This window comes from Pholis gunnellus (genome assembly GCF_910591455.1).
Source record: "Pholis gunnellus genome assembly, chromosome: 17".
NCBI classification, from domain to species: Eukaryota; Metazoa; Chordata; class Actinopteri; order Perciformes; family Pholidae; genus Pholis; species Pholis gunnellus.
In genome coordinates this window covers 16,239,361-16,306,947 of record NC_136544.1, presented here as the reverse complement: position 1 = coordinate 16,306,947, position 67,587 = coordinate 16,239,361, and the positions used below count along the sequence as shown (strand labels likewise).

At 42.6% G+C, this 67,587-nt stretch overlaps 2 protein-coding genes and 1 long non-coding RNA gene across 4 annotated transcripts in view; 2 read left to right on the top strand and 1 right to left on the bottom strand.

Annotated features, from left to right (window-relative positions):
* Nucleotides 1-7,964: 7,964 nt before the first annotated feature.
* shank1 (SH3 and multiple ankyrin repeat domains 1) lies at nucleotides 7,965-53,460 on the top strand (the record flags this gene model as incomplete). Its single annotated transcript, XM_079176768.1, has 25 exons — nucleotides 7,965-8,477; nucleotides 18,672-18,875; nucleotides 19,645-19,716; nucleotides 19,998-20,106; nucleotides 22,184-22,338; nucleotides 23,062-23,229; nucleotides 24,683-24,799; nucleotides 25,569-25,646; nucleotides 26,330-26,396; nucleotides 26,692-26,861; nucleotides 27,941-28,062; nucleotides 29,206-29,354; nucleotides 30,829-30,942; nucleotides 32,098-32,173; nucleotides 40,687-40,769; nucleotides 40,897-41,021; nucleotides 41,404-41,539; nucleotides 41,665-41,745; nucleotides 45,329-45,355; nucleotides 45,452-45,508; nucleotides 45,688-45,803; nucleotides 46,598-46,721; nucleotides 47,412-50,925; nucleotides 51,460-52,350; nucleotides 53,373-53,460. The coding sequence occupies 25 exons, from the start codon at nucleotides 7,965-7,967 to the stop codon at nucleotides 53,458-53,460; spliced, it is 7,356 nt and encodes a 2,451-aa protein (XP_079032894.1).
* A 3,930-nt stretch (nucleotides 53,461-57,390) lies between these two features.
* On the bottom strand, nucleotides 57,391-58,156 carry LOC306709167. Its single transcript, XR_013767473.1, has 3 exons — nucleotides 58,075-58,156; nucleotides 57,695-57,734; nucleotides 57,391-57,481 (listed from the first exon to the last, which is right to left on the bottom strand). It is a non-coding gene; the product is annotated as an uncharacterized lncRNA (long non-coding RNA).
* A 3,584-nt stretch (nucleotides 58,157-61,740) lies between these two features.
* Nucleotides 61,741-67,587, top strand: part of LOC306709175 (protein kinase C and casein kinase substrate in neurons protein 3) — a 12,574-nt gene continuing 6,727 nt past the window's right edge. The window contains exons 1-2 of one of the 2 annotated variants that reach the window (XM_079177230.1): nucleotides 61,741-61,984; nucleotides 64,203-64,270. In XM_079177230.1, coding sequence (XP_079033356.1) covers nucleotides 64,211-64,270 — 60 coding nt within the window. In that variant the 5' untranslated portion in view covers nucleotides 61,741-61,984; nucleotides 64,203-64,210. Of the gene's footprint in view, nucleotides 61,985-62,209; nucleotides 62,436-64,202; nucleotides 64,271-67,587 lie in introns of those variants that run through there. The other variant, XM_079177229.1, reaches the window with a different exon arrangement.

The window sequence follows — 67,587 nt, the reverse complement described above, 5'->3', positions numbered from 1 at the left end:
AACTCGACCTCTGTTCGATCAATAGCTAAGCAAATGAGCTATCGTCTTGCTCAAGGGACGTCAGCAACGCTGTAGTAGCATTTGTATACAAATTTATATTGCAGGTGACTGATTCAGTCCACAAAAGGAAGAGAATAGAAGCTTAAAGGCAGCAGGGAATGAAGCATCTTTCTAAATTACTACTGCTGATTAGAATTTTTCTGATTTAACTGGCCCTGCTTCAAGCAAATATTTATTAAACTGAGCTTAATTGTCTGGAAAACATGACTTTGACCGGAAAATACCTTATTAGTCACAGTGTTGTGAGGCGAGGTTTTGTAGCCTGAAGAAACACCATTTTGAACAACAGGGAAATAGGCTACGAGGTCACTCTTACCCCTCAGGAAGAGCTCACACGCTCATTTCATTCTTGTGTCTTTATGTAGCTTCATACACCCACTCACATCTTCACTATAATTTAATGTTGTCTATATATAGGGAGCCCTCTGGGAATTTGTTTTATTGCTTTTCCCCAACATGTCTCTAAATCCTCTTCCTGTACTACAGTACCGTTTCTTTTGATGCTCAGAAATCAGAGAAGCAGCGTTGGTTAGATGTCTTTGGGCTTATTGTCAGCATGAAAGCTTTTTGATTTCTTGTAAGCATAAATGTGTTGGCGAGTGTTTTGCAGCTGGAGTGTTTTGGCCTTCGTTTATGTTATAATAAGGGTTTAAGTCACTTTACAGTCTCAGAGTAGGATGTTTGAGTGTAGGGGCCAGATGTTTACAATACGTTGTGATTTTTATGAAGGCCATAGTTGCTCCGTCCACTACTTTGGTCCAGATTGAGATAGATCAACAGCTACTGGATGGATTGCTATGACATTTTGTACAGATATCAATGGTGTCGAAGATGAACTTCCTTTTACCACCACCAGCAGTTTGAATTTGTCAAAATAGCTTTACTTTGTGTTTAGTGCTAATTAGTAAATATTATCAGGCTAACGCGCTAAACTAAACATTTTAGCATGATCATTGTTAGCATGCAGGCGGTAGCATTTAGCTACACAGAGCTCACAGAGCTGCTAGCATGGCTCCCCTGTTGGCATGCTGGATGTATGATGAGGTGGGTGAGTATCGGGTGCACAGAAGGGAGTTTCTGGGACACAAAATGTGCTAGTCTTCTTTTCATAGTTGTCCTGGGTCTATGAGAACATCAGTGACGCTGTTGTGCACCCTGCCCCTTCCTCTCAAACTCAAACCAGGTTCCTCTGCCGGTGCTCACCCTAGTTTAATAACACAAGGGATGGTTACATCAGAACATGCGTAGAACAAGTGGCTTCATTCTCCTTTGCTCGAGCCCTCCTGGGTCCCTGCAGTTTAGATTGATATTTCCTGTGACGTAGAGCTCCCACGTGGATGCTTTAGTGCTGGAGGATAATTACATATATGTGCTCAATTGACCAGAGGGTCAAAGTTTACACACACATTATTAGCCTTTATCCATCTGTATGCACAGCTTCATTGGGAGGTTTGTGTCCATTTGTGCGCATCAGAGTGCCATTTTGTGTGTAGATGTCAAACAAGGAGGAAAGAAAATTGGCCGTTCCAGTTTAGTGGCAGGAAAGTGGGGCGATCTGTTCTTTGGAAGTTTCCCAGTGAAATTTCCTGGGGACCAAGACACTGAAAATATCTATCTTTACACACGCAATGCCCTACATACTGTAAAAGAGAGGGTGAACCAGAGAGGGAGAGAGAGAGTAATATATGGAGTGAGAGAGCACATGAGGATGTGTGTTTGGGAGAGAGATAAAAAGGAGAGAGGGAGGGAGGTTAAATGTCACAATGCTGGTGGGATATCAGTCTTTTGATGGCATCACACAGATAGATGGATTGATGCTTAGTAGAACCAGGTCAGGACTCTAGCAAGTCACCCAACAAAGTTACCTCATTTTCCCTCTCACTTCTGTGACATAAAAAACCCTCAAGTAGAAGTGGAAACGCTGCCTCATAACCCCATTTCACTCTGCTGATTATCTTCTGCCAGCAATGGCGGTTTCAAGTGCTGCGTGATTGTGTATATGAAACAGGATTTGTTTGGATTACATTTACACCTGGAAACTGTGTCTTGAGTTAACAAACAGAGATCAAATCCATTTTCCCTTGCCAAAACACAGATTTGCTAAACATGTCACTTCCTTCCTCCTGTGAGCTTTCCGTCTTTTTAAACAGATGTTAAATGGCTCATCTCGTTCCCCAGCCATGAATATCTTAACATTTCCTTTCTGACAAGTGTGTTACCACCCAAGCTACCAGCCACCTGTTTCATTTGTTGATTGAACAATGCACAATGCATGTTAAAAGGGAGAAAAATAGCAGAAACCATTTTATGGCCCAAAAACAGCTCGAGGTGATGTGTCTTTCGTTTGTAGGTCAGGGTAAATACCAGGATGAATTGGATCAGCAAGCATCAGGTGTCTATAGGGACACGCATAAAACAAATCATGAGGACTATGGGAAACATATCAACCATGCGATTTATTACAGCCAACAGATCAACACTGCATGACCAAAATGCGGTGTCCCATGCTGTAAAAGGCTACCCGTAGGTGATTAAGATTCAGAAATAACGTTACTGTATACACAACACAGAAGCATTTCAACGCATCATAAAAAGCAAGAATGACATAGCCTGTGGGTGAATAACACACTGCTGTGCCTTAAATCTGAGACTCAACAACAAACACTATTGAATGTGACACTGCAGACAGAACAGATAAATATAAAAGCTGTCAGATGTGAATTTATAGCAAATGCGCCAAGGCAGGGTCAGCACATCTGAACTGCAGCTCACTGTGTGACGCTCCATGTTGACGGTTTAACGCTCTCTCAGAACAGAAACAGTAGGTCCCACTGTGTGTTTATTGCCATAAGCTGTATTAGCCCCGTTGTATTAGCGACCATTAGCCAAACACACCGCAGGCTAAATGGCTGCTAACAGCTAACTATATCTCCTCTTACCGACATGAGAAGATGCGCGTTGTAGTCAGCACTCAGTTCAGTTTGTCATTTGCTAAGTGATAGTCATATACATACATACATACATGCATGCATACATACGTAGGCTACATGCAATTACCCAGGCGTGCAAATCAAGAGAGGAACAATTTGTAACCTGTAGAGTCCTGAAGCAGTTTTAAGTTGCTGAGCTCAGTGAAAGTGTTAATGACATGACCTGAAACTGAAACAACTCTCCAAGGAGAATGATAGAGAATAAACGAGAGATAAAGATTCATGACAGCGAGATATGAAGAGTAGGAGATGATTATCACTTGTTGGCATTAGGCAATATCTAATCGCTCCATCGCCCTCTTCATCTTCACTCAGATAGACACACATAAGCTCACACACACAGAACATTCATTATGACGGTCTTTTATGTGTGAGTCATGACTTTCCTCTCGGGAACTGATTATCACTTTCTCTCTCATCCTTTTCCCTCAGTCCTGACCTGCTCCAGCTTAATTGGCGATGAGTGATTCTCTCAAAAGTTTGGATTCAGCCTTTTTAACTCCACATTCATTTTCCATCCATCAGGATCAGACAATATCTGGCCACTATCAACCTTGAACAAATATTAATTTAACTAAGAATGTGTGACAAACAGGTCTGTCACACCAGCCACTTTCAGAGGGCTTCAGAGGCACTGTGTGGTGTGGGTGGATTTTACTTAACAGCCTCAAGGTGTCATCTTGTAAAACCTGCAATGAAACGTACCTTTGCCTGCTTTAAGGAGCGTAAAATACATTTCTTTATGTCTTTCAGTGGAGCGTTTGAGTAGCCTGTGAGGGTCGATGGGCTGTTTCAGAGTCTTTTCTACAAATTCTACAAACAAATGGAACTCCTTTCATTTTTTTGGCATGCAAATGTGGATAAAGGCCAAATCTAAATACAATGAATATCAATATTAGCTCTGGCTTTTGGCAACTCCTCCCAAACAAGCTTTGGTGATGGCATTACGATTCAACCCCACATTCACCCTCTCTGGCTTCTGCTTCTCTCTGCTCTCCATCATCCATCCCTGCACAATCACACCTCTGATTTCACAGCAACCTCTCACGCTCTCAAGTCTTTTCCTCGTTCTCCATCAATGTTCTTTTGATTCCCTGTTCCATCACACTATCTCTGCTGTTTTTTGTTCTTTTCTATTCTCCCTCTCCTTTCTCACACTATTACTCTCTCCTCCATCCATGTATGTCATTGTCTTGTCTCTCTGGCACCTTTTCACTTGTGACGTGCTCCTCTCTCCCCTCGATCAACCCCCCTCATATTTTTAACCATGCTAGCGATGTGGCTTGACGGGTGTCAATGTCAGTCCGTTGGTCGGTCGGTCGGTTAGTCAGCTGTCGTCCCGTTTGGTCCCAACTGAAATATCTCAGCAACTATTGGATGATTTGACATTATATAACATTTGTGGTGTCTAATATTTTAGAAACCGGGTTTGTGTTTCCTCTTCCCAAACTACTCATATTTTTATTGCTGTTTTCTCTTCTCTCTCTAATCACACCCCTCTTACCTTACTGCTTCCCCCTATGTCCTCTTCCCTGTCCTTCCTTTCTAGCTTCCCCTATCTTTGATTACTCAGCGCTATGCAAAAATATGGATTGTTCACTTCCATTTATTATCATATTTTCTCTAGGTACCCCTCCCTGGTTGGTGAGCTTTCTGGCAAGACTGTACCAACGTTGCTACTTTCTCCCGCTCCTGCCCATCTCTGTCTCTGTGCCCTTGTCTCTTTGATTCATCATTTCCCTCCAACAATTTGGTTTCCAGCCCTCTTCTCCTCCCCTGTCGTCTATTCCCTCTTTTAAAATATTCGTACAAGCTCGCTTTCATTTTGTCATTTTTCTTCCATTCCTCAAGCCCTCCTCTACATTTTCCGAGACAGCTTTAAATAAGAGTCCTCATTAATTTTAATTTACATTTAAGGGAGGCTTTAAAAATACAATGTAGCTGTAGCTATAACAAGAGCTTAGTTCATACTGATTTCTGTTTAAATTTACACAAGTACTGTAATATATCTTTAGGTACTTCCATTTCAATCAACTTTATACTTGACATACTGCACCGCTTGCTCCACTACATTCATCTTATGGCCGTAGTTAGTACTGTAGACATAAAGATTTCACATGTAAAACACAGGGCGAGATCATAAGATAAGATTGAATAACCCAAGAGTGTACGTTTAGTAGTAAGAGTCATATTTAAAATGGCGTTTACAGGCTAATGCATCAACAATGACTCATCCTTTGTCCTTGGTTGTCAAGTGTTACTTAAGTCTCCTCTGAGGTGATAGAATGTCTGTTAAACGTCTAGTCTGGTACACACTTGTCTGACATATATTTCCTCATGACTGTGAACTGAAGGTTGCCTGCTAATATAAGCATTCAAAAGTTGGAGGCTGAATCACTGCCAGATAGTCTGTATTTGTCACAGTGAGTCCTGTACTCAGCTTGTTTGTGTGAGAAGTGGAGAAATTAAAAGAGAGAGGCGACTGGCATATAATCTTCGAAACAGAAATAAAAACTTTAACTTTAGCTTCACATTCAGGTTTCAAATTGTGTTTTTCTTACATCGAGTGAAGGATTGTGGCAAGAATTTCTGTAAAGCAGTTTCAGTTATTTTAGGTATTGTCTCCACACGGCACAAACTTTAGGTACATGATGCTCAACTGGCATCAAATAAATGATACCTGATGGTTGCATCATATAAAGTTGTAACAATCTCCCCTGACTGCCATGCTTTTATTTTTCAAGCAGAATAAGATGTGAGACATAAAAGGAACAGTCCTTGCCACATGCTAGGTCCTGTTGTCCACCCTTTCCTTTTCATTTTCTTGTGGCGCTTCTTCATTTCTTATTCTTCCTTCCTGTTTCTTGTCGAGCTGGACAGCTGGTAGTTTAATCTCATGAGGAGTCTTGACATTATTCTGTGTCTAACACTTTTTTCCCCTTCACAACGTGACTCTAATTCCCCTGTGTCTTTCAGCTTTCTCCTCACAAGCACACACACACAAACTCAATTTACAATTTAAAGTAGCCTCATTATTCTGTACTTGATATTCAAGAAAAATGAAAACAACTTGATATTGATTTTATTCTTTCCGGATGGATTTTTAGATGAAATACTGTCATTTGAAGTTTAGTTTTGTACAGTTTTGTTTTTGCACAGATCACTGGTTCAATCAGCGTTCAAGTGTTTGTATTTACAATCTAAATCTGCAAAGCAACTAGTTATTGCCGCCAAATAAGTGTGTAATGTAAAAAGTAAACATTTTCTGTCCTGAATATAGCGAAGTAGAAAAATAATTGTACTTAAGCTTAACTCGGTTACTTTCAGATCAGGTGTGAATTGAGCGCCGTCTCTTACGTTTGACATTCTGCTGCTTGGTTCTGTGTGGAGCTGTCCAGAATGTAGTGGTGCTGAAAATCCTAAAAACTGCGCCGCAGAGCCAACCAGGAGCCACCAGGGACAGATCTGTTATCGTGCTTCGTGCTGTTATCTGCTTGTACTTGAATACAGCGCTGCATCACTGATGCTCTGAAGAGGCTTCTCGGTTCTCTCAGGGGTGATGGCAAGAATAAGAGCGTATAGTTTATCACATGAAGAGCTGTTGTCCGTTACAAGTGTCTGTATAGAAGATGTGCAGTGATGAATAGTCCGCTGTGTACTGCTAGACCAATATATTAGTTTACTGAGGTGGATGTTGGATTTCTCACACAGCTTTAAATGAACTAAAATAGTCTCAGCAGCTTCAGTGTAACAAGACTTAAATCTGAGATCCTTGTTGATTATACAACCGACAATACAAATTATACAATATGCTGGACGTAACGAATCGCTTTAGCTTTAGCAGTGGTGAGGATAGGTTTGTCCTGATGGAAGTGCTAGAAGAAGTGTAATGGCGTCATTAAAATCAAAAGAATTGTCCTCCAGGGAGCAGTGTGCATATCTTATGAAAATGAAGCTAAAATTGTGTTGAAAAGTTAACATTTTTGTCCAATGGTATCACTAAGAGAGCTTTCAAAATATATAAAATGAGTACATTTCCAAATGTTGTCAATGAAAGTTATGGAAATCCTTTTTGATATTTCTTTTGTGGTCATTTTTGCCCGATGGTTGTGCTAAGCTAAAGGTCAGGAGGTCACTCAAACACAACAATTTTATGATTGGGGAACACATTTTGTGACAACCCACCCAGTAACTGCTTCAAATTGTGGATGCACAATATGAGAAGAAAGACCAGATGATATCATTATCATGGGGTCTCCCTGCTACAACGACGAACACTTCAACATCAACTGTTTGTCTGATGTCTTTTATATCTACTTTCTCCTTCTAAGGTTTTATTCTCAAGGTTATGATTTAGAACTCTATAATGCTAGTCTTTACAGTTAGTACACAGTGCTAACTTGCTATTCTGTGCAGTAGTGCCCTCTAAAGTAGTACGTGTCACAGCAGTGCTCTCTGTATAAGCATATTCCAATATAGTGTAATTGTACCCGCCATAGTACTATCGCTCACAGTGAAATACTGATATGCTTCAAGCATCTGAAGGTTCAGTCATCTGCAGGCAAATCTTGAGTGTGACAGTACAGACAGGATGTCTGAATGACTGGCGAGAGTCTGGAAGCTGGAAATGAACGGCGCAAGTGAGTTTATTCATACATGAGGTGTGAGTGTGTCATCATGCAGTGAGGGCTGGAAGGACTGCGTGTCTGTTCACCTAGAGACCAGAGTTTGTTAGAGTGGTGGGGTATGAAGGCCTGATGCAGCCGGGAAAGAAACTTACAGTGGACAAACTTTGTCTGTAGTTTTACTTTGTCTCTCTCTCCATCCCCCCCCCCCCCCCCCCCCCCCCCCCCCCCCACACAGTGCCTCTCTGGGAATGATGGTGTTGCCACAAGTGCCGCCCTCTCTGTCGCCATGACGATGCCGTTCAGCCCCCTGTCCAGCGACGAGGAGCAACAAAGGATGCTGGGAAATAATCGACATCTCTATCCAGGGGCAGAGGACGAGGAGGAGGAGGAGGAAGAGGAGGAGGAGGAAATGGAAGAAGATGGACGTGATGAGGACCAGGAGGAGGAGGAGAACGGAGAGCTGGAAGGGGAGGAGGAAGGCGACGAGGAGGAGATGGTGGAGGAGGTCAGGCGAGGTGGCCTATCGCGGGGGGGCAGGGGTGAGGGACACAGGCCGGCAGGTAAACTGGCCGGAAGGCCCGCCGGGGACAGACAGATTCGGTCAGGGAACCCTGGACACACCACAAACCCCTATTCGTCCAATCCCGGACCCACGCACCAACAGCCAGCCAATCACGTACAGCAGCAGCCGCAGCAGCCGCGGAGAGTGAAGGAGCGCAGCAGCGGCACGACGTCATCTGAGGACACCCACATTGCCATGATGGTGTTCCGCATCGGCATCCCAGACATCAAGCAAACGGTCAGTGCTGTCAGCGCACACTTCACACACATCACAGGAACAAACTCCTGAGAAGTTCACAAACACAGCCACAGCCACGTCTCATTAGTTAAACACACCAGCTTTTCTTTTTTAACACGGTCATGATCAATTACTCCACTTTCACCACTCAAAGAATGAAAGCTTGTTGTAGTTCATATAATTGCATACATGTGCAAACAGGGGTAAACAGGCTCTGTCCAAAGTAACACAAGCTGAAACTCACTAACTCACACCTTATGTCTTGTTTGTTTAAAAGCATAGAAACAATAGTTCGCTGTTTTACGGGGAGTTATGTGCAGGAATGTGTCTTGGCTGCAGAGCTAGGCTAGCTGTTTCCTGCTGCCTCCAGTATTTGTGCTAAGCTAAGCTACCTGGCTGCTGTCTATAGCTTCATATTTACAGTAGAGAGTTGTGAGTGGTGTCGATCCTCTCATCTAACTCAACAATAAAAGTGTGTCCCTAAATATCGAACTATTCCTTTAACATACATTGTGTTAAAACATGCCTGAAGTTCTCAGGGGCCTCTGCTTGACATCATTTCTGTGACCCTGCACAGGATGATTGAGAAATAGGTGAGTGGATGGATTTCCGTGTCTGTGCCCTGGGCCCATCATTTCATAATCTGACCACGACTGTTATGACAGTACGTGTGGTCAGTTCAGTTAAATCCTGCGATGTGCAGTGCTCCAGAAACATTGCAAATCTCCGAGGATTGGGCGTATTACATTGATTAGATTATCCTTCTTTGTCTCTCGCTCTCTCTTTGTCTCACTGCATCACCAGCAGAAAACTGAGAGAAGCGCAAATACTCGTCAGCAAAGTGAAAGATCTGAGAGGGTGAGAGAGACGTTCAAGGTGACCCAGCTCCAGAGAGAAAGAGAGGGAGAGACGGAGCCAAATCAGTATACAAGAGCAATCACAATGAGAACATGCAAGCTATTTGATTTCAGAAACACCACAAGACAGAACGGATTGAGAGAGAGTCAAAGAGAGGGAAGTTGAAGTGAAGGGAGGAAGCTAAAAGAGGGGGAAGCGCTGCCTCTGGCTTAATGTCGCCAAAGAGCTTCTAAATGGTGCGATAAAGCCTGCCGTGAAAAGCCCATTTCGGTGTGACTGGTTTTAAGAGGGCTGTCCAGAATCACGATAGACCGATCTGTCTACTCTTTTCCAGATGTGCAAAAGCCTCCATTAGAAGTTTGTCGTAATCGGCCACACGGGCTGGAGATGTAGCTGCCTCCATGTACAGTACGCCATTCTCCCACTCCCGACAAATCAGGCATGAGATGCCAGACACCCAGTCAATTTTTCCATCTCTGTGCCTTTCTGACGAGTGATCCGTGAAAGTGAATCATCTCAATTGTACCGATAATTGAATTATGAAGAAGCAGGGGATGCAATGGGCTAAGGCTGCATCCAAGTGTGTGTTTTTGTGCAGAAGAGGAAGAGAAGGGAGGATCAGGGATAGAGGAGAGAGTGTGCGTCTTTGCTCATTGACAGATTAAAGCTGAACCAGACTGCCTGTGTGTTCGACAAACAGGAGGCCGTTTTCCTCAGACATTAGCGGTCCGTCCTCTTTCTCTCTTCCATCAAACAATCGTGGCTTCTCTGATGTGTCGGCTTTATAAATCATCAGCAAGAATGAAACGGCAAATTAAATAAATGCATCTGTGAGTGCCTGTGTTTGCTTGTCTATATTTTATATTTACCATCCCAGTGCACTATAAATGCCTCGCTCAACGCTTCTTCCTCCCTCTTGCTGCCGTGTGATTTATTATTGATCTGTGCATGGGTGTATTCAGCTGTGTGTGTGTGTGTGTGTGTGTGTGTGTGTGTGTGTGTGTGTGGATACCCAAGTGTGCTTGATTCAGTGTTTTTAAAACCACCCATAAATAATGCACCACTCCCTATTTCTTCTTACAAATCGGCATCAAAGTTTAATTGTAAAAAGATGGATAAATGGGATTGCTTGGGATGAGAATGCTCACTCAAGCTTGGGGTCAAAAACTCAGATATTGCTTAACAGTCACATGAAGACACAGAGATAGAATGGGGCACACAGACACGGGTGTTTGGAAGAGGAGGCAGAACGAGGTAGAAAGAGGCTGAGACAGAGTAGATAAAAGCACAAAGACGAGGATAGCGATAAAGGTAAACGCAGGTAGACACAGATAGAAGCTGATCAAAGTAGATTGATGTAGGAACCAGGTATCTGAGAAAGGCAGGTGAAAAGAGATAAATGTAGATTGAAAAAGACAGAGTTGGATAGAGACAGATCCAGGAGGATAAAGTGAAGCAGACAGAAATAAATAAAGGTGGAATGAGAATGAAGTACATAGAAATCGGAATAGCGAGAACAGAAAGTGTTAGGTTGCTGATTGATATTGACTTTTTAAGCTGACTTTAAGCACTATTTTATTTTGATTTTTTTTACCCCAAGTACTGTGCTCTGCTCAACATCAATCTAAATTAATTTTAGAAACTAATCCCACAGACATTTAGTATTCATCCCTTAAAAGTTCAATGTGTGATACCTGGCCACATGCTCCAAACATTTAGGGGCAGCATTTCACCTCTACTACTTGTACTACATATCACCTTTAAAGTAAATGTGTAACATCTGTCAAATTTGCATTATAAATTGACTTTGTCAAAAAAAATCAAGTCCCTCCTGGTCTATTCCTGCCATTTCAGATCACTTAACAAAATAAAATACAAATAGCACATTGAAGGACAGGTTCAGTCATTGTAGGAGGATTAATTCACTTTTCTCTCTCTTGAGTCTTTTAACAAGTCTTTTTGATTTCTATGAGTAGAAAAGAGGTGGAAAGGAAATAATCATGAATATGCCTTTTTAAAGCCCAATTAATAATTCAATGCTAAATTAAAAAGAAAAAGTTGTAAGAAATGTCAGAATCTTGTTCATAAGTATACAGTTTGTTCGTCATAATGTCTCTATTTGTTGATTCTCAAGATTGACAAGTAATCACATGAATCAAACCAGCTGGCAGACGTGGAGGACACAGACTTCACAAAGAATGCCAATAATGATCCAATTTGTCAGTCTAGCTGTGCAGTATTTTTAATATGTTTTCCTTTGATCTTTTTGAACTTATTTAAAATTGTTTGTCTTTGGTTCATATGTGTGCATTGAGTAGCTACATAAGCCCACACACAGACAAACATTAACATATGAACGCACTAAAACATGACCTTATCTTCCTGCCAAGATGTAGTGACTCAGTACATATTTTGTTGCTCCCCAAGGTCTTGATAGTTATAACCCACCATCACTCTGACATTTTACTGTCTCGCTCACTCTCTCTCCTGTCCTGACTCAACCTCTTCAGGTCATTTTTCACTTTCCGTCTCGTATTCAGAATAAAAACCCTCTGATCTTCTTTTTTTCCCCACTGGTTCATCTCCTGTCCTCCTCCTCCTCCTTCACTCGCTGGTGTTGGGTAATATCACGTTACACTCCCAGTACATTAGGTTTGTTCTACACGTCAGCTAATTCACCCTCAATAAAAATCTAATTGCTTGTTAATTGTGTTGTAATGAGACGAGGGAGTGACTCTCGAACGCAAATGCAAATGTTATGAATTGAGGGGGGAGGATTTTGAGTGACGTAAGTGACTCACATGCAGTAATGCAGAGACTACACATAAACAGACACTGGTAATTATTTTCTGGCAGAATATATAGCTACATAGCTCTCTGTCAGATGTTTGCCAATCAGGGTCCAATTTGATGCAGTTTGATTACAGATTTACCATCGCCAATGGTCTTTGATACGTCAATTTAAGTCAATGTTCCAGTGGGACTACTGCACATCAGGCGATATTTATACCTAGGATTGTATTTATGGGCTGATATTGAAAACTGATACAAAAATCTGATAATGTTAATCTGCTATGTTTGTTTTGGACAAACCCTAATGTCACTGCAGTGGACAGAAAAAGCAGATAGGCTCATTTTTCTGCATTCATTACGTTTTGTGTGTATTGCAGAATATGTTTGGACATAACAAATGCCCTGTGACATTTGTCAAGAGGTCAGTGTTTGTTACTCTTTCCTGAAACGTTTCCACAGAGGAAACATCTGGTGATTCGTCCTGCCTCCCCTCAGTGGGTCTTACCTTTGCTGCTTTAAAACTCTCTTAACAGATCCGTACAAGCCTATTGGGGCGATCTCTCTCAAGGCACTGTCAATCAAGATGTCACTGCTGGTGCACTTACACAGAGGGCTACAGATTAGTTTGTAATATCAGTCAGCTACATTTGTCAAGAGGAGATTTGGGCCATTGCTAAATGTGGAAAGAATCCGGGGTTTAGTAGTTTGTTTTTGTCGGTCAAGCTAAAATGCGGTTGGATGGATTCTATCATTTCATGCCGCAGAGAGAGAAAGATCAGGGTGATATATAGAAAGTCATTTTGCACAGTTGATGTCTTGTCCCATTTTATCTGCTGAAGGTTAGGGAACGTCTGGCATACCGAAACTGTGTTGAAGAAAACATATTGTACAACCCCCCAGTGTACCCAGTAGGCATCTTTGCAGCTCAAACGATGTCTAGAAATGGAGCTTCATTTGGTCGAAATGTTTTTTGGAGATCCAAGTGACATATTTCAACAGCATTTGAATGACTTTATTACGATAGTGACCTGTTTTGCTACTACTCACAAAGGTATGTGAAGTAATTTAACAGTTTTACTGTATTTACACTCAGTGATGGAAAGTGGCTAAGTCTCTTTACTAAAGTGCAGTGCTGAAGTACAATTTAGAGGTACTAGTATTTCCATTTTATGCCAATTTATACTTCTTTTCCAAACTGTACTTTTTAACCGCACGACATTTATTTGACAGCCATGGTTACTTTGCAGATGATGATTTTTCTACTCGGAGTTAGCTGTGTTAGTGGATCTGCGTACTCTGCACTGATTCTTCCTCTTCCACTGGTGGCTGATGAAAAAGGCACTGGTCCATTAACTCACTTGTGTGCACTCAGCGACAGTCAGACTTGTGTATCACACGCTATTGATATGATTCTGCCACAGCAGGACGTCGAGGCAGTTTTGTTTGGAGGTTTATTGGATTGTCAAACTCGCGTATATGCAGTCAAGTTAGCGTTTGCGTGCCGAGCACATTAACCAGCATGAAACAAATTATGTTTTCTCCACAGTCTGAGTCGTGCAAACTCTGAAGTATAAGCAGCAGCCCCTCAGGCAGAATTTGGTCTCACAAACAATTTGGAAACATGCAAGGACACACACACACACACACCCAAACACAAAAACACACACACAAACACATATATCAGTGCTTACTTAAGATATGTGAACTTCTCAGACTACAAGATGGTGTCCACCTCTCAGCTGGGAAGAGGTTGTATGTTAATGAAAGGGGGAGCTCCAAAGGTGAGCAGAGGGACAGAGATAATAGAGAGGAAAGTATGGGAGGAGAAGAGGAGGGAGTGCAGCATGGGTGAGTGAAAGTGAGAGAAAGACAATGTAGAGAGAACGACGCAGAGCGGGGATGACAGGACTGCTTTAAAGAAATGAATTTGCTTTCTTGAACTGCTGTAGGGGGTGTAAGGACTGGTTGAGAGAGAGGAAGAGAGTGAGATATGGAGAGGAATGGACTTAAATGGTGACATTGCTGACGTGTGTATGTGTGTTTAGTGGGGGGTTATTATTTCCCCATAGAGCTCATTAAAGGCTTCTAGTCCCCCTGCACTTGGCCTGCAGGAAAAGACCAGAGGGACAGAGAGGGAGAGAGATAGACACAGAGAGAGAGAGAGGGGGGAGCGGCTCTTATTTCTGCATAGATCAGTGACAGAGCTGTTCCAGAAAGATGGAGAGAGAGAGAGAGAGAGAGAGAGAGAGAGAGAGAGGGAAGGAGGAAGAAGAATAAGATCGAGATAGGCAGGGAAGATGAAGAGCAGCATGGACAGAGTGAGTGGGTGCATGAGTGGGAAAGTGTGATCACAGCTTCAGGAGACAAGACAGAATTCTGGTCTGCATAATACTAAAACCACAAGAGAAACAGAAGGGCTTAAAGCTGCATTAATATACTGAAAACCATGTAAAGGTTTAGAGTATAAAAGCATTAGTTTTTGTCTTCCTTTTGTTTAATAGACCGTTTTACAGCCGACGTCAACAAACATATGCACGCTTATGTTGGCAACAGGAGAGGCGTTTTGCCCCAGCCATCCAGACGAGTCAGCAAGTTATAAACATTAAATTCAAACTGTTACCAGTATCAAAATGTTTTCCAACAGTAGACTCAAGTTCTACAGGGTCACAACCGTTTCTGTTACAGTTTAACAAGTGACCGCGTTAACTGGTGCCAAATTCATGTCTTTAAGCTGTGTTCTCATAAAAGCCTAACATTTTACTTTGATTAATTTTAAATTTTAAATACATACTTATCTGTGTTTATTATCTACAAGCCAACCGTTTACGTAAGTTACTACGAGTAACTATGCATTTGTAGTCCAATATTCCAATATTTCCCTCTGAGATGTTGTAAACTAGAAGTATAAAGCAGCATAACATTGAAATACTCAAGTAAAGTACAAGTTCCTGAAATCTGTATCTAAGTACAGTATTTGAATAAATATATATAGTTACACTCCACCACTGCTGAGACTGCTGAGACCTGGTCCTGGTTTCAGATTCAGTTTCTTTCTTTGCCACTTGTGCAGGTGCATCATCAACTCAATATGATGTAATGATGATAAACACGCTGAAATAAATGGAAGGTCTTAATATAAATTGTGTCACAAATGATCAGATGGAGAAGCTGAATATACAGTATAAGATATTTCCCATAAAAAGACAAGATTGGAAATAATAATCGAATAATGTTATATTATAGGCTTATAATATATCATTTTTCATCATGTCATTTTTCATCATGAACAACCACTTCTTCTTTTGATAATCAAAGTACATTTAGATGATAATACTTCTGTAATTTTACTTAAGTAGGATTTTGAATGGAGAACTTTTACTTGTGCCTTTTTGTAATGTTACCACTCAGCACTGATCAGCCAGAATACTGTAATGAACAAGCATGAATTTGAAAAAAACATCCGGTGTTTGTGCTTTTATATTCTGTCACTGAAACAATGTTATAATTGTACAAAGACGTTCTACAAACCATCAACTGGGTATTCATTTAGACTTACTAAGCTCTCTGAACAGTAGAGGGCACCACAAACACTCAACTGCTGTGCAACATTTGAGGTTTATAACAAGTTGCAAGGATTTTTAACAAAGCATAGTTTATGCTATTGCATTACTAACAGTACAAACATGTTTGTAATATAGGGTGAAACTGTGTAGCATTCTGAAGATCCTTGTATGACTGTGTGATGAGCCCTAATGGGCCGGCCGGTTACAAGCTGTAGGATCAATCCTATTCCTGGAGGTATACAGATCAATAAGAAGCATGGCTGCCTCAGTAAAACCTCCAACTATCTGAAGCTTCTTAGGACGAAAGCAAAGTCATTAAACACGTTTAAATCTCAATTATTTTCTGATAATTATCAGTGTCGATGATTGTGCAGCTTGACTGTGGGAATATTGCTCCAGCACTCCATCCTTATCCTCCAGATAACTGAATCCCTAACCTTCATTCAGTCCTGCTGTGATTGTGATTAATTTTGGATCGTTTGCCTGCATGCTTTATGGGGACTGTGTGTGTGTGTGTAGGCTAGTGTGTGCATCTTTGTGTGACAGACAGACACACATTTTCATCCTCTTTTACTGTCTTAGTCAAAGTCTTAGACATTCCCCTCCCTTTGACTCCACTCTCTATCACCACGCTGCTGTAACACACACACACACGCACACACGCACGCACACACACACACACACACACACACACACACACACACACACACACACACACACACACACACACACACCAATCCATCCAAACTGATGCACAGGCTCACACACAAGCACATGCACACCCTTCCAGTACCCCATCTCCTAGGGAACACAGGGATGTCTCTATGGCAACAAGCTGCTTGCTCCACTAATGAACCGGTTGCCGTGGCAACCGGGTTGCCTGTGCGCGAACGAAGACACTGAATAAAATAGAGGGAGAAAATGTTATGTTACTCCTCTGCAAAAAAACATAAAACCCTATGCAGGGTTTTTATCTCTTTCTTAATGGGAAACACACGCACACACACACGCACACGCACACACACACACACACACACACGCACACGCACACACACACACACACACACACACACACACACACACACACGTGTGTCTAGTATGTGTATGTATTTAAGCGATTAAGATGAATGATCTGGGTTAGAAGACGTATTGGCCGGAGAGAAGAGCCCATAGAGTGATGCAGTAAGAGGCAGGGATCCTTACAGCTGCATCGGCCAATCATCCTGCTGCTGCCTCAAGGTCAGAGAACAACCCGACTCCACTCTGGGCAGTGAGAGGAAGAGAGAGGTGGAGAGAGGGAGGCAGGAGAGAGAGGGAGGAGAAAGAGAGAGAAAGAGAGGTGCCAAAAACCTTCTGTCAGCCATCTGTGTAGTGAGTAACATCCCACTTTGTTGACTGAGCCTCTGAGCCGTTGTGCATTTGGCCATTCACGACCCCAGCGGAGACACTTAAAGCTGCACCAAATTGCCATTCAAATCTTTTCTGCAGACTGTGGAGCCTGGGAATCTCCAACTTTACTCCGAGGCTGTCTCCCCCTGCTGACTCACAGGGTGAACAGCCCCGGTGTGCAGCAGTCGTAAAGGTTAGAGCCACAGGATTGTCTCTGGGACAGTCAAGACCTGTACGAGGAGTCCAAAGATAGACTTTGGTCACAAAATAATTCATGGGACAGGAAATAAGAAAGATCGTGCGATATACAAAATGTATCATCTTTTTTCCCCAGACTTATTGGGAAACGGTCAGTGTTTGTTTTAGTTGAACCCAGTCGTGCTTCTACAAATTATTCAAATGAAGCCAGTGGTGGAAGATTTTTTAACTTCAAGGTTCTCTAAACGATATTTAGATTAATTCAGCATCAGACAACTACTTGCTTTGTAAATATATTGTGGAGTAATGTCTACCTCTCCCTCTGTGTGTTGTAATCCAAGCCTCTCCAGGCCTCTTAGCGTGTTAGTGCATGTGAATGTGCCCCACTGGGTTAGCTCATGGCCGCTGCTCTGCACTGCGTTAATATGGCGGTTACAGGTGATAATGGCATCCTGAGCAAAGCAGAAGCGTAGCACCCACCCTCCAGTTTCCGCTCAGGTGAACACTGCCAATACAGCAATCAAAATATACATGTAAAAGTCCTACCTTCAAAAATGTTGAATGTAGGGTTGATAGATAACATTTTGGATTCTTAATGATGTTTCAATGTTTTACCGTTGTAGCTGGTGGAGATGGAGAGAGTTTAAAATTAAAGTTATATTTTGAAAATAATGAATACTTCTACCTGTCGGGGCCTTGAACAGTTATTTGAACAAAACCACCTGATACGTTTATAGAGTAAATCTGTTGGAGGACGCAGTGTTTGCTGGTGTATGTCTCCTTTGGTGCTGCCAGCTTGTGAAATGTATTTCTGTGGTTCATTCTGCAACAGAAAGTTCAAAACATTCTAATTTTAGCAGCTTTGCCTTGGGTTACGGTTCATTTTTAATGCACAGATGGTTTGGACACAAAAATATCACAGATCATTTCACCCCTTATGAAGCAGCTTGCAGCCTATTTTAAGAATAATTGTGGATTTTCCACAATTTAGTGTCCTTTCCTTTTTCTTTAGTTTCATTTATGTTCTGTTTTAAAATAATGATTTCCTAACAGTTATTTCTTAATTTAGATTAGATCCGGTTGTTTCTTTCATGGCCTTATCCTCCTTAACATCAGTTCTATAAACTCACTTTCACTGATTGTGGCTATTATTTATAACTTGTCGTTGACTTTGCTTTTGCTGCCTTTTATAGTTGTTACCTGGTTTTAACTGATTATGTTGTCAAAAGTATTTTGTAATCGTAAACCAAAACTGTTTATAAGATTCTTCATATGGTAAGATCTAAATCATTTGTATTCCTTTCCTCATTCCTTTATACGTTTAGAGTATCCCAGTTAACCAATGCTCTATGAACTTAAAGCTGAGCTATATCTCCTTCTGTCTTTCCTGTAGAAATGTTTGCGGTTTAACCCAGAGGCCACGGTGTGGAAGGCCAAGCAGCAGGTGCTGTGCTCCCTGACCGAATCTCTGCGGGACGTCCTGAACTATGGTCTGTTCCAGCCCGCCACGGACGGCCATGATGCCATGTTCCTGGAGGAGGAGAGGCTGCTCAGAGAGTACCCACAGTCCTTTGAGAAAGGGGTACCATATTTGGAGGTACTATTCCAGTCTTCCTTTAACACCGTTTTAAGAATACATAATAGAGAAGTGATGTAGCCTGCATGTCCTCACGTCACTGTTATTCAGTAATGCAATGGTCAGAGTCTGAAGGGATGGCTTCCTCTTTGAAAAGTGTGTTCTTTAGATTAACTTAAATGTCAGCTATTTATACTCTGTAGATTGGACCTATCAACTGAATCCCAACAGAGTCTTGTATATTACAGCATTAAGATCAGCGCAGTAGATCTGGTTCAACTTTGTGTATCACATCATGTGACCAAGGTTTACGAGTAAAAAACAGCAGCACTTTAAGGCAGCTAGACGACATACTGTAAATGCTGCTGGTGTCATCTAAGCTTATAAAAAAACCCTGGCTTATGAATTAAGTTTCAACACGCTTCTTAGAGGAACGTCACAGAACTGTTCAGCTTCCCTGCTCTGTTTAGTGCAACTGCTGCAAACTCCTGCTAATCTCTTATCCAGTCTGTATAGTCACCTTCTTTCATGCCATACTATGACCCAGTGGAGGCTTTAAAGCGTCTTTAAACTGCTGTAAAGCGAGACCATTTCTCTCACATTTCTTGTCTTCAGTGAAGAAGAAGACGGTGTTTGTATAGCAAACCAGATAAAGCTTCTCTGTATAATAAATCTTCAGGCCCCATTTTGTGGATCTAGGCCAAAAAGAGAAAAAGAGAATTAAGGACAAATGCCCTCTGTGTTAGGATTAACTCTTCGTTTCCTTCCCCTTCTCCTCTCTCGGGTTTAGTTTCGATACAAAACCAGGGTGTACAAACAGACCAATCTGGATGAGAAGCAACTGGCCAAACTGCACACTAAGGTATGAAACCCATTTGTCCTGAAGGAGGATCTCTGAAGGGGTTCAACTGCATGTTTCAATCATATAAATGTACTTGCACAGAGTGAGTAAATTTACATCAATACAGTATGCATGTCGGTGTATTTATGCGTGTGTATCTGTGTTTATTTTCCTTTGTTAATTAATCTATACTGTACAATGCGTCAATGTGCTCTACTGCACTGTACCTTGCGTGCACATACAGTATTTCAAAGACAGAGGAGTTCCCTATAATACAGCAGCATGTTTCTCTCTGCATGCAGGCTAGCCTGAAGAAGTTCATGGATTATATTCAAACCAGCGCTGTGGACAAGATGGCCAAGTTCTTAGACAAAGGCCTCGATCCCAACTACCAGGATGCTGACACCGGCGGTAAGGAGTGCTTCACAGGCCGAGGACTCTTCACCTACCCTTTCTTACTGTCTACTATCATCCATCCATCCATCCATCCATCCATCCATCCATCCATCCATCATTACAGACTACTCTCATATTGCAGTCATTTGAAAGTTAAGATCTGAACACGTCAAAATCCTCACATTCATGAGATGAACAAATGGCTTAAAACAAGAAGGATGAAATAGGGTTGACGGTGGTACTGATTTCCCCTGCTGCAGCTCTTTTCATCCATCCATCCATCTAAACACCCACATATTGTCAAATCTCTTCTTTCATCTGTGTCTTTCTATTTATTGAAGTGTTCTGCCCATCAAACAAATAAGCATGCTGGTGGCCAGCAGCTTTGGGACCTGCAGCTCTCCCCCTTTCTCCCCCTTTCTCTCCCTCCGTGTTCTGCCTTCAGCTCTGCAGTATGTTGGTCTAACACTTTGTCAAGGATCTGGGCCAGTGCTGTTTGCAATTTGGTGTCTTTTCTCAGATCCTGTTAGTGCTTAGGGGGCGCAGCAGACTGTTCACTTACAGTCTGGGTGTGCTGCTCTGTGTTGCTCCAGCCGCTGTGGGAGCAAAGTGTCACAACACAAAACACAGCCTGCCATCATGGGTGTGAAACACACTTCCACTTCAGAACACCGGAGGGCAACAGAGAGCCCCCGATGAACCCCACTCACTAACATGCTCCCCTCACCTCACATAGGAAAGACGCCGCAGACACACTCTACACCTGAACATGATACTTGAGGTGGTTATTGCTTTGGACACCAGGGTTTGATTTTGAACCCTGGTTTCTGTGCTTCTGGACACAATTTTTAGGATACCAACAAACCAAGGGTAGAAAATGAATCGATCATTTTAAATCAATTTCATTATGAATTATTTTGCTACAATAACCTTTAATTAAAACAGCTGAGGTTTAATGTAAAACTCACTCAGTCCACGTGTTTAAAATAGCTGTTCAATCAAAATCTACAAAAGAATGTCACAGCTTCAAATGGTTTCCTCTGTTCTTGTGGCTGTGTCAAGGTGTTCTGACAGTTAGTCTATGAACTCTTAGGTCGAAGGTATTAGGCCTGCGCAAAGAAGCGATCAAAAGACTGGATGTAGACACTTTTCTTTTTTACATTTTGCCTGTCTGTCACTCTGAAACGTTTCTTCATGCTTTTCCACCCAGGCTCACACTGAGTCTTTAATAGGACATCAAAAGATTCCACCATATTCAGAGTGGCTCCTGTCAGCGGGGTTCACTTCCATCTCTGCCAAGGGAACTGTTTAATGGGCATTCCCTGAGTCGTCCCGACATGGTAACTTCAGAGGAAGTGCAGTAAAAACATTCCCCCAAATTGTTTGTACCGTAGCTCTACAGAAGCTGTTCGAGGATAAAAGCCCTCAGTCGTTTCCCTCTTTGCCAACAACTCTCTTGTCTCCATGGCAGCCAGTGCTCTGTACCCTGTTTTTACTGGGAACACTTTGAATGCTTTTATTCCTTTTCATGCTATTGAACCTTATTACTGGCGAAGTTCAAGCGTGTTAAGTGAGGTTAAAAGTGTGATACGGCATTGGTTTCATTTTGAAATAATCTTATTGAGTTTGCTTTATTTGATGCCAGCATAATTGGCAAAGTGTAGCAAGAATCAGTCGGAAACACAGCTTTAGTTTTCACTTGGAAGCTACCGCTGCTACCATAGGATGAAACCTGAAAGAGATGCAATCTGTAGAGAAGCTTGTATTTTGCATTACATCTTAGCAGAAGTGAATTTGAACATTTGTGGGAAACTTTACAGTTGGCTGAATTGTCTCAGGGTGTGTAGTGTAACCTGGAAATGATTTATAAAGGACAAAGCTGCAGGTGTTCAAGATTATAAACTCAAAGCAAGAGAGGAAGAGTTTGAGGGCAAATAGTTGAAATGTATTGCTGAAACATGTTTCCCACTGAGTATTCCAGCAGCCCCCTGGGAGCAAACAATCTGGCCAGTGTTGTACAAATAATTTGACTTTCAAACCAATCCTTCTGACCATTAAAAACTCTATTTGAATCTGTGTGTGTGTCCGCCAGAGACTGCTCTGTCCTTGGCGGTGCAGTGTGAGCCGGGTGGAGGTGAGGCTATCCGGGTCCTGGTGGAGGGAGGTGCTCACATTGACTTCCGCGCCAAAGATGGACTCACACCCGTACACAAAGCTGTGCGAGGCCACCGCCATACAGCCCTTCTGGTAAACATACACACGTTGTTGTCCTTTTATAGAAATGGTGTTTACAGGTAATGAGTTTTCATTGTCACGCCATAAAAGGCAAAAAAAACCTACACCAGCGTATGTACCTGCAAGATGGATACTTGCCCTGAAACTCATGCAGTGTTATCTTCATTTATGTTACTGTATAAGCAAACAAGAGGACTAATAAACAGACCCTCCCACGCAGCAATTAACACCCAACCACACCCACAATGCACATGAACAAAACAATCTATTATTCTATTCAACCAAAGAGAAAAAAAGATGTGCAGCACATTTGCATTTTAGGCATTTGTCCATAACTTTAGCTCCCATATCGCCAAGAAGACAAGCACCTGTGGAGGAAAAACTCATTCAGAGGGAGATAATTGCATGTGTTACATTGCCAGTCCATATTTTCCTCAAAGAAAAGAAACAACTGCTAAACTGCACAAAGATTTACTGCAGACTCTGATTTAATGCTTAATGCTGTCTAGCCTGAGGTGTTGCATGACCTCTCGGAACCCCCGGCTATGTGTTCCCATTCTGATTAAAAATACCATGAATATTCTTCAGCTTGAAGTTGGAAACCACCTTAAGATATTTCTCCCTGATAACTTTTTATTTTATACTTTGTTATTCTCCATTATTGTTATCATTACTGCCAGCATTCGAGAATAAAGAGGGTACAGAGGGTTCACTTTCTCTGCTGTCTTTCTGCAGGTCCTGCTGTCTCTGGGTGCGTCCCCGGACTATAAGGACCGGCGAGGGCTGACGCCGCTCTACCACACTGTGCTGACAGGGGGGGACACCTCCTGCTGCGAAACACTGCTTTACCACCACGCCAAACTAGGCATCAGGGACGAGAACGGCTGGGACGAGACACATCAGGTACCTGTGCATTATTTGGCATCTTTAAAAAGCGTTTTTTTCTGAGATTTTGGATAAATCAATTTAAGAGAATATGACCGCAAACACAGAAAGTATTTAACTAGGTTTAATTTGTTCTTGCTGTGCGTACAGTTAATTCTACACTAAATCAACAGCAAAACTTTTGTTAGAGGATGCTCGAGGCAAAATCTTTCAATCTAATGGGGTCAGTGGCCTAACTTATGTCTGTTTGGGGGGGTTGTGATCTGAAAGCACTAAAAAGAAGTGCCTTGGGGTGTTTGGGTTGTTTGTATTGCACAAGTGTACATGCATCCTATTTGTAATGTACCCGTGTACTCTGTGTTCCAGTGTCTGTGCATGTACAGCCTCTGTGTCTACGTCAAATACCATTCATGCCATGAAACACTACACCTCTCGTCATTTATCTCGGACACCTTTCACCCTTCATCCCACCCGCCTTGCTTCTGTGGCCTCATATTCCCGCAGTGAAGTGGACAGGAAAAATCAAGGTATCAGCCTCTTCCTCTCACTGTGATCCCCCACACGTCATCAGCATCTGTCTCTTTAGCTCTCCTACCACTCGTGGCCTCCATCTTATTCTGTGTGTGTGTTGAGTGGGATTTGACTAGCATTGATAATGATAATCTTCTTTGGATTGGTTCCACCATAAGCCTTTTTGAGTTGAGCTTTTTCCGTTTCATTTGGATAAACTGTATATAATACTGAAGCAACCAACTAAGCCCAGTGATATTGCACTTCATGGTTTCCCTATGAACGAAAATAATGGATGAGATGTTTTCTGAATTAATTATTTTGTTATATGGTGTTCATTGTCAAAGTTGTGTTCCTTATCACAGGATGAAAGGGTGAAGTCTTCATTCTTTGAAAGAAGTAGTCCACATATTGTATGATTTGTATTGATTTAAATCCATTAAATCCAGTTATTGACCTAAAATAAGTTCAAGTGTCCAATGGAGAGCTCCCAGCCACTCTGATAGGAGTATTTAATGTGGCCATGGCATAATTGATACATGAACATAAATTGACTAAATAATAACAACAAGTATACCGTCTTGATTTCCACTGTCTGATGTTGCTGTTTGTGTGTGTGTCCATTTGATGATGGTTGTACAGTTGTTATCATTGGATCTCACTTTTGTTCTCCCTCTGTGTTCTCGCCCTCTGCGTTTGGAGGTGGTGTTAATTAAATGTGGTGTCACTTATTAATAACCGTCACCTTGTTCCTCTCTCTCTCTTTGTCACTGTCTATTCTTCATCTTTGTCTCCTTCTCCGCCTCTCTGTTCTCTTTATCAAACAACCACATAAATCCTTATTTTTTTACTCTTCGGTACATTTAATTTTTATTTTCTTAACAAACTCTTTGCCTTTTCCACATGTACCTCTCCTCCTCTCTTTCCATCGCTCCTCCACAATCTGTTCATCCTCTCTCAGGCCTGTCAGCATGGTAACTCGCAGCATCTGGAGCACCTCCTCTTCTATGGTGCGGATTCTTCCTCCCAGAATGCCTCTGGAAACACTGCCTTGCACATCTGCGCTTTGTACAACAAGGTAGACAAACCTCATACAGAATAAATGTAGACAAACCTCATACAGAATAAATGTCAGCTCCTATAGAGTAGAGAAAATGAAACACCTGAAATCTTTGAACGTGCAGTGCAACAAAGGGAAAGCCACATAAATGCTCTTTATCTTTGCTCTATAAATATTAAAGGAATACACAAGCCAAATCACCATTTGTTTATTAATTACTAACTCTGTTTTACCTTGAATTCTTGAAGAAAACACATTTTCTCTCATGCCTCCACAGTAAATGGTGAATACACAAACCAAGAAAAGTGTTGATGAATTCAAATAATTGTGGGCCGCGTTTAACAACAGCCAAATGATATGAAAACATCTGTTTACAAACTCTCACTCAACTCGTGCAGTAAAAGCCAAGTCTTTATTTAAAATCATCAAGACTTTTCTCATTTTTTGTATTCTTCACCAGAAAAACAACATTTTCTTCAGGAATTTAAGGTAACAAGGGTTAGTAATTGAAAAACAAATGCTCAATTTCTGGGTTTAGTATTCCTTTAAGCTGAATCTGTATATGTTCATTTAACTTGATTAAGTGTGAATAATTGTTTACATATTTTTCAACATATTTGTAGCATCATAGCACAAGAAAATGCCCACAATGTAAAAGGAAGGCAATCCTGCTTTCTAAAGCCACTACACACACATGTGATCACATCACATGCATTTCTACATTAAGCAGTAATTATACAATTCATATTTTTGATTAATGTAAACTAATCAGTGCTGTTTGTTGCAGGAAAGCTGTTCACGAATTCTGCTCTATCGGGGAGCAAATAAAGACACAAAGAACAACAATGGGCAGACCCCCTTTCAGGTAGCGGCTGAGTGCTTGGCTGGGTAATTACGCATGTAGGGTGGTTGTATGGTTGAGTGTCTTATTAAGTTAATGTAGAAGAAAGTGCCAGGGCCTAATTTCACTTTAAACCATTATTGTGCTTTGATGCACACAGAGGTCCCAGGCGGCAAGATTGTGTGTGACCCCTTAATCTAAATATATTAACTCTGTCAGTGCAGAAAAAGCCAGCTGAGACAATCTGTTGTGTTTGTGTGTGCGGGAGAGAAAGCAAGAGGAGACAGCAGGGAGAAAGCATTGGAATTTGCCGGATTGTGTGCTGACCTGTGTAGTTTGTAAAACTAAAAGTATAAAAGTATTTGTGCGATGGTGGAAATAATACAGACATATGGTCTCACACAAGAGTACCTATATGTGTTTGCTGTATTATCATTTTTCAAGAAAATAGCCAACCCATGTCCTATGTAAATGTTATTTTAAACAAGCTATCAGGCCATGAATTTTGATTTTCATCACTTGTTAATTTGCCCTTAGAGGCTTAGAGTTTAGAGCATGTTGAAACTACAGAAGATAGTAAAAGCACCCATGTAGATGCCTACTGTAACTACAAGAGAACTAGTAAACAGTTTGGTCTACCATTACATTTTGTGCATTCAGTTGCCATGTAACTGTATCCAAAAAGATTGCATGTGTGTTTTTACCAGGTGGCGGTTGTGTCCGGCCATTTTGAGCTGGGAGAAATCATCAAAAACCACCGGGATACAGATGTGGGTGAGTAACGGAGGCTTGGGTATGTGTAGTGTCCTGTAATGTTCGACACTTTGTTAATCTGAAATCATACATTGGATTTCACAATCGGAATTAGGCTTTGAATCAACAAGTTAAAGGGAGCATCAATGAAAAATAGAATATAAGGACTCTAGTCTAGCATCACAACAGTGGTTGGAATTGAAATGATAAAGAAAAATAGATTATGAAACTGTGCAAAATATGAGTAGTAAAAAAGAAAACAAATCTGAAATACTGTTAAATAATAATAATGTTCACCTCACTCCTCACATTCCAGTTCCCTTTGTGGAGTCTCCAAAGTACGCCCCCCAGAGGCGGGAGAGCACCCGTACTCTGACAATACCCCACCCTCACCCTTTCCTCCGGGCCAACAGTGACAGCAGCATGAACTTGCCAGACTGGATGGCAGTGCCCAACGCCCCAGGGACCAACATCGTCTCTGTGCAGGTTTGTGTGTGTGTGAGTGTGAGTGTGTGAAAGAATGTTCAAAGTTTTCTTGACACTGGAAACAGCAGACTCAATCAGATGCAATCTCACCCCAAAGTCGATTTAGTGGTTGTTCTTTCATATGGAGCACACAGTCGTCATCAGCAGATTGGGTTTGCCTTAAATGTAGATGTTGAAACCAGCTGATCCTGAGCACCTGAAGGACGCCTCATCCATGTTGAATTTCCAAGTGTTCTGGAGCTTTTGACCGCTAAAAATAATTTTGAGTTACTCCCCAATGGATACCTAACATTATTACACAAATAATGTTTGATTGGATTTGATTGACTTCAGAAGTCTTCTCAAAAAGTATGTATTTTCCTAACTTGCATTTCAATATGATTGACGTACTATACTTAACAGCTTAGAGAAATGGTTGATACTCAGATAATGGATTTTATCCATTGGAATACAACATTTGAATGGACATCATACAAAGTAATGGATGGCTTTTATCAACATCTAGTGGTGAACAACACTCATTGCAGCAACTTATATCTTGCTTTCGTGCATCTGTGTTCATGTGTTTTAGTTATGGCCAATGTAGCAAATAAGTGATCATGCTGAGTAATAGCCCATAAACATACACCGTGAAATAAATCGACATAGTTTATGAGGCATTTTATTACATTACATTGCATGCATTTCATTATATTTATCATTTTGTGATTGTTGATCTTATATGTAAACACAATGAGCTCTTGAAGGCACAGTCAGTGGCATTAGGAGGGTTTTTATAGATAATCAAAGATATGGAAGTCAGAAAAAAATGTTAAGTTGTCAGAGCGACAGAGAAGAAGATACTGTAGTTAATACAAAGAAGTTAGTTTCAGTAATCATTAAATAATACAGAAACCTGAAATATAAAAAAACATAAACAATATCCAAAAATCAACTCCATTGAGCACAACTTATATCATACAGGGTGCAGCTGCAATCATATGAAATTATCACATTGATTCTGTCATACTGTTAGCATCTTTCATGAACTATGTTTTCTCCCCTTTCTCTCCCTTCATCTCCCCGTCCGTCCCTCTCAGGGCTACAAGCATACAGGAACCCTGCGGAGCTCCAGCAGTCCCAGAGGGGCGAGGACGCGTTCTCCATCCCGAGGAAGGATCGGAGACAAGGAGGATCGGAGCAGGCAGAGTCGGAGACAGGGGTGCGTGGCAAAAGCTGACATCTGAGAAAAAGAACCTCTCTTCCACTTTTCTAACTTTGGAATATTGTAGGTTCATCTAGGCTGGTTAAAGGGATAGTACAGATTGTGTGTAGTGGTGTTGTATCAGGTACTTTATTTAATTAAATTCATTTTATTTTAAAGGGACCACGTACAGTATAAAACATAAATGTCACCATTTGATACAGCGTACCAGATTATAACTTTAAGCTTATTGGCATCTGCAGTCCCTTGGCTCTTATTCATAGTCAGTGTACAGTAGATCACAGTCGCCATGCCCCCAGCTTGGAGAAACAGACAAGAGTACCAGCGCAGAAGCAAAGCAATGTACTTTTGATATATTTACATTTTACACCGCTTTACCTTGCCGTCAGACAGCCCTTTTTGACAGTATATCCACCTAAGCACTCTTCAAAGCCAATAGACTCCTTTGACAAAAACATTTCTATCTTGCACTGCAATGTACAAACGTACCCTTACTCCTGTCTGCTTCTCCAAACTGGGGTTTGCTGACCGCCATGCACTGACTATGGATAAGTACCTCATACAACACCTCTTCAAACCCCCACTTCAAGTACTTTTGAGACTTTCCACTGGATGTCTATGTCCCAAAAGATCCCTTAAAATGCGTTAAAGTGAATTACCTGAGTCAAGGCCTTAAAGGGTCGTAACAGTGATTCAAGTTTTAGTCTAAAATATGGTTTCTTCTTTGGTCTTCAAATGTTTTTTTTTCTTGTAGGATCTTGTAGGATTGGGTTAACAAAAATCTCAGGCTGACTTATAAAAAGTTTTTATTATATATTTAATTTGTGTTATTATGTATTATTTATTTTGTTATAATTTTGTTTTTATTTTGTATGTATTACTTCTGATAAGGGGAATTCAATATCTGATGTGTGAGTGTACAAAGTTCATAAATGAAACCACTAAAATGTGACCTGATAGAAAATCCTGACTGTTCAAGCACATTTTGGATGACTGGCTAAAATCCTCAAATTTCCAGTTACCTTTCTCTCTCTCTCAAAAAAAAAGAGAAGATGTATATATTGTATTCAGTAATTTAGTCCTATACCTTTAGGGAGCTTTGAGTTTTAAACTTCAGTCTTCCTGCTTCCTACCACCCAGGCCTGCTCCTGCCAGCGCAGCTGCACAAACCGCAGGTCAGCGAAGGCGGCTCTACAGCGCTGTCCCGGGACGAGTCTTTGTAGCTACTCGATCACACTCTGCCCAGGGAGAGCGAGAAATCAGCTTCAGTAAAGGAGACAGGGTCAAAGGTGAGTATGTGCATTTTCATGTCACGATACACAATATGTGTGTGTGTGTGTGTGTATATGTGCTGGAGCATAATACTGCTTTTTGTCTTCCATGTGAGTCCAAAGTGATTTTGTAGTTGGGAGTCAGTGTTTGTGAGGCTGTTTACACCTGGTAGTCTAATCTCCACATGAATCAGACTCACAGCTTTGACATCCACACACTTGTAAAAGTTAATTTAATGCACATTCAGAAACATGCAAAGCAGCATCACAGACACTTTTTAAAAGATGTTAATGTATCAAAAGGTTGCAGAAGCCCTCTCTGTTTATGGCTCTGGCATAGCATATACTGTAGGTCCTTATAAAATAAGAGCTGCTGACTGCAGGGGTCTAACAATTGAGATTTAATTGCAGTTTTTAAGCTAAAATCATTTATCTAACTGATCAAATATTTTCAACACAAGTGGGATGCTGCATTAATTTAGTAATCCACTGACCACAACACCATAGCAACACTATAGCCAATACTATCATCCAAAAGAAACACGGCCCAGTTGTACAATTGGTCTATAAAGGTATTGTGGCAAACGTCTTACCAAACAAATGCCTACTACAGCTAGCAGATATGGGGATGCCATTTGAGCATCCCATTGACATTTTATTTATAGCCACCTGACTAATATAAGTCCAATATTCAGTCTTCTTTTAACTGTTACAGCTTTTCTTCATTTTTGAAAACCAAAACAACAAATGTGCTAAAAGATGCAGAGTTTTTAGTACTAGTAGCAACCCTTTCACATTTATTCAAGTATATTGTTGAGCATTCCAACCAAAAAACTACATAAGGGTGGATCCTACAAAGCTCATAACGCCACAACCTGCCATTTTTACACTTCGATATGTGAGCTTTTGAGGTGCTTTATTTTGTTACATCCGGACAGAGCCAGGCTAGGTGTTTACGCTTGGTTTCAGTCATTAAGCTAAGCTAAACAAATGCTGGCTGTGACTTTAAATTGAACAGACAGATATGACTCCCAGCAACAAAGCGAATAAACATATTTCCCAAAATGTCAAACTTAAAAAAACAAAAATACTATTGGAAAATGTTACTCAAACCTGACTATGCTTATTAAGGAGATATACAGTATCAGTCTCAGAGACAGACAAGTACCCAGGTCAGATCCAAGTGTCTTTAGATGAGTTTGTAAAATGGCCATGTCCTAACATGAGTGTAAGGTCTTTATATATGTTTGTATTCAATGTCTGCAGGTATGAATATGTGTGTGTTTGTGAGTGATACTAAGGTGTCGCCAGGTATGTATGTCTTGGTGAGTATGTAGGCGGTTTGCATGTCCGTGTGTGTCTACATTTTATTTATGTTCTGTCTGTGTAATGTTGTTGTCTTTTTGCGTCGGTTTATTTCTCATGGTGTTTGTGTTGGTGCGTGTTGTGTTGCTTCTTCCTGATATGCTGCTCTTTCCTGACCCCCCTCTAGTGTTGAGTGTTGGCGAGGGCGGGTACTGGGAGGGAACGGTCAGGGGTCGCACAGGTTGGTTCCCCTCCGACTGTGTGGAGGAAGTGATGCTTCGAAGCCAAGACAACCGATCAGGTGATCAGCACCAGACACACACACGCACGCACACACGCACACACACACACACACACACACACACACACACACACACACACACACACACACACACACACACACACACACACACACACACACACTCACACACACACACACACACACTCACACACCTAATCACCCAGCAGCACTTAAAAGGGAAAATATCTTTTAGCCAGGAGTTTCATATTTACCCTCCTATGAATTTTCAACTAATTTAATCTCTCACAAAAGTCTGATGATGCATTAAAATGCTAGTTTTAGTAATATGTGACAGTGAATATAAGATAATAAGCTACTATGTTATTGTATCAATGCCGCTGGTTGCCCGCACACCTCACAGGGACGAACTTCAGGAAGTCACTATTCTGTGCTGAGAAATAATCCAACACAAAACCGCCTGTTGTTTTTACACTTCAGATGATTAAAGAAACAAGTCATAACATGTTAAATAGTGAGCTTTAGAGATGCTGGTAGGCTGGTTTTGTCACCTTTGGACAGAACCAATCTAGATGTTTTTCCATGGTTTCTAGCCTTTATGCTAAGCTAAGCTGGTTGTAGTTTCATATTTACTGTACAGACACAAGAGTCAAGTATGATAATACTTTATTATAACAGTGATTATAATTTATATAACTATGAGAATTAAAATGTCAGTGAGTGACCAGCAATTATGAAGTATTATAATACTTTCCCTTATAAGTCATTATACAATGCTTAATAATGTGTCATGATTATTGTTATTCAACAATATTAATATATATGAGCGCTTGTAACTAAAATTATACAGTTCTATAAGCAGATTATAACGTTATAAGTGTGGTTATAATGCATTATAGACATGGAAAGTGTCACCAAATCATAGTTGATTGCCTTTCTGTCATTCATGTAGGTCATTGTTTCAGCACTGATACGCATAGTCTTGGGTTCAGGGTGCAGGTCTGGTGTTAATGTTGATCAGTAGATCAAATGTCTTGGAATGGAGCCACCTGTTAAAGAGAGATTCTCCTGTGATGTTGATATATTATTATAGTAATAGTATACGGTAATTGAACAGTACCTGCTATATAATAAGCCTTGCAAATAGATTAAATGTAGCTGCAACCATGCTGATGTCCCTGTGATTTTGTGTTTCAGAGAGCCGTGGAGAACGAGCCAAAAGGCTGTTCCGCCATTACACTGTGGGATCCTATGACAGCTTTGACGCTCCCAGGTAAGAGTTACTGTACTTTGCCAGTTGCCAACACTGATGTAAAGCAAACTGAAGCCAGTTTTATCCAAAACAAGCAGCCACCTGCACAGATTCTCGAAGCAGCAGGGGCAAAAACTGGATAAGGGGCTCCGCTTCAGCTCACGGAGTTAAGGGTACAGTAGGGTTCATTTAGGGTAAGGTCACTCCAGAATGGTACTTCACCTACCAGAGGGCTATTTGAGCTGAACACAAGGGCACTTTGGGGCACTTGGGCTGACAAAAGAGGCATTTGGATGCTTCAGTGCCTGTTTGATGTGACATTAGGACCAGAATGAAGCATGAAAGTATCTCATTATGACAAAGACACATCGTGGTTAAATGAAGGTCAAGGGAAGGGCAGCTTGACATTCAGATTATTGCTCTACTGCGGCAAAAAGGGGCTTAACGCTTGGCTAAAGAGTATGGTGTAGCTTGTCCATCCGTCCAGTGGGTACTGCAAATCAAACGGACGACCTTTTCATTATGACCCTGCTTCTCCAGTGTTTAGACATCACAGCACCTGTTGAGAGGGGATTTGTTTGCACAGGAACATACTGTATACACCTTTTCAGATAAGATGATTCATGTAGTGATTCATGCGTTGTAGTGGTGCTTTGATTTGTGTGATGTGATGTGTTGCGAGTGATTCATGCGGGAGGATGACGGTGTGTGAGGGTTCACTGCCTCAGGTCTAGAAGCTGATCCGCCTGCTTTCATACTGGAGTTATCCTCAAGGATGCACATGTTTACCAGCTGTGTTTTGACGAGCTGGTTTAGTTTAGTTTAACCTGGGCAGACAGGCAGGTCTTTGTCACATCAGGATTTTAGAGTAAATTTCTTCCTTTGTTTGTCTGCCTTTTGGCTTTGAGGTGCAAAGCTGCATTGTGGGGCGCCAATTTTAGCTGAACTTGTCGGTGATGGTATACATGCAATCAAACCACTCTGATGACTAAGATCTGTTGACACATGAGGGAAAAACTCTCCTGTACTGACTCAGAGAGTGTGACTTCTCCTCATTTACTAATATATTTCCCTTTTATGCCGTGCATCTGCATCATGGCGAGCACGGCATCGCTTTGAGGCAAACTCATTTCAGTGTCCATGACTTGGACTGAGCAATGAGAGAATTATATACAATGAAATAAAGCCATTATCAATCGCATGTATTATTTACATGAAATCCCGCCTTTCCCTCGTTTTTCGTTCTCTTGCTCATCATCATTCTTTATCATTCCTCAACTTTCTCTTTCAAGCCTGCTTTTTTTTCTTTTCATGTTTTCCATTCACCTTATCTCCGTCTGTAACTGTGTTTCTCTGCACACAAGTATCATTTATTATTAACATGCTTTTCATCAACAGCAACATTTAATGCAAGCAATGTGTTTCACACACATGCTACACACACACCATGGATATTTAAAGCCTTGCACTGCAGCATAGACGGAGCCCAAAACTATTTGTTTGGCCAGGCAGGCTGGCATGGCTGACTCAGAACCGCCCTCACATAGGCCTACTTTCACAGCCTTTATCACTACATGTAATATCTCACATATCCCTCTTTTAAGTCCTCCGCATTTGGCCACATCTCCCAACCATCTCTGCATCCCTCCTGTGCTTTCTATTCATCACAGTATTGCTAACCCCCCTGTACTGTTTAATTTTCTTTCTATCACCCTCTCTCCCCTGTGGTGTCTCCATCTGGAGGTCAAACAGTGAAGGGCACTCTAAAGGGAGAGCAGGGCTGAAGAGAGGGATGAAGAGGTTGGATGAAGGAAGAAGGGCATTCTGTGTTTATAAATGGGTAAAAAGAGACATATGCATTGTTTTTTGTGCAACCAACAGGGGGGCAAAGCAGGTTAGAAGAAAGTGTGAAGAAGGATGTCCTCTGCCATATTTTAACTTTTTTTTCACATGATGCTAATTATATTTTTTATTAGGGATGGTAATGTCAGTATATATAACACAACTATCAGATGGATTTCCATTGCCAAATATTGTACTGGCATCCCAGACAATGAATCCTTATGATGTCTATGATCCCCTGACTTTTCATCTAATGACAACAGGTCAAAATTGTTATTCCTTCTTTCAAAAATGACATCGTTTTGCTTTAAGGCCTGAATCTGGTTTAGTCACAATGAAATAGTTTTGAAATAAACATGGACTGGCTCCATTTTTTTGATTAGCCCATATTGGCCCATCTCTAATAAACAGAGTCATCTTATCTGCCACTCTCTGATCCTCGCCTTCTTATTGGCAGCTGGATATATTTGGTAGCCCGCCTTTTAAAGCACAGGACAAGCCGTGACATTAAAGCAAGGCGTGATAACCAAAACCCGTCAGTGAGATGAACTGCCTTAACTTGTAAATGCAATGTGGCAAGAACAATAATGAGAACACAAGGAGTGAGGGATATGATGACTTAGGAACAACATTGACAATTGACGGACAAATGGAGAACTTTTATGCACATCTGCTACAGCCATCTCTGCAGATGTATTTTATACACCCCACATGTTTGTCTTGGTCCTACGTTGCATCTTTCCTCCCCTCTGCTCCTCCTCCTCGAACCAAGACAGGATGGCTGTATTGATGCTCCACAACTTTTACTTCCATGGTGTAAATGTCTTCAACAGCCAAATTCAGTTTGGTGAAAATATCTTCAACTACTCTGGTCTGTTCTGTAAGCATTTGGTTGTAGAGAAAGGTTTCTACCTTTGCTGTTTTAGCAACATTTGCAGCTAACAAAACAATTGTAACACTGCTGTTCTCAATAAAATAGATCTCATCAGATCTCTGTGTCATTGCCACAGCTCAGATGCTCCAGTTAAGCTCTACACAATCTGTACATGCTGCTGCTCCTCTCCCAGGCCACATGAGACCCTTTTTGGGCCAACATTGGGTCAAATAAGGACAAGCGAACACACAGAGTTTGGAGGAGAGATGCAGAACACCCTACTAAACACTGCTGTGGTGGTTAGGTGTGTCTAGTGAGACTTAGTGCTTGTGCATAGGCAACATAAAGTCTTCTTATTTGATTTTTCATATTTCTCCAACATGTAGGACTTCACTTTATCTGACTTTATGCTGAAATTTGCAACAAGAGAAAGACAACAGCATTAAAGAGTGTGTGTTCAGGTTTGGCCATTGTATGAAAGAGATGCACACACAGTACAGGATGCATTAGGCAGACATGCAGATACACATAATCACACAATAATGTGGACCTTCTGTCAACGCTTGTTTCCTGCTCCTCCCCCTTCTCTCTCTCTTTTTCCCTCTCTCTCCCTCTCTGTCTCTCTCTCTTTCTCCCTCTCTCTTTCTCCCTCTCCCTCTCTCTTTCTCCCTCTCTCTCTCTCTTCCCCCTCTCTCCCTCTCTCTCTTCCTCTTTCCTTCATGCCCTCTCTTTATCTCTCTCTCTTCACACATGCATGCACACACACAAACACACACACACACACACTGTACACAGAATCACAGCGGTATAGCCTGACATGCAGGGAGAAAAACAAAAAGGCAGAGATGTGAGAAGAGAGGGGACAAGAGCTGTGATCATCCTCGAATGCAGGAGGGAGGCAAGAGAGAGCGATACGTAGAGAGGAAAGGAAGGAGGGAGGGAGGGCAAGTCGACGGAGGACAGCTTCGACATACATGGAAGGAGGCTCTGACTAAGAGATGATGTGAGTGGCTATTTGAGAGAATCTGTACTCTCTCTCTCTCCTTTTCCTTCTCCTTCTGCTCTTCCTCCTTCCGCCACTCACCCACCAGCTGTTTCTCTGTCCTCTCTCCTCTTCCTGTCTGCGTCGATGTGTCTCCTCCTCCCCCCCTCTTTCCCTTGCTCTACCCTCTCATTCATGCTTTGTTTACAGCAAATGTGAGGCGACTGTGTGTGTATGAGTGTTCATGTGTGTGTGTGTGCATGTTAGAGGTTGGAAGGAAAGCTATAAAATATGAGGTGAGGTTAGTTAAATGTGATTTAAAGGATTTGTAATACCTGATAATACCTGTTCAATCATTTAAGCTTCAAGACCGGCATATCATTTCAGCTAGGACTGTATATAGCAAGGACTTATCTCAGTCATATCCATTTTTATGAATGGGAAATCATGACAGTGATAAATGGGCAGAGTGAATACTATACATTTAAGTGCAGGATTGATGAGAATGGATGAAGGGAAGGGGAGGATGAAGAAAGAGGAGAGAGAAAAGTATTTGTGGTTGTTTATGAGTTGATTGTCTCAATGCATGCATGTTTGGACTGTATGTGTGTGTTTGTGCATGAATCCCCTGCGAACAAACCCAATCACCTCTCACTCTCTCTCTCTCTCTCTAAATTTGCTAATTTCTCTCTCTACTTTTCTTAAACCACCTTATTCCCCCTCCCTCTCCCCTTGCTCCTCTTCTCTCTCTCTCTCTCTCTCTCTCTCTCTCTCTCTCTCTCTGTGTCGCAGTCACAATGAACCATCTCCATCTCTCCCTCTCCCATTCCTCCTCTCTCTCTCTGTCTTAAGTATGAAGGGGTTGGGAGAGCTCGGCCCTCTCCCTTTCCCTTCTTCCATCTCTCTCTCCTGCTCTTCTTCCTCTCCTCCTCCTCCTCTCTCGCGGCTCGCGCTTGCTGCTGTCTCGCTGGAAGACGAGAAGGAGAAGGAGCAGGAGCAGGAGAAGGAGGAGGAGGAGAGGGAGGGGAGGAAATGGCGATGGGGGCATGCGGCGAGGAGGATCTCTCCCTCTCCCTCTCCCTCTCTTCTTCCTGGCCGTCGCTCGGCCCTGTGAATAGGAGCATCTGGTTCATTTACAGGTACCTGCCATGGCTTTTTATACCCCCTACCCTCCACTCGCTCCCTCCCTCTCTCCCTCCAGGGATGAATGCATGTGGACATCATGGATGGCAGGGCAGGATCTAAAAGATAGATTGGCAGATGTTGCAGTGCATGCTTACAGACGGATGTGTTTGATTCAGTGTGTCTCAATGTGAATTTGAGTGTGTGTGATGTATGTGTGTGAAGACGGACGAGAGCTGGTGCTGCACAGCCCGGTGTATGAGCAGTGCAGCCGTTCTGTGTTTCGCTGTATGAACATCTGTGTGTGTGTGTGTGTGTGTGTGTCGTTTTATTTCTCTCTGCTTTGAATCACTCTCTGAACAAACGTCCTCTAGCAATGCTGCACCGACAAGTGATGCTTGCTGCTTTTACTGATGTGCAGATTGATTGCGTGTTTGTGTGCATGCATGCCTAATGTTTGTGTATGTATGTTTGTGTGCATGGATGGTGTGTTTGCTGTTGTCCGTCAAAAACATAAAGGTCTGGCAGGGACATTTCTTTTTCTCTTTTGACCGGTTGATTGCATGTGTTCTTGTGTCCTGCGTACTGGTTGGCACGTATGTTTACCAGATGAATGTATATGTGAGAGAGAGAGAGAGAGAGCGAGAGAGAGGGAGAGAGAGGGAGAGAGAGGGAGAGAGAGGGAGGGAGACTGCCGACAAATTGGAAACAGTGAGGGAGTTTTAACGATGCAGCATGCATGACAAGTTCCAGCTTCTTTCTGACACCTCTATGGAAGCCTGCGTGGCCAAACCTGTTTAATAGCTCAGCTTTTGAATATGCAGTATGAGACTCACTGTACGCTGTGCTGGATCGTCCAGCTCAGTCGCTTGTATCTAAGACACTGATGACAATATTGGGTCGCTAATACTAAAGAAGCAACACTGAGTGGCACTGTCTTTGTGCTCAGTGGCTGGATCCTCTGCAGGAAGCCTAAGGGGCTAAACCTGCTCTTGTCTCTAAATAAGAGAGGTATATAGCGTCCCAAAGAGTAAAACTGATGGTGTGTTTAGTTGTAAACTTGTAGAGACAAGTTTCAAAGTGTGTCACTTGGAAATTTCTCTCAAATACATTACAAAATATAAATACCAGTGATAAACTGAGATGAGTTTAATGATACCCAAAGTTGCATTACAAGTTACCGAGCAAATAGTGTCAACATTTAAGGACAGATTTAAGAACAATGGGGGCTTCTCAGGATGCACTGGTTGTGAGCAAATGTTCAGGTTCAGGTTCAGGTTATTGGTACCCGTAGGTAGACTTGGTTTGCAATAGAGAGCGAGGCATCCATCTCGACAGTAGGCTCCATTTCTCAGCTGCACTTTGAGCATTCAGTACAGAAATGATTCAGACTTCAGAGGATCCAGTCACTTACGGCACAGCTAATGTCACTTAAAGTTGATGACATCCTTGAAGACACCAACACCTGAGTTAGTTGTCTGCGTTGGTTGGATGGGATTTGAGGGATTATTGCCATGTATGCAACCATGAGGACACACATACACACACAGATACCGTGAGATACCGTGAGGCTTCAGTGATGGGGTGTAATAGTTCTTTGAGTGTTGTGTTTGAGACACTTAATACTGATGCTGTCCCTCAAATAAACTTCATATTGTAGCAGTAACCCGTACTATTTACACTGAGACTAAGCAACATCAGTAGAAAAACAAGTGTACAAATATGATCTGTTGCTGTTGGTAATATGTTTGTTGTTGGCAAGCGTGCTGAATTTCCATGGAGCGACTTGTTGCTTATGTTGCCTGCGGGGACAGGGCAGACTAACATCTATAGGGGGATGTGATGTGTATGTTTCCATTTCTTTGATTCTATTTTCCAATAGTAATGTACTTCTACTCCGTCCTACCTGAAGATTTGTCTGAATGTGTTTGTACGTACAGCATGTGCTCGTGTGTTCACTCGGCCCCTCAGAGCGTATGAGGTCCTGGCTGGGCAACAGAGAAGGACAGAAGAGAACAAGAACAGACAAAGAGACAGAGCCTTGGCAGACACAGAGAGGCTGTCACAGCCTGTGGAGAGAATCACACACTCAATTGACTGAATAAAAAAGATCATGAGAGGAAAATGTGATTAGAAAAAGATGAGGAGAAGTTTGAAGAACAAGGGAGGGAAGCCAGTATAAAGAGAGGTATGGAGTAGGCGGGGCCATCAGGATGGAAAAATGCCAGTGAAGAGAGAAATAAAGAGGGATGAACAGATGGAGTGGGCTGGTACTATTTTCATGCACAATGGAATTATTAGCATGTGGTTATGTTACAGCTGACACGGTATACATACCCCACTGACTGACTGACTGACTGACTGGCTGTTTGGAGGGCCTTGGCATTCATGACGAGATAAGAGTCCGTTAGCGGTCAGCAGCCCTGAGTTTAAACTAAAGTGGCCGAGTGACGTGTGTGACGTGTAAATTATAATTACTAATCTTTGCTTTTTTAAGGATAAGGATAAGGATTTTTAAGAGCTAGCAGACGTCTGAAAAGTGACCGAGGCCTCAACTAGACAGCTTTTTGGGCCACAAGCCAAAGGTGTTGGGAACCACTGGTTTCATCTTCCACAATGCATTGTATGTTATAAGATTGTTTTGTTTTTTTAATCTAAAATCTTTTATCTGGAAAGTAACGTCCATCTATAGTCGTTAAATAAATGTTGTTAAAGCTGTGTAAAAAGTATAAAAGTAACAGAACAGAAAGCACACTATAGGCTCCACCTGTGAGTGTGCAACCCCGGTTCTCTGCTGTCAGTGACTACTAGCGTACCATCTCATGGCTTGACTCTGGTGAGGACCTACCCTACTCTAGCAAGTTTCCCAGCGTCCAGATTAAGCTGTTGCTGAGGCAATAAGCGGCGCCATCATACTGTATACAGCATCTCTTCTTCACTGAGGTTCAGGTAGAAACCAGCTCTGGGCTCGCTGTCAGAAACATACAGAAAAGTGAAAACACGGCTCTACGTCACAAATGTACTGTGGGGAATGTGGACTAGATTGTGATTTAGTGTTGGTTGGAGTTTGACTGATGTAGAATTGTGCAGTACTGATAGCAGTAGTTTGGGATATTTCAGAATTTTCTTCCTTTATGAAAAGCTATAAAACATTTAGAACATGGGACACTTAACATTGCTTCTACTACTGTTAATATTACTAGTAATATTACAAGTAATACTTGTTTATTTATTTAATAGATTATTATAAAACAATAATATAATTGATTCAAACAAACTACATCACTTCCATAAGAGCTGTTTGGGAGTTCTGTCCTAGATCAGTTTTTTTAACTGACAAATCCAATCAATCCAATACACTTTTTTTACTTCATTTTTGAAGATGTCAACAATGTATAGATAATTAAAAAAAAAAAATAGGGACTGAGGAGGAATATAATATAACTAGCATGTATATTAGTAAGTATACACATGTAAATACATAAGTAAATACCCACAAGTCCCAGCATCTGATAAACTGAAATGAGTCTCTGCATGGTACTGGTGATGGGACACAGAAAGTGTGAGACAGACAGCAGTGGAGTGGAGTGGTGTAGTTGGGGAAGGGAAAAGTAACACCAGCAAGGTATTTGTTGTGATTTATAGATTTTAAAACTTGACTTTCGACTCATTCTCTCTCTCTCTCTCTCTCTCTCTCTCTCTCTCCTTTGCTAGTGACTATATAATCAAGGAGAAGACAGTGCTTCTGCAGAAAAAAGACAGCGAGGGTTTCGGCTTTGTGTTGAGAGGGGCCAAAGGTAAGAAATGTGAAATATTCACACAAACACCCTGCCTCGCAATCACAATCACTGATTTAGGTATGGTGGTTCGAATCATACTTTATCACACTCATAATACATTCTTATATGTTCATGGTGTCTCCAGCTCAGACTCCTATCGAGGAGTTCACCCCAACCCCAGCCTTCCCTGCCCTGCAGTACCTGGAGTCAGTGGACGAGGGAGGCGTCGCCTGGAGAGCCGGTCTCAGGATGGGGGATTTCCTCATAGAGGTGCTGCCATGATTTACCACTGCATGATGGGTTGGAATAGAAATTACTGACAGATTTTACAGAGTTCTCTGAACCTAATCAGAACTAGAAAGCAAAGGTGGACAGTCCTCTAAATGGAGGATGTGGGAGAGGAAATGTATAATCTTCATCTGTGTTTCTGTTCAAAATGTTTCATTTTTTGTCCCATAGTCCAAGACCTTACTTTCCCCCAAAGTTAATTGAAAACAGTTTGTAGGTTTTTGAGATACAAACTTCTAACAGCCTATAAAAACTATATATTTATATAGTTTTACAGCCTGTTACAGGCATGTTAAGTATAACTAAAATGTAATCGATGAAAGATGGTGTTCTTCGTCCCTCACTGTCTCTTTGTCTTTACCAGGTCAATGGTCAGAATGTGGTGAAGGTTGGTCACCGGCAGGTCGTCAACATGATCCGGCAAGGTGGCAACAGCCTCATGGTAAAGGTTGTCATGGTTACCCGCAACCCCGACATGGAGGAGGGTTCAAGGAAGAAAAGTAAGAGTCTATCGGCTGCACCCTGGGGTGCTACCGTAGGTGAACGCTGGTGGTACCTGACCCATGTTCTTGAACAGCTTGACTGACCATGGCTGCCTTTTTCTGCCCCCCCCCCTCCCCTCCAGTCCCCCAGCAGAGTAAGAGGCTGAGCACTCCGGCTATCGCGCTAAGATCCAAATCCATGACTTCAGAACTGGAGGAGATGGGTAAGAAATTGGCATGGATGAAGTTTTGGGGGTGAAAAGAGAAGGATTTCAAAGAGTGAAGAGACAGACAGGGAGATGTAGACAAATCAAGAAAGTGTCTTAAAGATGAAGAGGGGGCGATAAAAAGTTACCGGGATAAATAGATTGAGGTGATGAGGGATGACGGAAACAGTGTGAAACCAGAGTGTTAGGAGTCGCTATAGATGCTGAAAGTGTGAAGGGGATTTGAGCTAGGTCTAAATTTAGACAGAAAAAAAGTAGAGGAGATAGTTAGTGAGTGAAAAGACAGGGAAGGAAAAAGAAAATTGGCTTCAGCTGGGGATGACGGTCTCAATGCATTTCACTGTTCTTTCAGAGGTTCCACACTGTCACTTCCAGCACCCCCACTACAGGTAACCCCACCCAGAAAACGTGTCCGCTATCCACCCTGTGATCCCCCCTCTCACTGCCCGCATCTCTTACCTCTTATCCCCCTGCCCCCCCCCCCCCCACTGCTCCCTGGCCCGCCCACGGCTTTAACCCCAGCGCCCACAGAGCAGTCCACCAGCCCCGCTGCTCAACACGCACACACACACACACACACACACACCCACACACACACACACACACACACACACACACACACACACACACACATACACACACACACACACACACACACACATTCACACACTCAGCAAGTATTTGTTGTCAAGGCAACACTGCAGGTGAATGGGCATCACCTGAGAAGAGTTTTCCGGGTGCCACAAACATCGTGGATAAGTGTCTGGTCTTCATGTGTTTGTGAGCAAGTTGCAAAAATATGTCCTTGATATCTTTTTGTTGAGAACGTCTTTTGATTCATTTGGACGAAATCACACCCGGGATAAAAATGATTGAGATGAGTAATTATTGGGAAAAAAAAAAAGCAACTTTGTTCCAGGTCTGTTGCTATGGTAACACATTATGTGTGGCTATGCCGTCTCTATTTGAGGCAAAAAATAGTGGGAGGAGAGTGCATGGGGAGGGTCAACACCCCCTTTTTACAGATCGGAATGTTGGCCCGTGTTTTAGAGAGTGCTGCAGGAATGATTCCTTAACACCTGGCGATGAGTCAGCATTATTTTGTGCTTCCGGTCCCTCGTCTCAAAGTCAACGGTCGTTTTGAATGGGTTTTTGGTGAGAAGCCTGAAATAAGGTCCGTTGTTTAAACAAGCTTAAGAGATTTTAACGTTTTGTTCTACGATATAAAATACATCAGTAGCTACCCCACTCGGAACATTTTTGCTTTTAAAAGGCATTTGCTAACTAGTGGATAAATAAGACTACTAAACGTTATCACGCCAACTAGTCCGCCCTTACAGCCTCGTTGTTGCGATTATGTGACCGTAGTGTAGTTCTTTAATAGCCCAAAATCATTAAAGTGGCGTTTATTTGTAAAGATTTTCTAGCTAAAAGAAAACTTACGAGTATCATAATCTTTTAGTTTATTTTCTGCATTAATCGACAGTGAGATGCTAACTTTTCGGGGTTGGGATTCAAAGATACATCATCCCTTCAGCACTCTATTGGTGATTGGATTATATGTTCTATATGTTTATGGTGCCGTCGCTGCTGTCTGGTTCTGAGCATGCCCAGTGAGCAATTGATCATGAATGAAGGCTGATGACATCTGGAGCTGCTGGAGAGGAGGGGGATCTGCAGGGCTGTGTTAGCTGGTCTCAGATCTGTTTTCAGTACTTTCTCTTAAAAACAATGACTTAAACTCGCCCAAACCGGTAAACAGCAGCAACTACCACGACCCCTGCCCCTGCTGCTGCTGCTGTAAGTCAGGGTCTGACTAAAATGTATCCAGATTGAAGGAATCAGCCCTTTGCTTTATTCCTCCCCCATCTCCTCCCCTCACGTGCCTCCTCTCTGTGGTGTTACCTCACCTGACCAGCACAAAGCATGAGCGCCCAGTCTGAAACAAAGGTGCCAGTTTCCTGAACCCATAACTCACCTCCCTTCCACCATTAGCGCTCATACACTATTATCTAACCACTAGCACTGTATGTATGCAGTGATACTGTATTAATTATCTCAGTGCATAGAGTATCACTCCAACAGACCTAAAGGTGCTACAAATGAAAGCATTTTACAAATAGTGTTGATATTTACATCGGCCTGATTGCTTTATGGTAAAAGGCAAAAGGCCATGATTTTAGAGAGAATTTGGTCAATGTTGCTGTTTTAAACTGTGTAGACTAGCCTCATCATCATCATCACACCAACGTATTGAAATTAACTGAAGTGATAGACACACGCCTAGGTTTGAGGTTTGTGCACCAGATAGCATTTTCAAGTTGATTGATATGTCCCACTTAGTGTGTATCTTCGTCAAAATTACAGAAAATCTGTATCAATATTGTCTGGTTATATAATGTGTTTTATTTTAAATAAAATTACTATTGGCTGATATAAAATCTGATTTTTAAAATCCCAAATATCAATATCAGTATCGGCCTTTAAACATTTCGGTATCAGTTAGCTATACTTTTAAATGAAAGAGTCAGTTTGACTCGATATAAAGTGCATTTATCAATAAGTGTGGGTTTTTAATTTGCAATCACACACCTTATAATAACTTAGATCCTCTTTGCTTTTGCCTTCTTGTGGCTCAAGGTGAGAGGAGCAGAGTGTGTGATGAAGCCATGTCAGCCCTACCATATGCTTATTCTAATTCATTAGAATTAATTTAGCTGTGACGCCTATTCAACTATCTCACCTCTGTGATTGGTGCAGTGTCCCAGTTCACCTAAAAGTCATGCTGCAAGATAACAAGGACATTACAATGGAAAAAAATCCTGCAGTGAACTCGAGTCCACAAATGGTTGTTTTACAGACAATATTTTCACGCAAGTGCTGTTGACATGTTTGGACACGCATTTTTACAAAAGTATGGCTTAATTTTTTTAATATTTGTGCAGTGCAGTGCAGTTGTAAATACAAGTTGAAATGGAGACAAGTTCAGAACTATTTCATGCTTGATTTAACCATTGGCAAAATATTCAATTTAAACTACACATCCTGATAACAGTTTGAGTGTAAGTATTGCAGATCACCCTATTCCTATTCAGTCCACACACACCAGTGGATGCAAACACTAAAGGGTCACCTTTAATTGTTCCTCTCAACTCCCCTGTAGACTCGTTGCTTTACTGTTTACTGGTTTAACCACTGACTCTGTCTTTTCTTTTTGTCTCCTTTTTCCCCACTTCACCGCTGGCTGCATCTTAACTGTTTAACAGTGGAGAGAGGTGGGAGTCAGCTTCAGACTAATTCCACATTTGTGTGTGTGTTTGTTTTCAAGTGTGTTAGAGAGAGTAACAGCAAGCAGCATACTTGTGTGTGTGTGCAGCATTTTTACTGTAACATAAGTGTGCATGCATCAGCTGTCTTAACGTGTGGGTGTGATGTACATTCTTGTATATCGAAGATCGAAAAGCCTGGCGAGGTGACTCAGTTTGTCAGGCTCTGGGGAATATGATTAGTATTCACTGTAACAACGCTATCACACTTTCACTCCTGCCAAAACTTAAGTCTCCTTTTGTCCTCCTTCCAGCTGCTACCCCTTGGAAAAAAAAATCAGGTATGCTCTGGTACACTCTCGCTTAAGGCATTGTATTAATGTCTCTCCAAAATGACTTGGCACTCAGTCACTTATTCTGAGTTTCTTTTCTTTTAGAATTCGAATCCTCACAAGTTACAGAGAAGAAGAGGACAGTCTATCAGATGGCTTTGAGTAAGGGAGCTCATGTTTGTCAGTGCATGTTTCCTCAATCTCTTTCTCTCTTTCTTATCCATGTTCATCAAGTGTGTCCCTTTCCCCACATTTTTTCCTTTATTTTGTCCACTGTCCATTTTTCTGTTTCATTGCCGTATGTCCCTTTCTTTTTCTCTCTCTGTCTTTTCTACTCTCAGATAAACTAGATGAAATTCTTGCAGCAGCTCAGCAGACAATCAGCACCAATGAGGCACCAGGGACACGGGGACAGGGGCCAAAAAGAGACAGAGGTCGAAGTTTCTATGGCAATGAGGTGTGTATCGTGAAACATACTACCACTATGTGTCTTGAGATATGTGTGTGCTCCTGTGTTTGATTTGTCCCCACATACCTACATCAAAAAGTTAAAAAAGTTAAAGATCCCCATTTACTGAGACCCATAGATTTGCATATACATACACATAAGCCATGTATTATCACCTGGCCTGTTATGAACAACACATGAACCAATGTTAGGTCAACACAAGAGACATTTCTGTGGTAGAAAACCACAAAAAAAGAAAAGTCTTCTATTCTTGACTCATTAAAGCCTGCATTAAAGGACTACTTCACCCCAAAATTACCAATTGTATATAATTATTAATTAGAAAATTCTTGATAAATTGAATCAATAAATGGGGCCTCATTTAAAAACACAAAACTATATAAAAACATGTGCTTACTAACCCTCACATAACTCGTGCAGTATAATCCAAGTCTCATTTTTCCAGTCGTAAAAACTAAAACCCTACTATTTAAAACACTTTCGCATAAACAGTCTCGCTTACACAGGCACGCTAATTATCCATGCGAGTACTGTTTATGCGTTTATGGGTTTTAATTAGTAAGGTTTTAGCTTATAATGCACGAGTTTTGTGTAAGCATTCTTAAACATATGTTTTTATATAGTTTTGCTGTTGTTAAACACAGCCCCAAATTGACACCAAACTCAGCAGCTCTATGTCACTTCAGTTTATTATTTTTGTTATCCGGCCCCCACATGTACCGCACGATTGAGTCTCACGGCACTCTCCACTTTCTTTCAAATGCTCCTTTTTGGCCTTTCAGCCAAACTATGGGGATCAGTCCGGGATGGGGATGCTGTCGTCTGGGTTGGGCCTCGGCTATGACCGTGGCCAGTACAGCTCAGGTCACGGCCCAAAGCACGGTATGCTGCGGCAGAAATCCATCGGTGAGGCTGTCTGTTTTTTCTGTCTGCCCCTCCTTTGGCCTGTCTGTCTGTCCTCTGGACCAGTAGAAGTCCACACTGTGCTGACCTGTTTGTCTGTGGCCAACAATGTCTCGTCTCTCACGAAAAATGTGCGCACTTTGTATCTGTAGCTGATCGTATGTTTACACTCAGCTGTTTAACATACTATAACTGTACAGTAAAATAAATATTTTTTGTTTGTTTGTCTTATACTCACCCTACTACTATCTGTTTTTTACAGTAGTGCCACTAATCTCTGTTTTATTCTGATTGATTATTTTATGGTTTGTTGCTCACTAAAGCTTTGCTAACTCTTGTCCTGAAATAGTAATGTGCTCTCTGGTGACAACAAAACAAATGCTGTGTGATGCTGCCCAGTTGCTACTTGTTTGTGAAATACAATACATAGCACTAACTAACTTACCTACTAACAGACAGGAATTGAGGACAGACTCGCTGGCAGACGGGCAGTCAGATTTAGACAGACACTCTCATAGATTACCCTCAGCTTTCACTTTTTCTGGCTCCATTTCCTCTTTACTTCGCCCAAAAACCTTTCTTCTTCTCTTCTTCATCAGCCTCTCTTACTCTCACTCTACAGCATGTGTAAGACCTGTAAATCCCTATTTCATCCTAATTTTTTTTTCTCCATTTGTAAATGCTGTACTGCAGGGGTGCCTGAGGAGGAGAGGCAGTACCTTCATCCTCCAGCCATGAAGTTTGCTCGCAGTCTGTCAGTGCCTGGCCCAGACGAGATCCCTCCTCCTCCCACCACAGCTCCACCAGAGCCTCCATTCTCCTCTGCTCCGCCACTAGGTTGGAGAGCAAAGTCATCCCAGCAGCCTGTCTCCGTGTCCCAGTCCACATCTACATCTGCCCACTACCAGCCCTACTCCCAGTCAGTGCATTTCACCCATGGGGGCAGGGAAAGGGCAGGTGGTTCCAGCACTGCCCCCAGTGGTGGTGGAGCGGTGGACCACCCAACCTCGTATGGACACACAGCTGGCCACACTGCTCAAAGCAGGACTGCTTCACGAAAGGTTGCCTATTCTGGGGAGCCTGTTGGAGCTGGCACAGGGGCTGGAGGAGCCAAGACAGCAGGTCTTAGGAGAGGCTACAGCACCGCTATCCCCCCATCCAGCATTGCCACTGTAATGCCCCAGCAGCAACAGACTACCCAAAGTCAACCCCAGCGTACAGACCGTAGTGCAGCTGGGGCTGGAGCAGGTGGTACCAAAGGAGGGGCCCGGAGAGGTAAGGGACCCCTGCTGAAACAATCCAAGGTAGAGGACCTACGCGCCAGCCAGGGTACCCTGGGGGGCAAAGGCTCAGTGGAGAAAAGCTCCATCCCCATCCCCACCATTATTGTCAAGGCCCCTTCAACCAGCAGCAGTGGACGCAGCAGCCAGGGCAGCAGTGTGGAGGCCGACGCTCCTGCATCAGGAGAGACAGATGAAGCCAAAACACCACACGGTCCTCCTCCCTCCACCCCTGCTCCACAGCCCCCTGCCCCGCCTTCCATCCCAGCACCGCCGCCTCCATCCTTGCCTTCTATGCGAGCCCAGGATAATCTGGACTTTACCAGCCAGTTTGGGGCTGCCATTGTTGGTGCAGCTCGCCGAGACAGGGAACGGTTGCACGAAGCTCGCAGAAAGAGTGCTTCCTTGTTCATGTCCGCTGAGGAGGATGTGAGTGTAGGGGGAGGGAGTGATGGAATATCAAGAACTCAAGCGTCACAGCAACAGCTTAGCACACAGGCTGAAAGTTCATCAACACGGCTGCGCCCGTCTAAGTCTATTGACGAGGGCATGTTCTCTGGGGACAGTTTTATCCATCACACCCGCAGTATGCCTCCTGCCTTTGGTCTTCCTGAGTACTCCTCACCTGCCCTGGACTATCAGCCTAAGTCTGTGCCTACTGACTTGTACACAGCAGCAGGCAGGCAGACAGCGCCCTCCGGTACAACCACCTTCATTCACCCTCTAACAGGAAAGGCCCTTGACCCCACATCGCCACTAGGCCTCGCTCTGGCTGCTAGAGAGCGTGCTCTGAGGGATGACAGCAGGTTAAGGAGGGGAACAGAACACTACTTCACCCGCCAGATGTCGAGTGTGGTGTTTCCTTCATCTACTGTCAACTCTCAGCCAGTGTCGTCCACCGCCCAGTCCTCCAGCTCCTCGTACCTGGTCACCTCGTCTTCTCTGGCTGCTACCACAGCCACTGTTGGCCGCCCACCCTCGCCCAGAATCCTCAGAGGAGTCGGGAGTGTGTGGAGTGAGGAAGGCGGTGGAGGAGAGAGAGAGCGTGAAGGAGGGGCTCGGGAGGGGCTTAGAGTTCGGTTCTCCGAGGACAAAACGGTCCACACGCACCACTACCAGTCTCAGCCGTATCAACCGACCTACAAGGAGAGGGAGCGGGAGAGGTCGAGGGAGAGGGAGAGGTCGAGGGAGAGGGACCTGTCGAGAGAAAGAGAGAGGGACAAAGAGAGAGAGGGTTACATGAGGAGGGCAGAGCAAGCTGCTGCCAATGCGGCAGCTGCTGATGGTTCTGCTCACCAGGGGTCCCACCCTCAGCAGCCTGGGAGACCCTCTTTTCTCAGGATGGAAAGTCAAGCTGATGCCTATATCTTGTCCCTCACCCCTCCCTCACCTCCACCTACCAGTACTCACCAGACAGCCAACACTACTGGGAGCACTGGGACTGGTCTGATGGTCCTTCCTCCCCCTGCCCCCTCAATTGATGCGGACGATGAGTTTGTCTACGCGGACCCTCTCCCACCTCCATTACAGTTTGCCAACAGCTTCGACAGGGGAATTGGGGGATTATCAGGGTACTCACAGCACGGAATGCGTCCAAACAGCCTGACCTCCCGCCAACAGCAGGTCCCACCCCCTCCACCTCCTCCTCCACCACCACCCCCTCCACCCCCCATAAAAGAACCATTTGTAAGTGGGTTTCCTGCTCATACACCCCTGCCTTCTCCTCAGGCAGGGGACTCCACTGCCTCCAGCCTCACATCTTACGACAGTGAGGTGGCTAACCTTACTCAGTCCGCTCCCTCCCCCTCCCAAACGTCGCCCAACCCCCCGCCCCCTCACTCGCCCTCTACCCTGCAGCCCACCTCGATAGCCGGACCGCCGCCTCCCCCGTCAGTCTCACCACCACCTCCTCCTGGATCCTATCACAGACCCTTCTCCATGTCCCATCCCCACCACCTTTACAACAGCTCACATACTCCTGGGCGCTCTTCCCCCACGCCTCCCCCACACACAGTCGCACCTCCCCATGGCTACCGTGGTCCCCCAACACCCTCCTCCACTGCTGCCACCTCTGCTCCACATAGAGGCACTTTCTCACATGCCACGACCGCTAGCTGTGCCGCTACTACCACCGCTGCTGCCACCACAACAAGCACCTCCACTCAGCTCTACCAGGAGCGCACACACACCACACATACAACATCCTCCACCGCTATCACGGGCAGTCGCAGGACAGGGGAACACCACCGCCCTCACCCCGTTACCAAGAAAGGAGAGTCCCAGGAGACGGTGGTGGACTCTGGGATTGAAGAGCTGGACAGCCGCAGCAGCAGTGACCACCACCTAGACAGCATCCTGGCCAGTGTCCGGGCAGACAGGCTGGACCGAGGGGAGAGAGGACGGATAGGAGGAGGAGGCGGGACGGGGGAATCAGAAAGGGGAGGAGATTTTCTGGAGTCTTACATGAGCTACCTGGACGGACAAACTTTTGAGATGCAGAATGCTACAGTAGCAGCCTCCACCTACCCAAAAATAAACAGGTTCAGAGAGGGAGGTCGCACCAGTGATCTACACAGACAGACCAGCACCGCTCCTGCATCCTATCACTCCCACAGACGAAGGGACGAGCAGGAAGAGGAAGAGGAGGGAGTGGAGGAAAGCGGCCGCGACGGGTATGGGGTGAGGGACATGCAGAATTTGGGACGTCCTATTTCACCATACTTTGATCGCCCTCGCACTCCTGAGATGAAGCCTCTCTGGGGCGAGGGGCAGATGGCGGGTGACCAGTCCGCGGCACTTTTAGAGGGGAGAAAGATTTACCCTCCTGCATCCAGTATGAAGCCCAGCATCATAAATGAGCTGAGCAGTAAACTGCAGCAAAGAACCAAGGACAGCTGGGGCAGCCAGAGACCGTTGGGCAGACACAGGTACACATCAGTGAAGACTTTTATGTTTTCAGTATCACAGCATGAATTGCATTTTTTGTCGTTGTTGACGCACAGCATTGTCATTCTGTTCATGTCTCACGTGTATCAGTGTGCCACCTGCGAGTTCTTTACCTTCCACCGTTGATGTTCAAGCCTTCTGTGAAAAACTGTGTACTGTCTGTTTATGTCCTGTGTAAGTGTTTTGTCTATACTGTGTAAACTCTCCTCTCCTTTTATTTCTCTGGCTTTTTCCATGTGTTTCTCTCAGAAGCAGAAACAGGTAATAGAGCCACTTCCACACTTTTTTTCTGTCAGGAAGAACATAAAACTTTTACACCTGCTTGAATTTACAACATGTTGTGAGACAGTAAGGAAGGAGAGAAAACTATGTTTATTTATGTTAACTGATTGTACACAATCAAGATTTTGCTGGACAATGTTTTGACCAATATGTCTGTTAATTTATGTCTTTTCATCTTATTGTTTTTATCATGCATTTCTCTTGTAACAATGTCTCTCCCTCTCCATTCACAGATTTTCAGAAGACTCAGCCTCAGCTCTGAGCCCTCCCTCAGCTCGATCCCAGTCACCATCTCCGATTTCATTATCGCAGCCATCGTTATCCCCGTCCCCCACCCCTGCCTCCCAGTACCCCAACTGGGGAAGGTCTCCATCTCCTCAACCTCCAGCTGCCTCTCAGCCTCCACGTTCGCATTCCCCGATTTCCCCAACATCTTATTCCCCTTATCCCACTTCCCCAAAACACAGACCTGTCTACCGAACCAAAGCCCTAGAATTCCAGTTCATCCCCAGCCGCGAGTCCCGTAAAGCAGAATCACACATGTTCCAGCGTAGGAGAGCACCCAGCCCCCTCATCTCCCCGTCAGAGAGGCCCAAGCTGGGTCCACCACGACCATCATCCCTTCCGCTCCTCCCCACCACACCTCTTTACAGTGCAATGTATGACCTCCGAGGTTCAATCACGCCGCCATCACCTGGGAATCCTCTTGGCGATCCTTACTTCTCGCCCTCTCCTCCACTGTTTGCCCCCTCTGGTGCCCCACCTCCTCCGAACTCAGCTTTAGTTGTCTCTCGATCCCTCTCTCCAACTCACTTCCTGGCTGGGACCTCCTCTCCGCCCCTGCACCCTCTCCCTCCACCTACATGCTTGAGTTACCCCCATCTACCGCCACCTTCCCCGACAAAGCCTTTTGCCTCCAAGCCGCTGCCCTACTGGACCAAGTATGACGTTGCAGACTGGCTAGGATACCTGAACCTGGGTGAGCACAGAGAGCGTTTCCTGGACAACGAGATTGACGGCACCCATCTGCCCTCCCTAATGAAGGACGACTATCTGGATCTGGGCGTGACACGTGTAGGCCACCGAATGAACATAGAACGGGCCTTGAGGACCATAATGGACAGGTGTGGCTGCAATTCTCCATCATCATTGACCAGCTTAATTATTTGGAATATTTACAATTGGTTACGTGCATTACTTGTAATGCTACACTATGACTTTCTAAGATATTGTTTATGACATACTTTATTATGACTTCTTATGACATTTTTTTAATAACATACTATACAATGATTTTTTAGTGACATTTTTTATGGCATGCTATACTATGACTTTAATGTCTTTTTCGACATGCTATACTATGACTTTTTAATAACTATTATTTTACTATTTTAAAACGTTTTTTTAAGACACTATATTATGACATTTTTTACGACATACTACTTACTTTTTAGTCTGACATTTTTATATTTCTAAGCCACTATGACTTTTAACGACATACTATGACTTTTTACACAATATTTTTATTGCATGCTTTTTTATGGCATACCTCAGCATGACTTTTTAATTACACATTTTTACCTCATACTATACCATGGCTTTTTATGACAATTATATTTTTTATAGCAAACTATAGTATGACTTTTTAAATATTTTCATTACATACTATGACTTTTTTAACAACATACTATACTATAACTTTTTGAAAGACTTCTATCACATTTGTATGATGTTTTTAACCTCCCGAACTCAGGTAAACATCAGGTAACATCAGCACATGAAAAGCATCATTATGGCTGTTGACCCGGGTGCAGCTGCTATTGTAGCCAGTTGGCTGATGAGGGAGATGTGCATTTCCACTGCCGCCGATCCAACAACATCTGGCTTTTTATGTAGTGGGCCGTCATCAATACGAGCGGTCAACTGGTAACACAATGGTCTCCTCGTCCTGGCACACGACTATTTGCATACACACATACACCTTGCACACATCATGCACACTCATAGAAAGACACATTAAAACAATCACGAGTCACACAAGACAACAACACACTACTGTGCTACAAAACAACTAACACCATTCATCATCATTTCACAAAAAACACCAAATGAAACTTGTATCCTATGTCTGTTCTTCTGTCCTCAGGCTGTCCAGCAGCCCATTTCCCATTTTGGTTCTCTCACCTCGGGATGGACAGACTGAGAGGAGGAGGGACGACGGGAGTCGGAGCTGAGGTTGCAAACGCAGAGGCAGAAAAAGAGAGAGAGCGAGAGTAAGAAAGAAGGAGGGGATGGAGTCAATGAGGGAGGAAGACACAACTGCTGCTATCCATAGTGGATTCACACAACTAATGCGGGGGGGGGACAGATTTCACACAGAGAGCGACAGAAAGAGGGAGTCAAGTCCCAAAGGGAGATGGAAACACAGGGATGGAAAAAGGGATCCATAAAGACAGCGGCTGGCACTCCCGAGTTGTGGCTGGCTGATATACACAAGTACATTCCCCACATGCATGCACCGTCACACCAATCAACAAACGAGCACCACCAACACACTTTCATCTATGAGGACACTGTGGCTGCAGCAGATATTACGAGTGAAGAACAGAGATGAGATCAAACCAAATACTTGAGAGGAACAAGCAAAAGCCAGTTTCATTTAAAAAAAACACATTTGAGCTAGAGAAGAAGATAAAGGTGTCATTCATCATGCAGCCATCTTGTTGAATAGTCCTCTTACCCATCAGCCAGCTGGTTAAATCTGTTTAGGTTTGAGAGTGGAGCCCACCACGAATATTTCGATTGCATCAATGACAACTTCCCGTGTGAGTGGATTGTTGGTTTTAAAACGTGTCTGAATATCACTGCGGATTGATTAAGGGTGAATGTTGGTGAATGTCTGCAGGTGTTGGGCTTTTTCTGTCTGGATGGTGAACGTAGGACGACGTAAGGCAGTATATCCTGACAGCTTCCACATCTGTTATTAGAGGGGACGAGGGCGCAGACGGATGACTCGCCTGCTTGGTTCAAACCAAGGAGTCTGACTGTGACAGCTTTGATTGGTTGTGTCTCGTTTTTACCTCACCACTGGTAGGGCTCTGTCCTCACTGCAGGTCCTGTGATCAGGATCTTTTGTGTTTCTCTATAGCTCTTTATCATCTTAAGTCTTATAATGATATATATATATCTATACATATATATACATATATGTATATATATATACAGACTGGTCACTGTATCACAAATTTGTAGCAAAAATAAGTGCCCAGACCGACAGAAGAAAAAGAAAAAAGAAAAAAGAATCACACACACACAGGCACCCGAGTTACTACTATACATGCCTGCATGCATACACCAACATGTAGACACACAAATACACACAAGCACTTGCAGGTGATTGTGTTAAGAGTTTATGGGACACGTATATAGACACACTATATGTTTGGATCCAAGATATACTTATACAAAAGGAGACAGACTGTGCTTTCAACTGGTGGCATACGTGACAATGTGAAGAGAAATCCCCCCGAGGATTTGATTTACGGGCGAAAGACTTCCTCAGCGTCGAGACAACTGTTGTACAACCATTCAGACCTTCCGTCCGAGGGAGACTAGAAAGGAGAGGGGAGGGGAAGAGGAAAAACTGCCATTTTCTTTCTCTTTCCCACCCAATCCCCCCTGCTCCTTACAGGAGTGGACCCCTCCGCCCCCCTCTCTCTCTCTCTCTCTCTCTCTCTCTCTCTCGACAAAATCCAGGAGGAAACAAGCAGCCACCCGGCCGTGGGGATCTGAGAGAAATGCTTATATCAAGTTTTAATACTATGATTGTTCTTACAATTTTTAAACTTTAAATGGGAAAACTGGAATACTAATATTGATATGAAGAGATTTATTGTTACTATTTATCATGACTTTCATCGTCCTTACTGTTATTATAGCTTCAGAGTTCCTGCTTTCTGCCTTTGGTTACTGATGTGTCGCTCTTGTGCAGTCAGTGTATTTTCTGACTGTGTGGGATGGAGATAACTGTGCTGGTTATATAGAAATATATATGTGTATATATAGGTATTTTTGAACTGAAAGATGCATATTATTTCGTGCACAGCACCCTTAACATTGCCTCTATGTGACAAGAAGCATTGCAACTTAATATGAAGCACATTTCAGAAACACTCTTCTTACTGTTTTGCTTTTGTCAGACTGTGAAGCTATAATCAAAATTACATGTTGGCATTTATGGCCTCAAAATATGGGGAGGCCCACGATACACATTAAGTGAAAATGATGTATTCATTTATTTAAGCAGGACTTTAAATTGATTTCTGTATTCTGGATAACCACCACCCTCTTTTTAATTGATCACATACACTAATGTCATTTCCAATTGCACTGAAGTCCCTTTATTTTCCCATCAGCCTCCGCTGCACATTCACATCTCATTATAAACTCCGTCCTGCTATTCTCGCTGTTGCTGAGATCAAATATAAGGGCTCTCTCATGACCTCTCTACCTTGAACAACACGTCACCTCTCCTGCTGCTTTTGAGTCCTCGAACACATATCAAACGTGCGTTTCCCATCCGGGGCCACAGATGGTTTATTCCGCTCCCGGCCCTGCTATCCTCGGTCTGCTTTTGCAAAAAAAGATAAATGGAGTTTTCATAGAGCGTGTGCACATACACACACACACACACACACACACAGGCATGCGAATGAGCAAACGTGATTGAGATGGATTTGTTTTACGCAACTGCAAGACTCAAGAAGAGATATTTGAATGCAAAGGAAATAGCAATAAGGACGATGAAAACAATGGTCAACTAATTATGGTTTAAGATGTAAAAAAAAAAAGTTCTAAAGAATCTCTGTCTTCCAAATGTTTAACATGAAAAGGTACAATGTATTTATTTAACTGTTCTGCTTTCTATACAGTTCGACTTGTTCTCCGCATCTTCTCCCTTACACTGTTAATGACAGCGTTACGTTTTCATCTTGTTTGTACAAAGCACCTTCTGCAGTCCCCGTATGCTTACGGCTCATTGTTTATGACCACACATTATGCAATGGCCCTATTTCCATTAGCAACTGTGGCTTTTTCACATTTCCCTTTAAAGGTTTTGAAATAATTTTCAGCCGAAGGGCATGTTTCTGAAACACAGCCAGATTCTACTTGTTTCTTTCAGGTCTCAAAAACGTTTGCTAGTGTAAATAAGGCAAATTAATAATTTAAGGTACGGCAATGTGAAAACATCAGACTGATACAATTCTGTTCTTATTGAGTCACTGGTGAGAAACAATTGGTTTAATCCTTTCTTTGCAGTTAGACGTTATCAAGATAAGGTGGCTCGCTGTTGCTGTCAGAGGGAATCGGTCAGACTCTATAGAAAGCATTTATTTTCCTTTAGGAGATCTTTTAAAAAAGAATATGAACTGATGAAAGCATACAGAATATATGTATATGTGATATGCATATACACACATTCATATAGACGTATATGAATTTCAAATGTTTTAAGAGATAATACATTGTTAGAATTATAATAAAGATACAGAAACAAAGTTAGCATTTTGTGTTTTTGTAGTTTCTTTTCCATCTTTACAGGTCCCAGCAAATAGTCCTCAGGTTATGTGAATTTTGGGATGTTATACTATAAACAAGTACAGACCAGAGTCAATCAACAGGCTCCTTTCACCACGTCATCAAAAGGAGCCAAACTATGCGAGAAACGTGTACTTGGTAAAGAGTATAACTTTAGAATATAAACTTTTAGATAAAATGTATTACGTCACACACACCTGAAGTGGGATAGCTTGCTGCAATGTTCTTTACACGGTATATTGTCCGATAAATACAGATTAACTTCCTTGTTTCTTAGCGAAAGTTTGTATTCGGCTGGTACATTAAAACAGCATGAAGTCATGTTAACACTATAAAGTGAATAAAGTTAAACTTTTGTTTGGATTATATCATTTAATTTACACTTGCTCATAATCAGTACGAGGCTCTCACTGCTGAGAGTCAGTCTACAGCATAATCAGAAACATTCACTTCGTTTAAATAATTAACAGTCCCTACTCTGGTTAAGTATTTGTAGGAAAGTGAAGAAACAAATTTAATATAGACTGTTTTATTTCATTAATCACAGCAAATACAGGAATACAATATTAAGCATTATAAAAGTTCTGATTTTAACAAAAATACAACAAAATGACATCACGGTTATCAGGCAGATGATGTCTGCAGGAAGAGCAGTACCTGAAACAGAAAGAGGGGGGGGGGTTAGATCATAATCCAACCAGAGTTAAAAACTAAATTAAATGTTTTCTATCGTCTCCTCAGAGTCTGCCTTGTCAGGGGCAGAGCTGCACTTGTGTCAACACTGATTTTCTGAGCCCAGTGCTATACATCACAAGAGATCCACATTAAGTGTCTGCTATTAAAGGCAAGAGACGCTGCGTTAACACAAACCTGATTCAAGTCCGGTGAGCCGCGTCACTTCCACAAACACCTGAAGAAGAAAGCAACAGTTAGCGTGTTGTCACAGTTAACACGTTTGACCTTCTTTGGTTTATTTTCTCCTCAGAAACTCTGGCTTGTCAGGGCCAGAGATGCACGTTTCTCTTCATAAAGACTCAGAGCCCAGTGCAAGTCATCAAGGGACACGACAGCTAAACCCACTACAGTTTGAGTTTAAAACAACTTGCAATTAACTTCACATTTAGTATACAATATTGTTTTTTCTTTACAATTTTCAGTGATGTGCTCCAAGCAGACTACTTCACTGTATTAGCTATCACGGTCGCTATCAAAGCATTCATAACTGTGGAGTACACATACATATTACATACCTCTTTGGACCCAATCGAAGCTCAGCCTAGCAGTGGATCCACGTGTTGAAGGTGACCTGAAAACAAAAGCAAGTGTTACAGTATTTCTATCACTGTAGCATTTAGCCAACATTCAGCCATCGTCTCCTCAGAAACTCTGGCTTGTCAGGGCCAGAGATGCACGTTTCTCTTCATAAAGACTCAGAGCCCAGTGCAAGTCATCAGGGGAGAGAGACGACCACTCACTACTACCGTTGCATTATATCGTATGCACACACGTTGTGCAGTTACTTATGTTGTGATAACTATACTGAGCCGTAGCTCATGATACCGTTAGCTACTATGCTAACGTCACCTGGTACTTTAGGCTTACCACGTGGAGTTAGGCCCACAGGGTAAACGTCTGCTTTCGGCGGTTTGTGTACGAGAGCAGTAAAGGTCGATAATCAAAACACAATTTAGAACCCTGTCAGTTATACACTGTGTCAGTTAGATATGCCATGTGCTAGCACCGGACAACACGTGTCCTGTGAGGCCATACCTTCAGGTTGGAGCCACGTGTCATCGGGTAAAGATTCGAAGTATAATATATCCACCAAAACAGACTTTTACTTTAATAAACCACTCTAATATCACCAACGACTCCTGCAATGGTTTACTGCCAACAGCTTATGTTACAGTTAATCAAACCGTATGAAAGTTGAACGTAACGTTAATTAGCTGTGGAATAAAACAAAGGTAACGTTGGCTGTAGAACTGCAATACTAATCCAAATATTGGATGATTAAAAAACTAAACTTCCCATCAGTGAAATGCATATCTGCTTACCAGTAAAAAAAACAGTGATGTTTCAGTCGAGGCGGACAAACGAATGACTGATGCTTTCTTCTTCTTCCTCCTTTTAAATGTCGCTTCGTGTATTAAATATTGGCGGTTAGCAGCAGCTTGAGAGAACACTTCCGCCGCCTAGTGGACCGGAGTAGAACTGCACGTGTATTTTAAATACATGAACTGAATTGAGATCATACAAAAGAGGAATACAACAGGTCTAGCATTTTTCTCTCTCTATTAGAAAGTAATGTAAGCTATTGTGTTGAGTTGCTAAGTGAGAAGTGAGTTGCTCTGAGTTACCATAAGAGCTCTCCAAGAAGCAGTGTTCCGGTGTATGTGTCTGGGGCTTTTATTGTGAAGGCTAAACGGAAAAAGGTAACGAGAAAAAGGTTCTACGGACATCTGTGGAAAAGGAATAATGTTCAACTTGGTGCAGACTACAGAGCCCTGTCTTATTATTTTATCACTATTATAAAGTATAGGCACAACATAATTCTCGCCTACAGTAACTTTAATGGACAGTTGTGTACTTATTTACCTGAAAGCAGTAAAAGCTTTACAGAACAAGTAGCCAGTCTCTGAGCCGGACGACCTACGTGTATTTATAATCGTGAGTATTTCTGCCCTCTAGTGGCATTACAATGCCACTGCATTCTACTAATAAAGTTAAAAGCACCACAATATAGTTGTGCTTCCGAGAGATACTTTCAAAATAAAAGTACAAAAGATGTAGTTACGCATTGTGGCCAGAAGAGGGCATGAATACTCGTCAATTTTAAATATGCAAATATTGACAATCATTACAGTAGAAGCAGTAAATTCCTGAGCCGGACAACCTGTATTTAGATTCATGAGTATTTCTGCCCTCTAGTGGTTACAGTGAGAAACAGCAACTGCATTCTTCTGGTAACGTCAAACATTATCCAACTGAATCAAGGTTAAATAAACCAGAAACAAAACAGGTTAAACAAACCTTACAACACAGTAGACAGTAAATTTAAAGGACAGTTGTGTTGTGCACTTAACTACCTTTTACAGTACACACTTTACAGCCTCAGACTGAGACAACCTGTGTAGTTAGAATTATGAGTATTTCTGCACTCTAGTGGTTACGGTGAGGAATCACAGCACGCAACTACATATATTTATCTAATAGAGACCAGAAGAGATATGATATATGTTATAGTTACACAAATATGTAGACTGGATCTCGGTTCTAACGTCCTGCACTGAATCACTCTTCAGAGATGCAGAACAGCGGTTTAGCCAGCAAACATCCATTTTGAATGTCAAAGCTGGGAAACAATCAATTTTAAACACATCTGCAAGTGGTTCAGCTCGTGGCAAAGTCAATGATGTTCACATATGCAGGTGTGAGAGCAGGTGAGAGCGTTGACTTCTGTTTTAGATCAGTTGGAACTAAATTGTTCAGTGGGTGGCCTGAGATATGCCTTTAAAAAAAACGTGTTATGAAGCCGTGTTTCATTCATATGTTAAAATGTACATTTATGTCACATCAACGTAAACAAGGTAAGTGCACTTTCCGAAACACTTGCAATCAACACTATTTTTAAGTGTACTTCTTCCACTTACCTTAGTACGATATGAATAATGGACGGCTTCAAAGTAAATCATGATTTTGGTGTAAGAGCAACAAAGTACTTTTGTACTGAGACAAACCTTTCTTCAGCAAAATGTAAGGATTCATTTACATCAATACATTTAAACAAAGTAAACATGTGTCTACTTTAGTAAAACATATTTAACATAAGAGTCTTTATTTGAGTAGCTGACCAGAAGAAGAAGAAGAAGAAAGCTGATCTGTAGTTAGAATATTCTTTACACTGTGCACTGCATGCTGAATCTATACTGTATACTATGAGCATTACTTAACGTTCAACTTTACTTGCCGTGTTCCACTTTCTGCCTCTTATGGCTATTTATAATATGTAATCACAGGATCCACAGTGTTGTCATGATATCGGTCTACTATCCTTCCAGGTGTGATTATAGGATTACTAACACACGATTACTGTTTCCTAAGAGCAGGTTGTAGCTGGGCGTTAACAGTTGCCCGGTTATTTACATGGCAAGTTCTGGTAAGGCAACGTTTCACAAGTCATGAAGCAAGAGCGGCATATGTGAGTGTGAACAGTTCTTCTTCAGGGGTCTCTGACTTCAAAGAATAACACACACACACACACACACACACACACACACACACACACACACACACACACACACACACACACCGGATGCATCCTCCAGCTGTGGAGGCGGGCTTACTGAACTGTCCCGAGGGAGTGTTGAGGGGAGGAAGAGGGGGTATAGAGACAAGCACATGGATGTTGAGTTTTCCTTATCTGGTAATGCTACTTTGTGCTTCTTTGCAAAATAATAAAACATAGTTAATAGCCCAATTGACAGACACACACACACACACACACACACACACACACACACACACACACACACACACACACACACACACACACACACTCACACAGACTTTAGCGGGTAACTCAGCTATTGTCTGACTCACCTAGACACACACACACACACACACACACACACACACACACACACACACACACACACACACACACACACACATAAACAAACACACACACAAAAAACCCACAATATAGCCGGCCTCATTAAGACTGCTCTGAGGAAGGTGAAGCGAGTGAATGAAAGAGAAAAACAGAGACGATCTTCAACAAGTGGTGGAGTACAAAGAACAAGAGTTTCCTGCAGCTGTTTTGGAGAGAGAGGGTGAGAGAGAGAGAGAGAGGGAGAGAGAGAGGGAGGGAGGGACGGGGGGGATTGTGAGGAAGAAGGAGGGAAGAAAAAAAAAAAGAAGCCAACTCATCTGACACAAACAGTGGGCCAAAGAAAAGGGAAGAGCAGGAGCAGCACTGTCCAGAACGAGTGGAAAATCAAAGTTGGAGAGGACGAGGAGAAGTGTAAAGAAGACGAGACGGAGAGAGAGAAGCAGCCTCAGAGTCTGCACAAAGATTGAACTGGAAAAAAGTTTTAAGCTGCCCAACAAAAGAAGAAAAGGGGGTTTGAAGCAGAGAGGGCCCCAACATCTACAGAGGTAAGCAACTGGGAGCGGCTTATTAGCCTTCCATGGCTGTAGTGGCATTTCAGAGAGATCTAATGGAGTGATTGAGCTCCTATTTCTGCCCTGTGAGTTCATTTGTTACTATATATTTCCTCTATGCAATGTGTGTGTGTGTGTGTGCGGTGAGTTATGTGTGACAGATGAAACGGGGACAGGGGGAGGAGTGAGTGTGTGTGTGCCAGACTGGGTGCAGGATTCAAGGGGTGAAAGAGTTGGTTGGTTGGAAACTCCAGATGGGATCTTATGAACGCGAATGACCTTCAGTTTCAGTCAGTTGTTGCACAGATTTCCCATGAAAAGTTAAGAGTTTTAGATACTGGGAGGACACAGGACTTTGGAAAACTGGGGGAACAAATTTCCTGTCTGACCCGCCAAGAGATTATAAAAAGTCTGGAGGACCCATGGTGGAATTAGATCCGTGCTGGTAAGTTATTCAGTATACTCGGTGTAGGATTTATAGGACAGTGAAATGTATGCAGATGTAGTGATTCTACAACTAGCTTCTAACTTTTGTAGCTCAATGAAAGTCGCAATGTTACGAATATTCCTCACGAATATCAGAGACGACACAGAGAGCCAATCAGAAGTTCCAGTCAGGCGTTTCTGACTTAAATGTGTTTCATTTATATCTGTTTGTATTATTGTTGTTTTTAAGCTATTGGAGGATGTTTGAATTGATCATAAAGTCTATGAAATGATATTTGATATTCTCTTTTACACAGACAGATCATAAAGCTCATGAAGGGAATAAAGTCACATTTGAGAGGCTCGCAAGTAGATTACAGCTCAGTGACTTGCTTGTGTACTAAGAGGGTAAATCTCATATACAGTTGGGATTAAATTCCCACAGGCACTTTGCTTGTGTCATGAGATCGGAGACTACTTAGTAAAACTTGCAGGAATGCACCAAATGATTTGATATTAGGGAAGGGACAGCAGAGCTCCCCCACCCCCCACTTTCCTCTGGAAACTCAGACACAGTACCCCGAGGAGACCAACGCAGCCAGGGGACAGGAAGTCCAGGTCAAGGGTTAAAAGAGGGGCGATTCATTATTTTTTCTGACCTCCGGCAGAACACAGGGTTGTGTAATCTATGAGACCTCAGCGGCTGAGTAACACAACAGTAAGCCGAGGAAGATCGAGGCAGGGAGAGGCACGGCATTATGCTCCGACTGGAGCATGTGATGCCCCGTGAACAGCAGGATGTGGAGGGAAATCATTGGATCTAATTGTGCGCCAAACAGAGCCATGGAGAGAAAAGGCTGCAGGGAGGGAAAACAGGCACGACATGAAGGCTGCGTCTGGGTGGAGTTCTGCTCCGAGTGCATCGAGGGTTTGAAACACCAGAAGGCAAAAACTGCTACGTGCTTAAATATTTAACTGGAAAAGTTTCTTTTTCGGAAGTGGAACCAGACGAGCATAAAGCCATTCAAAGATCTCAAGTACTTCATGCAGATCACTTCATTTTGATTTACTGTACACATCAACTTCCAGCAGCAGCTACAACTCTTTAACGGGTCTGGAGAGCTTCCATTATATGAGCGGCCATTCATCTGAGGGGATATCAAATGCTCTCCGATCACAGACTGCACAATAAAACAGTGATTCCCAACCGGTGGTACTTGTACCCCAGGAGATACTTCTGCAGTTGTACCCCATACATGCAATTCATGTTCTATTAATAATCAAATGTCCATTATAAAAGCAATTCATATGAACGCATTTGTGACTCTAATTTGTCGAAATGGGGTAAGTGAGTTCATGTCTCACAAGGAAAGGATGAGAGGACGTGGTTTCCTAATGGATATGTGGTTCTCCACTGACTCCCATACAGAGGGCTTTGTGATGTTGGTTTTGAACTGAATTATGAAACATAATCACATTTATCATGTGAGAATACAGCCTATAATAACAAGAGTCACATACTGTACGTTCACTGACTGGGATAGTTTCTGCTGCACTGAAATATAGCTTCATGGTCGAGATTGTCACTCAAGAAAAGGCTCATTTTATAATATATACACTATGTACATATCATATTTTTGATTCAAATAACATTTCACAGTTGACACAAAGCCCCAAAGACTTCACTACCGACACATGCAAGCTGATTACAGAAAGGTCAGTGTGCAGGTTAAAAAGAAGAGCGAAAGCGTACTCTGAAGTAATCGTTTGCTCTTTACTCTCTCAGAGAACAGGATGTCGACGCCACCATCAGACAGCAGCAGTGAAGATGCCAGCAATCGCAGCTTCTGGATGGTAAGACTGGGTGTACTTTGTGTGTGGCTCTGTCTTCGTCTGTTTGTCTTTCGAGACGAGAGAGACTTCCCCCTGGTCTCTTAAGTCTCCCTGACCTTCCTTTTCAAACTAGACGGAACAGTTTTGTCGTATCGGTGTGAGCAAGGCTGTGCTTTGATTTGTAAATGTGAATAGTGAGCATTGTACACTCTGAATTGACGAGCTTGGGTTAACTGTGTTCCAGGGAGGTTCTGTGATAGTGCGCAGCTCATTAGGTATTTAATGGTCTGTGTTTCTCAACAAAGTAGACCGTAAAGCGCGGGGCTTGTGTCTCTGGGGATCCAGGACACGATTTTTCAATTGTCCCTCCGCTCTGTAACATCATTGTTCTGCTACAGCACTGCTGCATGATGCTTTTATTTGTGGGTTCTTCTGCCAGATGAGGAGAAGTGTTCAGCTCCTATGCAGAGATTCTTTCCTGATATTACATTCATTTGTCCAAAGTGACTTTAAGCAAACGTTAGACAGTGACTTCCTGAAGTCTGGGGAGTTTAAGGTGTGCTGGGAGGTGGATTTTGTTACCTTCAGACCACAAACAGCTGTTCCAGCTGTTTGCAGTCTGAACTGCCGGCAGCTTCATATTTACGGCACAGGCATGGGAGTAGTATTGATCTGCTCATCTAACTCTCGCAGGAAATAAGCTTACTTCCCAAACTGTCAAACTAATTCCTTTAAAAATAAAATTTAAATTGCAGTAAGTGACACAAGTGGTGAGCTTTACTCACAGAACATCGTGTAAAACCCGAACCAAGTTTTGACCCCGGGTGCAGTATCTTATTGACAGGATATTGTTCATCATGTTTGAAAAGGATGAAAATGAATCAGTTTAAAATAAATAAGTGATCTACAGCACACTGGACCATTTCATGGAGAACAATTCACATAACACATGATGAATTACACTCACAGTTAAACTAAACTTATCTGAAATATCTGTAACCTTTTGTGCTCAAATCTTCTTTACTCCAATTCAGCACCAGTAACACACATCAAACTATCTCACTTTTCTGTATATGAACTGCTTTGCACTCTGTTTACGAGACTCAGTTCTGCTTTGCCGCCATGTTTTTAAAGCTGTAAACACTTCCAACATTCAAAGTGCCCGACTCTCTAATTTGAGTGCGCTACCGCTTTAATACCGACTTTGTCTCCCGTCAGCCTCGATGTGCTTCCCCACTTTCATCTCTTCCCTCCTGTAATTTTGGCAGCCTCCTGTTGTGCTGGACGTGTTTCCAGGCCAGTTCGTCTGTGTCATCCTGCAGACATGCTCGAGGGCTGTCTGTCATTAGACGGCAGACCGAGGCTCTTTTGTTTTGGATTTGCAAAGTCACCACCACTTTAACATATTGGCAATTATCGTGCATTCTGTAGAAGTATACTAATAGATACACGCAGCTGCGATGCATTAGTCTCAGCCGTGGGCCCGTATTACTCTACTACTGTCTTCTTTACTCATAAAGACATTCTAGGATGCGTCTCTCGAGACAAATCCTTTTGCTGTTTTCAAGTACAAAAGAAACGATGATGGTGTTTATGAAATCTGCAGACTGTAAACTGGACTGATTGGCCTTGTTATTCTTTTAAGACAAACATTTCCGTCTAAATACAGAAACTGGCATGAATACAGTTTACTTCTACTATTCTGCTGGGTTCTAAGACAACTGCTATGACCACTACTACTGCTACTACTACACCTTTTACTATTTCTATACTATGACTACTCTATCAGTGTTGGTAGTACTGCTAGTACTTCAACAGGTTTACTGCAGCTTGGTAGCTGCTAACATTACTTCTGCTAGTGGTCCTTTATAGTCTGGATACACATCCATGCGTATATATGTATACATGAAATGTGATTGTTTTCAAGGGAAGCCTGTGGCCACTTTCTTCGATACTGCGTTTTATTGCTCCAGATTCTCTGGTCGTCGATTTGCATGTGCGACAGAGATTGGCTAACTGCGTCTCTGCAGCGTTACCGTTGGCCTCAGACTGGATTCCTCAGCTGTTTCTGTTTAATTCTCAGACGAGTGAGGAGAATCAGTGCAAACCACAACGGGCAGAACGAGAGAAGGAAGAAAAAGAGAGAGAAACAGCAGGCCGCTAATAAGAAGAACTCCGATTGATTCTGATTAGGGCAAAAGGAAACTAGTGTTTCATTCAAAGCATCAAGTCTTCAAGTCTTTGAAGGCTGTTAGTATCACACATATACTAAACACAAATCGCTCAGTTTGAAAATGTAAGAAATTGAAATAACACTCGTTATGTCCTGCATATTGATTCATCTAACTATAGATACCTGTAGCACCTGTACGTCACAGCTGATGCCAGCACCATCAACATGCTTTGACAGATAAAACTAAACTTTCTGATGCAGTATTGAAATAACAACCATTCATGGAAGACCTGATCTATTAGTTGAACACAGAGTGAAATATCAACCTTCAGAGATTTTGCCAAATAAAATAAAAAATAAAATGAAGAGCATTGTGGCTTAAAATATCATAAACAAACAGAGAAGAGCTGCACTGAGGACTGTGTGAAACCTTTTGAGTGTATATGAAACGTATGCAGACAGTTTTAGCATCAATTATAAGACAGAAATACACCTGTGTGACGAGTAAAAATCATCAGCCGAGAGAAACTTCTGCTCACTTTTGTCTCTGTCTTACTTAGACATGTTCATTTTATGGTATTTGCAATAAGCGCATTGCCTCAGCTGATTTAACACAACATGGCAACATATATGGTGTCCGGGAACCTTTCAAGCAGCCGTCTAAAAGTGTGAGTGACTAACAGATAGAGTCCGACAGAGAGTGAAAAAGAGAGTAGGAGTGAGTGCTGAGCTCACGGCAGCTGCCAGGAAAATTGCAGAGAGATTTCCAAATACCACATCCACAAACAACACATTTGCTCCAGATACGTTATTACAATAAGGGCCTCGCATCTGCTGCTCTCTTGTCCTCCCTCTCCGTCTAGCTTTTTTATATCCAGGCCTCGTCCTCGTGTCCGCTGACCAAACCCTGCGCTGCTTTGGATTTTACCACAGGAAACCTAACGCCAGTTAAGTGGCACTTGCGGCACGTGGGGCTTGACCTTAGACGGCTGCAGCAGTGTCACAGCTGTGGAAGGAGACGCGCATTCAAGCTGGACCTTGTTATGACTGACTGACAAGAGAATGTGTGATATGGACCAATATTGACTGTTCAATGTCAGAACTGGTGTAACTAAAGGCATCAATAATGGCTACATACCACGTAGCTGTGCTAGTTCAAATATTT